The 69001-nt window shown below is 54.7% G+C and overlaps 2 protein-coding genes across 3 annotated transcripts in view; both read left to right on the forward strand.

Moving 5' to 3' along the window:
* Positions 1-23758: 23758 nt before the first annotated feature.
* PNPLA3 (patatin like phospholipase domain containing 3) lies at positions 23759-39491 on the forward strand. The gene is made up of 9 exons (XM_030320869.1): positions 23759-23959; positions 26529-26761; positions 28369-28434; positions 30975-31184; positions 32056-32116; positions 34453-34668; positions 35515-35647; positions 36638-36743; positions 37171-39491. The coding sequence occupies exons 1-9, from the start codon at positions 23773-23775 to the stop codon at positions 37243-37245; spliced, it is 1287 nt and encodes a 428-aa protein (XP_030176729.1). The 5' UTR covers positions 23759-23772; the 3' UTR covers positions 37246-39491.
* Positions 39492-42254: 2763 nt separating this feature from the next.
* The window catches only part of SAMM50 (SAMM50 sorting and assembly machinery component), a 33848-nt gene continuing 7101 nt past the window's right edge, over positions 42255-69001 (forward strand). Inside the window, exons 1-14 of one of the 2 annotated variants that reach the window (XM_030320871.2) lie at positions 42255-42430; positions 46411-46521; positions 49638-49739; positions 51453-51540; positions 53445-53551; positions 54411-54541; positions 54782-54869; positions 57113-57241; positions 57669-57740; positions 58447-58533; positions 61072-61142; positions 63627-63694; positions 68177-68323; positions 68996-69001. The exon at positions 68996-69001 is cut by the window's right edge and continues 136 nt beyond it. In XM_030320871.2, coding sequence (XP_030176731.1) covers positions 42410-42430; positions 46411-46521; positions 49638-49739; positions 51453-51540; positions 53445-53551; positions 54411-54541; positions 54782-54869; positions 57113-57241; positions 57669-57740; positions 58447-58533; positions 61072-61142; positions 63627-63694; positions 68177-68323; positions 68996-69001 — 1228 coding nt within the window. In that variant the 5' untranslated portion in view covers positions 42255-42409. The remainder of the gene's footprint in view (positions 42431-46410; positions 46522-49637; positions 49740-51452; positions 51541-53444; positions 53552-54410; positions 54542-54781; positions 54870-57112; positions 57242-57668; positions 57741-58446; positions 58534-61071; positions 61143-63626; positions 63695-68176; positions 68324-68995) is intronic. The other variant, XM_030320872.1, reaches the window with a different exon arrangement.

A 69001-nucleotide genomic window follows, 5' to 3' on the forward strand; every position in this document is an offset into this window, starting at 1 on the left:
CTGCCCTCTGGGAGCTTGTCTGCGCATCTGTGAACAGGAAACAGCAATGCGAAAAGACGGGTGGGGACAGAACGCTCTAAACAAAGCCGTTAGTAAGGAGTAAGTGTGGCTGAAGCAGGTGCACTTCCGTGGCCTGGGGTGCAATGGCCGAGTCGGTGGGCGGCACAGACCTGGGACGGCCCCAGGCGACAGAGAGCCCCCGTCTCTGTGTCCTGCCAGGTGACTGGTCCCGTGCAGCCAGGTGCCCGCCAAGCCCCCGAGGAATAGGCCACAGAATGTTTCCGGCACAGGGACCCGGGCAAAGGGAGGCCTCACGGAAATGTGTGCCCTCTCCCGGCTCCGTGTTCCCACCCTGATAGAGGAGGCAGCCCTCCCCCACGGGCTCCAGACGCCAGCCCTGTCTCTCTCGCACCTGCGCCTCCAGCCTTGCCTCTCGAGCTCCCAGCCTGGAATTCTCCATCACCTGTATCAACACACCTCCCACCTTCCCGCCCCCTCTCATCCCTTCCCAGTGCCAGGCATCACTGGGCCTCCCCTGCCTTCCCCGATGCTGCCATCACTCACCAGGCCCTCTCCTGTGGCCTCCTCTGATGCCTCACCTCGCCCTCCTCCCCGGTGCCCTACCTCATCACCTCTCACCCCAACACCTGCAGCGGCCTCCAGTGGCAACCTCCTGCCCGTCCCCCCACCCCCAACCACTGCATGGTGGCTCCAGTCCCGGGCTCCCAAACCTCCCTCCGAACTCCTCACGCAGGTATAAACCCAACTCCCCCTGGGCTTCCAGATCCCTTCCTGCCGGCCGAACGCACTCCTCCACCCTACCCGTGCCCGGGGATGGGGGGCGGGGCTGCTGTTGCTCTTGGCCTTGCAGAGCCACAGCTGGCTGGAGTTTGGGGTGCGTCTGCGCTGGGTCCCTGACTCAGCTCGCCCAGACGGGGCAGCACAGGCTGGATGGCACGGGCCAGTGCCCGCCCCTCTCTGGGCCTATCTCCTCGCCAGGTATGGGTTGACAAGGCCTACCTAGCACACTGCCAGCAGACAGTGGCCCTCCGGTTTATCAGAAGACACACACACACACACACACACACACACACCCCACAAAGAACAACTCAAATCATGGAGGGAAGGATCAATACAAGAAGCACTAAAACAAAAGGGAAGAAACAACCCAACCCGGCACACGGACCAACTCTGGCACAAACACACACTCAAGGTTCTTCAGCTGTTGAGGGGCAGGGGGAGCAGATCTCTGACGGGGACCGGTCCCCAGAGAAAGGGCCAACTTTCTGCCCTCGCTGCGCCTGAGATTTGACCACCTGGGTGATTTTTTTAAAAGGAGGATTTTAGGGAACATAAACGCATTGGGATATTAAGACAGAATGTCTCTGGAAAGATCCATAAGGGGGGATAACGCAGTGCCCCTGGGGAACAGGGACAGACGGATTTCTGAGGACAGAGACATGTATTCACTGTGTACCCCCTTTGTTTTAGCACGCGCACGTGTTCACCGTGAGAGAACAGCACCTTTCTCCCCAAACTGCAGATTACATGAGATGCTACACACAGATTCGTTCAGAGAATGCAGATCAATTTGCCCCCAAGTGCTTTATACACTGGAAAGCCCTACGCACTTAGATACGTAGGGAGGAAGGCTTTCTGGCTTCAAAAGCAGGCGGCACACTTATTGGCCGGTGACCTCAAATTTTAACTGACCTGTGCCTCAGTTTCCTCACCCTTCAAATGGGACAAAACACTGCCTACTCCGTAGGACTGACATGCGGGTAGGGGAAGGTGTTGGGAGAGCTCCTGGCTACGATAAACACCCGATCGGTGCTTACTGTTTACGTTACTGTCTCAATTATGTGGCCCTCTCACAGACCGTGAGGGTAGGGCCCATGCCTCCCCCCCTGTGCCTGGAGGAAACGGGGCTCGGATGTTTGGGGACTGAATGCTTGACCCGCTGCTCGGATGGGTCATTTCCACAGGAAGAGGCAGAAAGACCCATTTCTCTTGGGTACATAAGAGCCAGGAATGAAGTCCAGCCTGTCCTCGTGAGCGCTGAGAGTGACAGGCACCAGTGACAGAGGCCAGACCAGCACTGAGGTGGCTGTAGAATTCCTCTTCCCTTGTGCTTGGCCAGGCGTGAAGGGGGAGCCCTGGCTTCTCCGAGTGAGCGGTTCGGTGCCCCGGGCCAGGTGCAAGCCCGTGAAGTTGAGGCTGACCCGGCCCTGGACGCGCCCTGGTGAGAGTGGATGATGAGGGCGGGCTGGATGCATTTCCTCCGCGTGGGGTCCGCGTGGAAGCCTGAACACGGGTGTGCCAGCAAGGAACAAAGGGACAGAGGTGGCAGGAGGGTTCCTGGTGTTCCATGTTCAGTTGCACACAGACAGACAGACGGGAGCCCCTGAAAGAGGCCACGTGGTAGGTAAGAAAAGGAAAGGCCTCCCCAACGGGTTATCCGAGGGGATCTGGCGTCCAGGCCTGAGCACTGGGACACGGGGAGGTGGATTAAAGGAATGAATCACTCGGGGCCCAGGAAGCTTGGTTGTGGGGCTCCTGGGGAGCCGGGGGAGCGTGCTCACTCTCTCATTATCCAGCAGGACTGATCAGCCATCATAGCCCCACGAGGACAGAAGTGACAAGAGTGGGGACACACCCAGCAGAGGTGCCCCGAGGGAACGACTGTCCAGGCACTTGGCTATCCACAGCAGCCAGTACGCTTAACCTAACGAGACCAGCAGGTGTAGGCATGGGGATCAAATCTGTCCCTCCATGGAGTTGTAGGGGCCTCTGGCTTTGAGGGATATAGGCACCCACAGAGAACCTCAGAGATATTTGGGGAAATGGACCTTCCTCTAAGTCAGGCAGACAGAGGCTTGGCATCAGATCCAGATCTTAAAACGTTACGTGTGATCGGCATTGGACGTGGCCTCTGCGCGGAGGAAGGGTGAGAAGAGTGACACCGGGGCTAGGACTGGTGCAGTAGGCAGCAGAGAGGAAGATGATGATGGGGCTAGGATTCGGGTGGCCACCGTGGAAGACATTCGGGAGGGTGATGGGGCCGCACCTGCAACTGAAGACACACACGGGAGTCGACGCAGAGGGAACAGTCTGGATGAAACCCCGGCTTCTGATCTGGATGACTCGGTATCCAGCAGGGCCACCAGTTGAGATGGGGACCTCACAGACAGAGCAGGTTTGGGAGCCGGTGATTAATTCAGATTCAGTCACGTCCCTGGGATCTAGAAAACACCTCGGGCAGGGCCTGAATTTACCGCTGAGGCTGGACTTCCACCTCACGATAGCCAGGTCGTGGCAGGCCCCGGGGCACTTCCCCGCCCCATTTTCTCTCTGTGGTTTAAAGGGTGTACTGAGCTAGAACCCCACTCCCTAACCTGCTCCCCAACCTGACAGGCAGCCCCTGTCACCATGAGTCCGTGGCTCACCGCGGCCGCTGGGCGATGGTGTGCGAGGTCCGTGATACTGATCTCTCTACCTGGGTCTATGCTTGAAAATTTCTGCAGTGGCAAGTTCCTTCCAGACACGTCTATGCGTGAGCAAATATCCTATTACTTTGCTGGTGGATCTCGCTGTAGTCACCGCTCTGGGGTTGGACTCTGTTTTTCTTGGGCTCTTCGTCTGCCCCTCCACCCTGCTCAGAAGCCAAGCTGCCTTGGGAAGCCCGGGTCGGCATCACCCTGTCCTGCACTGACTCACCCACCCTGGTGGCAGGCGACCCGGCTGCATCCAGAACGGGTCCCACCCACAGGGCCATCAGAGGCTGGTTCTGGCCCCCGGGAGGGAACCAGACCACGCCACACGGAGCCCAGGACCACCGCACCCCACAGGCGTGACTGTGCCAGGCCTCGAAGAGCCTCCGCCTGAGACTCGAAGGACCCGGAGACCCTCTAGGGACCCAGCTCATGCCCAAGCCCCCTTACCAACACCCCAGTGGTCATCCAGCCTTGCTTGAACACCTCTGCTGAGAGGGAACTTCCTGTTTGTGAGGGAGCCCTCTTTCCCATAAGAGAAATCTAAGTGTGAGAACTACCCCCCTGTACTGCCAGTTCCAGTTCAACCCTCTGGGACCCCAGAACAGACTTGCTCCCTCTGCCTGGGGCAGCCTTGAAGAGGCAGATACCCAGGACCTCAGGCAGGTCCTTATACCACTGAGTCTCGTAGACCCTCTGAACCTGCTCTAGGTGGTCAGTGCCACTCTAAGATGCAAAACCCAGAACAGAAACCCCTACTTCGGGGACAGCCACAGCTCTGACTTTCACCTCCTTCATTATGGACACTCTGCTTCTGTTAATGTGGCCTCAGGTCTCACTAGCCTTCCGGTAAGCCTTATCATACTGACATCTCACAGTGTCCAGCCACTTAAATGCTCAGTTCCTTTTCATGAAGGATCTTTTCACGCCTCTTCCATTTTCTACTTGGGCAGCCTTTTTCCCCCCTTAAACTCGAGTACAGCACAGTCTAATAGAAATATAACGCAAGTCTTATATGATACTTTTAATTTTTCGCCACATTTAAAAAAAAGCTAAAAAGAAAGAGGTGAGATATTTTCAATAATGTGTTTTATTCCACTCAATATATCCAAAATGTTATCACTTCCACATGTAATAAATATAAAAAAGTACTAATAAGACACTTTAGTCTTTTTTTTCTCCAAGACTTCTAAATCTTTTGCTCTTAAAACATCCCAATTTGGATATTAAATTTTCAACAGCTAAAGTAAAATGCAGTCCTCCCAAAACAATAGAGTCCTTTAATGAGAAAATTTTGCACCTGCTTTGGTTTGTGAATTTAAAATTTAATTACTGGAAATAAAATAAATTCAGTGTCTCTGGTGCATTGATCATGTTTTAAGTGCTCAGTAGCACAACTGGCTAACAGTGAGCATGTTGGACAGTGCAGGTCTAGAATTCAAGAAAGAAAGAGAAATTGACATGTCCCCGTACGTACCGCCTCCAGGGCCCTGGCGTCTCTGAGAGGAGTGAGCAGGTGGCTGCCCCCAGGGAGCCCACCATCCACTGGGGGAGACACACATCCGTGGGTGATGGCCTGGGGGCAGGCTGGGGCACGTGGTGATGGCCGATGTGAGTTCAGAAGAAGGTAGAGTTCAGGGGCCAGGTGTTCCGTGGGGACAAGTCCCAGAGGCTTCAGAGAACAAAGCAACATTTGAGCTGGGTGTTGGAGGCTGCGTGAGGATTCACTAGGTGGGGAAGAGAAGACGGGTGCAGAGGGGAAGAGTATGAGCCAAGGCACCGAGGCAGGGAGGAGTCGGGAGGAGTGAGAATCGGGTAAGGTAAGAGAGCAGGCTCTGAGGGTTAGCGGGAGAAGCCTGGGAACCAAGCTGAGTTTCCGTGTATTTTGTGCTTCAGGAATCGGAGTTTGCAAATTGGGGGTGGCTGTCTGAGATCTCCCGGAGATAGTCACCCCGGGACCCGTTTTCCACGGAGGCACATGCAAAAGAAAATCAGCTTTGCCCTCACAGAGCACTATCCCCCTCCCCCACCCTGCACGGCTGCAGCCAAGCCTGCTCAGAGCCCCCACCCCTACACCTGCGCACACCCCCTCTCTGTCCCTGGGTCCCTCCTGCCAGCCCACACTCGCATTCTCTCTGTCTCTCTAGGGGCAGGTGACTGGGCGGAGTATGTGGGCTCTCTGGGGGCTGGAAACACATCACAGTTTGATCTGACTATATGAGTGTTTGCAATCAAGATATTCCCCCACCTGTGCATTCACAATCAGTGCCCTTGACCATGGGTGTATTATAACTCAATAAAAAACCTTAAAATAGAAGCCTCTCCCCCTAGCCCCCAGCTCTAGGTTTTTCCCTCCAAGCCCCGTCCTCTACCCCCTGGACCCCACCTTTTCTTCCTTGGGAGCCCCTACATCCCCCTCCATTTCCTGGGGTAGAGCAACCTCCCGGGGCCCTCTCCCCTACTCAGCACCGCCGCGGGCTGCTTAGCACCCCAGTGCGAATCATTTCCAGAGCCTGGACTCACATCCCAGCTGTTCGCCAGGTGACCCTGCCTGTTGCTGGACGTCAAGCACCCTGCTTTCCTCCATCGATAAACGGGGACGCAAAAGGACGTAACTCAGTCATCACAGGGATTTAAACGGGTTACGTTTGTAAAGCTCGTAGCAGGCCCCTGGCTCATGCTGTTTGCCATTCGGTCTTTCAAAATCCCTCTCACACCGTCAGAGTGCGGGGGAGTTCAGGGAAACAGGATCAGTCCCCGCTTGGATGAGGAACCCTCCCATCCAAGCTGGGAGGCGGGTACAACTAACCAGTGTGACCAGTCCTACAGTAGGTCACAGAGGAAGGGCATAGCTGACTGGGGCGGGGATGGCCATCTGCCTCGGCAGGATGCCAGAGGTCCCGTCACCTCCCAGCTCCACGGCTGGGCCAGTGGGCTAGTAAAGCGTCACTACAGTGCTGCGGCACTGACAGCCGGGCAGTGGGTGATCTGGAAGGTCGCCTCGCTGTTTCTCCAGAGCTAAGATGGGCACGGTCACCATGTCACCAGGGCGAGGACCTTTGTGAGAAGGCGTGCTGAAAAGGGGCTTTGGAAACTATCAAGCGCTGAGCGGAGGTGCGCCTCCTTCTGTGTCCCTGCTCAGAAGAGCCAGGGCACCTACTCCCGCGGCCGACCTGGAGAGAGGGACGAAGGTGTGGAGATTTGGGGGTGGGGCGTGGGTCTCTACTGAGACCCGGGAGGCCGGAAGCCGCTACCCCAACCTCAGCTCCTCGGAGTTTCCCAACGGCAGGTTTGGGAAAACTTGGCGAAAGCAGGCGTCCACCATTTGGACAGGGGGGTTCCCGGGCAGTGTGGGTCCCAACCTGCAGGAGGCGCTCCGGCGGCGTGCACCCAGGCCACTTAGGACCGCAGAGGCCTTCTTGGAGAGGCCAACGATGGGGTGGAGGAGGGCTGCCCCCAGCACCCTAAGGCCGGGGTGGAGAGCACTGCTGGGGCCAAACGCGAAGAGCAGCGATGGGGCCCTGGGGCAGCTTGGCGCACGGCCACAGGTGTTGGGCAGCGCGGAAAACGCGGGGTCGTTGGAGCCAGAGTCTGGAGTCACCTAAAGAGGGTAAGGAGCGAAGGGCGAGCCCAGCTTCCCCAGGAGGTGGCGTCTGAGTGGGCGGTAAAGGGTGAGTAGGAGTTCGCCCAGCGGACGTGGAGCTGAGGACCGGAACCCCCAGCGCGGGGCGGTGTGCGGTGTGCGGTGTGCGGGCCGGGGTCCGGCGCGCCGCGGCCGCACCTGCTCCGGTCGGCGATCCACGGAGCCGGAGAGTCCGCCTGCCCAGCCGCCTGAGGTCGGTGACGTCACGAGGGTGGGCGGGGAGGGGCGGGGTGCCCCCCCCCCCCCCCCCCCGCCTTAGAAAGACGCAAACTCACGCTTACGGAGCGGGAGGGATAGGAAAGCCGGGGTTCGACTCCCACCGCTGCCGGTGGACAAGCCCGGGTGCGGCTGGCGCCTGTCCTTCTCGGGCTGCGGCCTCCTGGGCCTCTACCTGGTCGGGGTGACCCGCTGCCCCAGCGAGGGCGCCCCCCCCCCCCACCATGTCCGCGACGCGCTCACGTTCTTGGGGCTCCCCAGGCCGGACGCTGCACCCTACTCTCTTCCTCGCCGCCGGGGTCCCTCTGGCTCCTGCAGACAAGCCAAGCCGCTGGCTAACAGATGGGGAAACTGAGCCGCCCAGAGAGGCCAAGTTCACACCGCGACTCCCAGTTCTCCCTCCTGCTCTCGTTACCTCCATCCCCAGGCATGGACAGAGCCCAGCTCCCCGGCACCCACTGCTCAAGTCTGCCCTGAAGCCCCGAGGCCCCGGAGGTGGGGGTGCGGTGGGGGGCGGCGGGGGGGTGGGGGTGGGGCACACCAGCGCCGGACCAGGCTCCGTGACGTAGAAGTGGGAGGCATCGGAAGTGTAGGGACCAGCCTGGCTCACGTCGGCAGGGGCGGGTGGGGGAGTGGTGGGAGGGTTAGATTCGCACCCCTGCCCCCACACGGGGGCTGACACCGCGCGAAAGCTTACCCAGCATTCACAGTCTGGGTCACAGCACCCCCCACACCTGGACACGTCCAAGTACAAAAATGTCTCCTGACCCCTTTGACCAGGGTCTCTCCGTGTCTCCTCCTCTGACCAGTCCAGGTCCACTGGCTGCAGGACATGTCAGGGCCGACAGCTCCTCCAACCGATGGCACCCCAGATGCCAGGACCCAGGCCAGCTGGGCCTGGAAGCCAGGGGCAGCCTGCTGACACTGAAGCTGCTGCATGTCAGAGGGGTGCCCTGTGATGGGGCTGAGTCCACCAGCAGCGTGGACGTGGGAGCAGGCCTTCCCAGAGGAAGGACTCACTTGATCTGGGAGCATCATTCTGGAGGTCGGGGTCCTGGGCATCTAGCTGAGACCCAGACGGGCAAAGGCCCTGCTCTTTATTATTGTGGGGTAGACAATAAACAAATAAATACATTCATAGATTTTTTTTTTAGTGTTTAGTTTTGAGAAAGAGAGAACGACTTGGGGAGGGTCAGAGAGAGAGGGAGACAGAATCCGAAGCAGGCTCCAGGCGGTCAGCACAGAGCCCCATGTGGGGCTTGAACCCACAGACTGCGAGATCATGACCTGAGCTGAAGTCGGATGCTTAACCCACTGAGCCACCCAGGCGCCCAACAAATAAATACATTTTTCAAAAGTAAGTGAGCCAGGGGCGCCTGGGTGGCTCAGTCGGTTGAGCGTCCAACTTCCGCTCAGGTCATGATCCCGTGCTTCGTGGGTTCGAGCCCCGTGTCGGGCTCTGTGCTGACAACTCTGAGCCTGGAGCCTGCTTCGGATTCTGCGTCTCCCTCTCTCTCTCTCTCTCTCTCTGCCCCTCCCCCGCTCACACACTGTCTCTCTCTGTCTCAAAAATAAAATAAACATTAAAAAAAATTAAAAAAAAAAAGAAAGAAAGTGAGCCAGAGATGGGTCAGACAGTAAGAAGTGTAGTGACAGGTACTGGAGAGGGGCTACTCGATATTGTGTTGTATATTGCATGGGGGGCTCCTTGGAGGCGATGAACTTGAAGCTGAGACCTGAATGGCGTGGGAGATCTGGGGCTGGGACCTCTACCAGGCAGTGGGAACAGCACTTGCCTGTTTCATCCTCCGGCAAACCTCTGAAGGCAGCCCTGTCATCATCCCCACGTACGGATTGGGAAATAGAGACTCAGTGAGACCGCTCGAGTCTCCCTCGATTGGGCTCTGAAGTCCCCAGTTCACAGGACAATTGGCTCTTTCCAGCAGACCCACACGACACAGAGGTTAAATGACCGACTCAGCTGGTCGGCGAGGCCATCCAGGCCTCCTGGTCGGGGCTCCAGGAAGTGCTTTCTTTCTGGTTTTTCAGCAGGAGGGAAGGGCAGGGACCAGGGCCAGGAGTTCTTGCTGGTGGTTAAAAAAAACCACAAAAGAACCCTGCAAATCGGTGGAGACAAGATGCCCCCGCGGCCACACCGCTGGCTGGTTCTTGTCCCTGCGGCCGTGAACGTGTGCGCGCCCAGGCCACTCCCCGCCTTTCCTTCTCTGCGATACACCGTGACTGTGATTCCGAGGCCACTCCGGGGCAGACAGGCTGCTCCCGCGACGTCCTGTTGTGTGCCACGGAGGAGGCCTGGATGGTCTCCACCAACCGTGAGGATGTGACCACGTAGGAGCAGGGGCGCGTGGGCGCTGGTGACTTCCGGAAAGCAGGCCACAGTGGAGAGGGTCCCCGGATTCGTCTGCACTCTGCTGGCATGCGTGGTCTTTAACCTCATGGGAGTCCTGAGCGGTAGGTCCCATTGTCCCCATTTTACAGGAGGGAAAACTGAGGCCAGGCACTTGCCCCGAGCCACAAAGTTTTGAGTCCCAGCCATGCCTTAAAGCCGGTCTGCCAAGTACCTAAAATACCTCTGAGAGGCAAGGGTGCGAGGTTACTGGTGATTTTCCGTCTGGGTTTTCTAAAGTTTCTCTCCTGACGCAACGGATTGAACAATTAAATTTGCTTATAAAAAGGAAGCGAGTCACCAAGGAGACTGTGAATTGCGTTTGTTCATTTCTTCCCCTGGGGTCTCTTTTTAGGGTCCTTGGAGACATTGTGAGGTTTGCTCAGAGGGCAAGTATGGGCGTGCCCCAGCCTTCCTTTAAAGCAGTGTGGTCCTTAGGGACATGTTCCGGCCAAGGCTCAGAGCTCCTCCCGGGCAGGGGGCCATCGCTCTAACTAGGGTGTGCTGGTCACGCTCTCTCAAAAATAAATGCAGGCGGCGGGCGCCCGGGTGGCTCAGTCGGTTGAGCGTCCGACTTTGGCTCAGGTCACGATCTCACCGTTCTCAGCTGGACGTGGGGCTTGACCTCACGACCCTGGGGTCATGACCTGAGCCAAAACCAAGAGTTGGACGCTCAACCAACTGAGCCATCCAGGCGCCCCTCTCTCTCAAAAAAAAAAAAAAAAAAAAAAAAAATGTCTCCAGACATTGTCAAATATCCCCCATGGAGAGGAGAACAGGGTGGCCCCTCCTGAGAACCACAGAACTCATTTTACAGATTCTTAGGCGGATTTTCTTGCGCCTGTCATTGAAGATGAGGAAACTGAGGCACATAGAGGTGAAGTAACTTGCCCATGGCTGTCACTTCTGATGCGTTTCAGGACCTGGGGGCTCTGTGCCACCTGCTTGGCTCTAAAGCCCAACTCTCTCTCCAGCTCCTACTTTTTGGTCTCATTCATCTCTCTCTCTCTCTTTTCTCTTTTTACTAAGAAATTGTTCTCATCACTTTTCCAACGATTAGCTCATCTCATTCCTCATAATGACTCCAGGAAGTGATGCACTCAGATTACCTGCATTTCACACTGAGGCCCAGAGAGGTGAAGTCACTTGCCCGAGGTCGCACAGCTGAATACTAGCAATGCTGGGGCTGGAGCCCAGGCAGCCTGGCTCTGGTCTATGCCCCGCACTGCTACACGTCCGTGTGTCCAGAGGGCCCATCCTACCCCAAAGCGTTGTGCAGGGGTTCTGGATGGGCTTGTCCTTCCCCTGACCCCAGAAACTCTTGCCCTGAGTACCTTTAATGGCTCTGCTGTAGGGCAGTAAGCAAAGGGCTTTGCGAACTGACAGATGTGTTTCTAATCCCAGCTCTGGCAGTGACCAGATCGGAGACCTTGAGTAAGTCACTCCACCTCTCTGGGCCTCCATTTCCCCATCTGTAAAGTGGGGGTGACCAGGGCATCTCTCATCGGGATGGTTGTGGGGCCTCGGCGAAGCAGGGATGCACGGCAGCAGAAAGGTGCCGGAGAAGCAGCCCCCGCCCCTGCCCCGCCCTCCCCAGCGTCCCAGGGGCGTGACAATGGCGGCCATCTGTCCCCTGCCAGCCACGACGATAACCACAGCCACCAACCCTGGTGCCTTTTAAGGGCTCAGCGCCATGGGGCACTTCATGCCCGAGACCCTTACCAGGTGGTAGGTATTTTGTCCGCATCCTGACAGTGACACTCAGGACCTTGGCGTGAGACCCAGGGTCCGGCACCAGGGAATGACAGCACTGAGATGGGAACAGAAGCGGTCAACAACCCTCGGTCACGCTCGCCCCGTGGGTGTCAGAACTTCCTCTGCACTCACCCCGACCTTCGCTCCCTCCTCACTCGCTGAGCCAAGCCGAGCCCCTGGGGGGGGGGGGGGCGGAATCCCAGGGCAACCAGACCAAGCAGCCCAGGGGACCTGGATGTAAGAGGCAGGGCACCCAGACAGCGGGGAGTGCCAGCCTGCCCCGAGCCAGAGGGCCAGTCAGGCGGGGGCCTGGCCTGGTGGCCCCGCGAGCCAGCAGGGGAGCGAACAGGGGACCCCGCGGGGACAGACAGACCACCTGGGGGGTGAGGGCAAGGGCCAGGGCTGTTTCACCTTCAGGCCACTCCCCCAGGCCAGACACCGGAGAAGGGTCCTGGTGGCCTTCTGCACCCACACTGCCCTGCCTGGCTGGTCCCCGCGTCCCCAGCTGTCCCTTCTCAGCTTCATCGGGCTCCTCTCTCCGTCGTGCTGTGGCCCTGCTCCCTTTCTCTCCCGTTTCCCGAGGGAATTATTTGGGGAACAGCCTCCTTCACCACGACCTTGCTGGTCTGTGTTCGGGGCTCTCCCAAGCTGTTGCAGCCAGGACGCCACGTTGACCCCATCTGCTTCTCACGGTCCCAGCTTTTAAGAAATAAACTCACCTGGCAAATTCTCGGCGATGACCCTGAGGCGTCGTGTGGGGTCTCGTGCGGAGGCCTGAGGTCACCCGGACGCGGACGCCAAGCCCAGCCTGCCAGGGCCACGCGGACTTCCCGAGTGACCTGTAGGAGCCACACGCCCTGCCCACAGCGCCCTGGCCATCTGTGTGCTCACCCTGTGCATACAGTAGGTGGCCACACGAGCAGGCTGGTCCCACCGGCTCTCTGGGTAACAGGGCAGGTCCGTCTCATCTCAGGGCCATTTGCAGAGGCCGAGTCCAGCCAGAAATTCCACCCCAGCGTGGCCTCGGGTTACCTGATGCTCTTTGTGCCCTGTGTCTCCGATGCCCTAGTGTTTTCCGTCTGTGCCCTGCCCACTGGGTCAGCCTCGCTGCTTCCATTTCAGTGCCGCTGCCTTTTCTCCCAGAAAAGTGGGCCAGGCACTCCCTCCCGCTCTGCCGGGCCCTTCTGGAAGCCTGTCTGGCTGCTGAAGGCCTTCCTCCCCGTGAGGCGCCATCCAGGAGGCACCAGAGCGAGGGGCATTGGGAGTCTGCAGTGGGTGCCGGTCCGTCTTCCAATTTTAGGTGGGCACGAGCTCTTAAAGCGGCTTTTCCTCCCCCTCTGCGGCCGCCTTTACAATTTCTTCAAAGGAATCTGCTTCCTTCATTACAAATGCCTCCAGGTCACTGTAAACAGAAGAGGGTTGTTTTTTTTAATGTATTTTTTTAAGTTTATTTATTTATTCTTTTTGAGAGAGAGAGAGAGAGAGAGGGAAAGAGAGAGAATCCCAAGCGGGTGCAGCACTGTCAGCTCAGAGCCCAATGCAGGGCGCGAACCCAGGAACAGCCTTGGATTTCAAGGCGGCTGTGGGCATCAGGAGCACTTCGGGGTGCCTTCCCCAAACCGCGTGGTCCCCGTGCTCCCCACCCCAACACACGCACACAGCTTCTGAAATGCCTGCCCCCACTTCTAACCGGGCCCGGCCCTGGTCACCTGCCGGGGCTGATGATCAGCACCGAGGTGAGCCCCGCGGATGCACTGAGGCAGGAGGGGGGCTTGACCTTGAGACTCTGGGGAGGCGGGGTGGGAGCCGGGGGTAGTGTCTCCCCAAGTCAGGAATGTCCTGTTCTCGCCACTGGTCCGCACGCGGCCGGCCCCGCCACCCCCTCAGTTCCCTGGCCCAGAGGTGAGCTGGCCCTGGCCTGGGACTCACTGCCTGAACTGAGGGCGTGCTGGGACCCGGTGCCAAGGCCACTGGGCATCGAGGGTGGCGGACTGTCCTGGTAAGCAAGACAGGCTGGCGTGGGGTCAGTGAGGACGAGGCCGGGACCAGAGCAGATGCTCCTCGCGCATTCATTTCTCAGAGTCACTGAGTCCCCTCGGCCTGCGCCAGGGCCGGTGCTGGGAACTCGGGACAGAGATGTAGACCAGCCCACCCGGGTCCCCTGCCTCCAGGGGACGAGCCAGGCAAGTAACGTGTGGATTCAAATCCATGAAAATGTCACTTCCTCTGGGAAGCCCTCCCCGATCTCCCTTCCTCCTCCCTAACTGAGGTGGCCCTTCTCCAGCGAAGAGGGGATCAGACTGCCTGGGTTTTCCAGGCCTGGCCCCACCTCCTGCTGGCCAAGGGCAAGTCACTCAGCCTCTAAGCCTGTTTCCTCATCTGTGAAGGGGGGGGGGGGTCAGAACATGGCTTCCCTCACCGGCTTATTGTGAGTGTGAAACAAAATCTGGGTACAAATCCTAGCACAGTGCCTGTCACAGAGCACGCTCTCGATGGCTATTAATATTAGTATTAACATCAGTATTGCCCCAAGGAGTGACTGTTCCCCAGAGGGACGCGGTGAGGTGGCCCCAGCTCGCCAGAGGGCCACACCAGGCCCAGCCTGCAAATGTCCCAACGGGGAGGGGCAAAAATCCCAAGACAGCAAGGGGCTGGCCCCGAGTCCCAGGCTGCCTCTGCTTCTGCCGGGGTGGGGGCGGGGGGAGGCCCCAGGCCTGAGGTGAGCTGAACCCTCTGTTCCTGCACATCACAGAGCTTCTGTTTCGTATCAGCCTCGAGGGACAGACCTGGGCCGTGTGTCTTCAACATCTTGGGGTCACAGACCCTTTAAGAGTTTGGTGGTGGTGGCCGTGGTCCTTAGCGATCCTCAGCCACCACCCCGCAGGTCTACCCCCGATGCCACGCCCAGGACACCGGGTTCTCTCTCAGTGGGCATCCTCCTTGCTCCTCACCCCTGCTTCCAGACTGTCTCTCCTCCTTCATCCCTCCAATCCCCTGTGTTCGACTCACGTGCCCACTTCACGGTTCATACCCGGGCCTGCTGCTGCTGCCCCTGGACGGTCTCGTGCCCCTGGATGGACCCTCTCGGGCCGCCCTTCCTGGCGACCACGGCATCCACGTTCCAGGCTCCCGGGCCCTAGAGTTCCGTAGATGGTCTTGCCCTCCACCCCGTCGTCATACCCTCACGTGACCACCTCTGCTGACTGCTCACCCCCCGGGGACCCCGTTAGCATCCTCCCGTCCAAGGACCCCCACCCGTTCCTCTGCAAGCCGCGTCCCTCCTCAGGGGAGCCGCAGCCGCATCGAGACCCCCAGGTCACTGACCCCACTGCAGCTTTGCCGCCCCCCACATCCCCTTTCTGGCTCTCGCGTCCCTCTTCCCCCAGCTTACATTCTGTGGCCCACCCGTTAAAAGATACACGGAGGCAGATTAAAAACTGTAAGAGTTTATCTGAGCAAACGGACGTGAACCGGGGCGTGTCACACATGAAGTGGTTGGGAGCCAGGGACAGGACTTTCTAGAGGGGACAGAAGCATAGCAAGGACTTTATCGCCTGGCTGTGACTTGGGCATTTGGCTAACTTGGGAAAGCCTGGTGGGCTGTTTGTGATGGATCGTCCTTAGGTTTTGGTTTCTTCTTTTTTTTTTAATACATATTTTTATTTTTTACTTTATTTCATTTCATTTTGTTTCCTTTCCTTTCATTCTTTCTTTCTTTCTTTCTTTTTTGCGGGAGAATGGGCACAAGTGAGCGAGGGGCGGGGGGTGGGGGGAGAGAGAGAATCCCATGCAGGCTCCGCACTGTCAGCCCGGTGCTCGAACTCACCCAGCTCGGGGCTTGAACTCACGAACCATGAGATCATGAGCCGAAGTTGGATGCTACACCCACTGAGCCGCCCAGGTGCCCCGGGGTTTTGACTTCTCAACCTTGAGGCGCTACAGGCAGGACTGCTAAGCCTTGAGGAGCCACCTCAGTCTGACGGCCTCCGTGATCAGTGAGCTTAACACACCGCGTGCCCCTTTCCTTACAAACACCTTCAATCCTCCTCCCTCTCTCCCTCTGTCACGCCGCCTGTAAAATTCCTAACCCTCTCCAGGAGTTCTATGCTTTCACAAGAGTGGGTGGGAGCTGCTGGAGAAGAGAACACAATCCCGAGGCCCCCTTTCTTTTTTTAATTTTTTTTTTCAACGTTTATTTATTTTTTGGGGGGCAGAGAGAGACAAAGCATGAACAGGGGAGGGGCAGAGAGAGAGGGAGTCACAGAGTCGGAAACAGGCTCCAGGCTCTGAGCCATCAGCCCAGAGCCCGACGCGGGGCTCGAACTCCCGGACCGCGAGATCGTGACCTGGCTGAAGTCGGACGCTTAACCGACTGCGCCACCCAGGCGCCCCTCGAGGCCCCCTTTCAATGAACGGCCCTGGAGCTCGCGGGCTCAGGCCCTACACAGCCTTGCGAGCTTTGCAAGAACCTCTCCAGAAACCTCTCCGTTCCCGCCCGTATGCGCCTTCCTCGCCATCCACTCTCACCCAGTGACCTCATCGTCACAGAGACTATGTGCAATCCTGTCTCATGTTGACAATCCCCTGGGCCACGCTCGGGCCCAATCCAAAGGGCCCTTTTGACGGCTGGCCCCGTCCAAAGTCAATTGCCTCTGGAAAGCTTCTTCCTCCCACTGGGTCCTTTTCTCCAAGAACCTGTCCAGCAACGTCCTCCTCATCTTCTGTACAACGCAGCCCTCTCTCCTTGACCGTTCTCTCCTGCATACAAAGGCAAGTTAACACCAGCTCTTTATTTTATTTTTTATTATTTAAAAAAAGTTCTTAATGTTTATTCTTGAGAGAGAGAGAGAGAGAGAGAGAGACAGAGTGCAAGCGGGGGAGGGACAGAGAGAGAGGGGGACACAGAATCCAAAGTAGGCTCCAGGCTCCGAGCTGTCAGCACAGAGCCTGACGTGGGGCTGGAACCCACGAACAGGGACATCATGACCTGAGCCAAAGTCAGACGCTTAACCGACGGAGCCTCCCAGGCGCCCCCAACACCAGCTCTTTCAAAAAGCCCCTCTTGACTGCCCTCCCTCCCTCCTTCTCCACTCCAGCTTCTTCAAGGAGCTGACTCCGCCAGCTGTCCCCACGCTTTCCTCCCCCACCGTCCCCAACCGGTTTTTGTCCCGTGTGCCAAGGCCACCTCCACGGTTCTTCTCTGTGACACCTGCTCTCTAGGCTGTCTCTCTCTTCCCTCCAGCACCTCCCCCCTTGTGGGCCTGCCCTGTTTCTCTATTACCCCTCCTGGACGGTCTCCTCTGGTGTCCGGGCTCTAACTACCACCTCTATACCCCAACCGCCCTGAAATCGTGTCAATCTGATATCTGCGTTGGGCTGTCCAGCAGGCTCGCGGGGCTCAGAGAGCTCAGCGCGCCAGACGGGGGACCCCCATTTGCCCTTCTGGATTCACCTCCATTCACCAGCCAGGTCCACTCTTCTCTGCTGCTCAGGTAGCCCACCCACCCCTCCGTCGCCAGCTCCGGCCCCCTCGTGCAAGCACCCCCTGAATAGCTGCCCGTGACTGGCCCCACCTCTTCCGGGGCCCCTGCCCTGCAGGCGGCCGGCAACCCACCCCCACGGCCACCCCTTCTCAGAGGAAGGTTTTTCAACACGTGAGATGAAATTCGTGGAATTACAAAGGAAACCACTTGGTTTTGAATCCAGTCATCAAAATCTGTTTTAATCGTGGCTATGATAGCAGATGCGCTTCTTTGTCCGTGCATTAAATAAGCTCTCACACCGGGGGTCTTTTTCAGACACCAGGATTTCAAACCCACAAGCGTAAATATCATCTCAGATCCACAACTGCAATGCCATAAAAAAGATCGGTGACTTCCGTTAGGAACAAAGTCGCGGGTGATTCTATTTTTTTTTTAATTTGATTTTTTAAATGTTTATTTGTTTTTGAGAGAGAGAGAGAGAGAGAGCGTGAGTGGGGAAGGGGCAGAGAGAGAGAGGGAGACACAGAATCCAAAACAGGCTCCAGGCTCCGAGGTGTCAGCACAGAGCCCGACATGGGGCAGAAACTCACAAACCGTGACATCATGACCTGAGCCAAAGTTGGATGCTTCGCCGACTGAGCCACCCAGGTGCCCCTAGTTTAATTTTTTTTTTTTTTTTATAATTTAACAAACATTTATTGTTTTTTTTTTTTTTATAATTTAACAAACATTTATTGTAGTTTAATTTTTTAAATGTTTATTTTTGAGAGACAGAGAGACACAGAGTGCGAGCGAGGGAGGGGCACAGAAAGAGAGGGCCGGGGGTGGGGGGACATAGAACCTGAAGCAGTCTCCAGGAGGGGCTTGAACTCACTTGAACTGAATCACTTGAACTCCAGGAGGGGACTTGAACGGACACAGGGCTTGAACTCACGGACCGTGAGATCATGACCTGGGCAGAAAACGGACGCTTCACCGACCAAATCACCCAGGCGCCCCTAAAGTTGCAGGTAATTCTAATAACACTACCGTGGTTTGTTCCCTACGTTTGCGTGCGAAGGAAATACTACATTGCAGTTTGACGCAGTGAAAATGAAAAGGTACTTCTTTCCCGTCCAAGTTCACCAGCCTGCCGAATTCCGCTAGGTGGCTCTCCCTGCTTTGTAAATAAGATTGCCCCTCCCCTGCCTAAACCCTCAGCTTTCTCTGTTGCAGCAGGTATCACATGGGGACTCCTACTGGTCCCCGAAGGCCCTTGGGCCCTTCCCCTAGATTCCGCCTCCTCCTCTCCTTATCTTCCTGTCTCCCCGCTTTGGAGACCTTTTGCCCGGTCTTAAACTTGCAACTTCGCTTACCCAATTCACCTGTCTCCCTCTGGCTGGCTCCCTCCCTCCCCTCGTCACAAGGCTCTTGCTTCTGACCCCATCTGTTCTGAGGGCACCCACACTCCAAGAAGGCTTCCCTGGCTCTCCCTCCCCGCCCCCCCGCAGCTAACAGTGTCTCGCCCCCCAGCCAGCGGCCGGCCCTCCACCACGTCCTCTTGCGTTAAGAAGAAATAACAAACTCAAAATGGAGTCACTTGTGCTAAGCCCAGATCATCAAACAAAGACTTCATACCTGAGCTAATTTCAATTTCAGCCTCTCCCAGGAATATAGCCCTCAACCAGTTAACCCAGCATTACCTGCTCAGCAGTAGTGAGGTGATCTGCCCATTTGCCAGGTTCCACTCCCCTTAAAAGGGCCCAGAAACAATGCATTCTTTGGTAACCATTTCCTTTATCTGCCCCCTGCTGCCTTTAAAAACCTTCCATCTGTGGGGCGCCTGGGTGGCTCAGTCGGTTAAGCGTTAAGCCTCCGACTTCAGCTCAGGTCATGATCTCTCGGTCTGTGAGTTCAAGCCCTGGGCTCTGCGATGACAGCTCAGAGCCTGGAGCCTGCTTTGCATTCTGGGTCTCCCTCTCTCTCTGCCCCTCCCCCACTCATGCTTGCTCGCTCTCTGTCAAAAATAAATAAACATTAAAAAATGAAAAAAAAAAACCCTCCTATCTGCTCCCCATGGCGTGTTGTTTCTGTTCGAGGACCCCAGTGCGAGTGAGCCCCGTTTACCCAGAGTGGTCTCCTGCCTCTGAGACCCCAACCTCGCAGCCCCCCTCTCCTCCCAGTGTCTCCTGGGATCACCTGGCACTCAAATCCTGGTCTCTGGGTCGGCTTCCGGAAGAATCCGTCTAAGACCACACCTAGGCTACTAACGAATAGTGAAGAAAATGTGGAGGTCTGTGAGGTGGTTGAACTTGGAGGAGCGTCTGTGTGTAGTCAGGACAAGGGAAAGGAGGGCGCTTTAGCGTTCATTCCCTCATTCGTTCACTTACTCATTCACTCAATAAACACCGCAAGGGGCTGGCTGGGGGGGCCAGGCTGTCCGCACAGCATCATCTCTGGTGGGCGGGCAATGCTGGTCGGCAGCCACGAAGCCTCTGTGTGTGGCAGGGAACGTCCGTCTGACTTCCCCACGGCTCAGTGACTAGACCCTTGGCGTCGCCCAGGTCTCCCAGAGCCGATTCCATGCCCTCCCAACACGGCCAACGGGGACTGTCCTATTCCCCAGGAGCCAGGACAATTGGGGGAATGCATGTATGACACAGGACTTCCCGGATCCCGTTCTGGGGACAGGGACACACCTGAAAATTATGTCATCCCTGAGGACCAGGGTTGAAGAGTGGGGTCCTGGGACCGGGATGGACCAAGAGAGGTGTTTATTGGAGATGCGGGAGGGAATCACGTGAATGCATGCGCATACACGGAATGTACCGAAGGCGGGAGAAATCTCTTCTTCAGTTCCCGACTGGGACAGATTTGTGAGAGAAGCATAGTTATGCATTAATATAAGTAATGTGACACAGGAGGCTTCATATAGAAACGAAGACCCAAGGGCACTTGGGTGGCTCCGTCGGTTAAGCATCTGACTTTGGCTCAGGTCATGATCTCACGGCTCTTGGGTTCAAGCCCCGCATTGGGCTCTGCGATCACAGTGTAGAGGCTGCTTCGGATCCTCTGTCTCCCTCTCTCTGCCCCTCCCCTGCCTGTTCTCTCTCTCTCTCTCAAAAATAAATAAACATTAAAAACAACAACAAAACAACAAAGAAATGAATACCCAAAGGAAGGGTTCAACCTGAGCGTTTCAATGCTCAGTTTAACGAAGAGTGGAAAGTCGTGGAAAAATATGGGAGGACAAAGGGTAAGAGGTAAGTGTTGTGAACACGGCTGGAAACTTAGCAGGGCCCGTTGGCTCAGATTCCTCTGTCCCCGAATCGTTGCAGACAAGCAGGCTCCTCTCCTCCGGGCATAGGGGAAGCCACCTCCCACGTGAGGGTCTGAGACCCGCTTCAGGGTGGGTCAGAGTCCCCGTAGCTGCCATTTCTCAGATTCCTTCAGCTGAAAATATTCACTACGCCAAGAAGCTATATTCTGGGGGGGGGGGGGGGGTGTGTCCTGAACCCCATCGATACGTACAATGGACACTATTCGGCTTTAAAGAGGAAGGAGATTCTGACACCTGCATGATTGAAACTTGAGGACATGGTGTTCAGCGAAATAAGCCCGTCACAAATGGGCAGATGCTGTGTGATTCCCCTCCTTTGAGGTCCCTTGGGTATCAAATCCACAGAGACAGAAAATGAAATGGTGGGTGCAGGGGTTGTGGGGAATGGAAGAGGGAAATGTTTAATGGGGCCAGAGTTTCTGTTCTATGAGATGAAAAAGTCCTGAAACGGACGGTGGTGTTGGCTGCACACATTGTGAAGGTACTTAGTGCCACTGAGCTGTTAAAAAGTATTAAGGGGCGCCTGGGCAGTTCAGTCGGTTGAACATCTGACCAGCTCAGGTCATGATCTCACAGTTCATGGGGTGGAACCCTGCGCTGGGCTTTGTGCTGACAGTTCTGAGCTTGCTTCGGATTCTGTCTCCCTCTCTCTTGGCTCCTTCCCTGCTCTTGTGCACATGCGCTCTCTCTCTCTCTCTCTCTCTCAAAAATAAACATGAAAAATTTATTAAAATGGTAAGTTTTATGCTTGGTACATTTCATTACAAAGATAAAGAAGGAGGCGTTGGAGGAGGAGGAGGGGAAGGAGAAAAGTGTGAATTTCAGCCAAAGCTCAGGAGGCTGAGCCCAGGGTGGGAGCTGAGGGGGGTGAAGGGAGGCTGACGCTGGGCTGATCAGGGGAACGCCTTCCCTGAGGCCATTGGTGGCGGTTAGAAAATGCTGAGCAAGGAATATGGAGGCAGAAGGGTCAGAAGCAAGTCAGGGGCACCAAGGGGAGCACAGAAAAAGGATCAGGACACCTGGTAGGTTGATAGAGAAGCCAAACCCTCAGGCTCAGTCCCCGGATGTTGGGGTTTCTTAACTGGGTGAAGGATGCCTGCCCTCATTTTGCCCAGCCCTGCAGGAGGAGGTGAGGGGACTGAGCGAGCACCGTCAGAGCAGACAACTCTGCACTTTTGGTTCTATGGAGGAAAGAACCCCCAGGGTCCACAGAACCCACCTGCCCCCCTTCACGGAGTTTCGGTGAAGTACAGCCAGTCTTCATTATTCACAGTGGTTCTATCGCTGTGAATTATGCTTATGCTTAATCAGTGACCCCTGAATTGTTCTTATAGGAGATACAGGGTTGAGTTCCTATGTGCCTCTGGTCGTTAACACTTTTGCCAACCCATCAATACAGAACCTTTAAGTTACGCGTGTTTTCCGTTTAAAAACAGAAGTATATATTATATAGAAATATATATGTATCTAGATGACTCATTAATATTGAACTCAGAGCCACCACCAGCACTGTAACCTGTGCCTGGACGAATCGTATCTAATGCGGGTATTTTCTCTGCAAGGCACGCACAGCCGTCTCGAACTCGGGAACACCAGACAGCCCTTCAGCATTGTGTGTGGAGCCATTTTAGATAGCAATATCAGGGGCGCCTGGGTGGCGCAGTCGGTTAAGCGTCCGACTTCAGCCAGGTCACGATCTCGCGGTCCGTGAGTTCGAGCCCCGCGTCGGGCTCTGGGCTGATGGCTCAGAGCCTGGAGCCTGCTTCCGATTCTGTGTCTCCCTCTCTCTCTGCCCCTCCCCCATTCATGCTCTGTCTCTCTCTGTCCCAAAAATAAATAAACGTTGAAAAAAAAAAAGATAGCAATATCAGCAACAAAAAGCACAAAAATGTGAAATCCATCCATGAATCAGCAGGCCACAAGAAGAACACCTGTTTACAACAGAGGAGTTGAAACAAGAAGGTTGGACATCGCCCTGTCTGACCCCAGCTGGGAAGGAGCACATTGTGCAATTCTCTGCCCTGTTCCCAGCTCCCCACTCCCACGGGCACAGCAAAGCAGGGGATGTCTCGGGCTCAGGAAGGTTTGTGGGTGGGAAGGTCATGCGCAATCCACATGTCCAGGCGCTTCACAAGTGGTATTTTGATATTTTTTTCACGTTTATTTATTTTTGAGAGAGAGAGAGACAGAGAGAGACAGAGCAGGAGCTGGGTAGGCGCAGAGACAGAGGGAGACACAGAATCCCAAGCAGGCTCCGGGCTCTGAGCTGTCAGCACAGAGCCCGATGCGGGGCTCGAACCCACAAACCGTGAGATCATGACCTGAGCCGAAGTCCCATGCTTAACTGGCTGAGCCACCCAGGCGCCCCCACGAGTGATATCTTGAATCCTGACAGGAAGCCTGTCATTTTCAGATGAGGACACTGAGGCACAGAAAGGGAGGGGTGACCTGATTCCAAAGCCCACACTCCTTGTACTCCACACCCCCGTCTGTAGAGAAGGGAGGAGGTTTCTCTGTCCACATCGACAGGGAAGTAGGATGGCCCGGGAGACCCAGACTTCTGGCTCCGGACAGATGCCTAACCTCCCTGCACAGGCTGCTGTGGGAATGCTCTGTGCAGAGCACAAGGGTCAGGGGGCATTTTTGGCACTTCCTAAAGATGCCCGCAAACTCCCTCGTTCCTGCACTGCCCACCCCCCAGCACCGGTTATCCCCAACTTCAACTTATCCATGACACGGTGGAACGGAAACCTCATGTCAGTATCACTCAACGAAAAACCTCTACCACTTGCCAGGAAGTGAAGGCATCACACAAAAAACAAGCAAGCAAACAAACAAAAACGGCAGGAAAATCAAGCAAAGACCTTCCACTCTGTTGAGACGCTGGTGCCTGCTGGAGGTTCGCGGTCCCGTGTGCAGAGGGAAAAGATAGTATCACAGGATCCCAAGGAGCTAAGAGGGCGACTGCTACTTGTCGCTGACTTAAGGGATGGGAAGGAACGGGGAAAGGGAGCGGTTTCTCTCCAGGACGTGCACGGCCACTTGGGGATGGAAAATTACCCTCCTCCGCCGACCTGGGGGCAAGGTCCTCTTCTCTTCTCCGCCCCCGCCCCCAGCCCTGCCTCCCGAGCCGAGACCCAGGAGCGCCCCCTCCCCCCTCCCCTCCCCCCCTCCCCTCCCCCTTCCCTCCCCTCCCCCCTCCCCCTCCCTCCCCTCCCCCTCCCCTCCCCCTCCCCTCCCCTAGCGCTCTGGCGGCCCCTCATTTGCATGGCCCGAGGGGGCGGGGCTGCCGGGCTGACGTCACGCAGGGACTGCTTGAGCCGCGGCCTAGAGGCCGCCCCGGGAGCGCGCGCGGGCGCCGGCGGTGCAGGGCGGACCGCGGCCCGGGACCTGGACGGCCGTCCGCGGCGCGCGCGGACCCGAGAGCCCCTGCGCCGGGCCCCCGGAGCGCCGCCGCTATGTACGACCCCAGGCGCGACTGGAGCCTGTCCTTCTCGGGCTGCGGCTTCCTGGGCTTCTACCACATCGGGGTGACAAACTGCCTGAGCGAGCGCGCCCCGCACCTCCTCCGCGACGCGCGCATGTTTTTCGGCTCCTCGGCCGGGGCGCTGCACTGCGTCACTTTCCTCTGTGGGATGCCCCTAGGTATGTCCCGCGCGGGGACGGGTCGCGGGGCGCCCGGTGGAGCTGACATTGGACGCGGACACCGCGGGGTGCATCCCCGGGGCCCCTGCCCGGACAGAGGCTTCCTCCCAAGTGTCCTCTCGCCCTGCGCCGGCGGGTGGCTCACTCGCCAGCCTGGGAGGGGGACGCGCCTGGGGTTGGCTGCCGTGGGCGTGGGAACCCCGAGCGCATCCCCACCCCAACCCCGCCCTGGCGCCCGGGCTTGCGGGAAGCCCTTCGCCCCGGGACTGAGAGTGGGCTCATCTGGAGCGACGCGGAGGAGGGAGCAGGACCGGGGATGGGGCGTCGAGGGTGGAGCTGGCCCCTATGGTCCCCATCAGCTCACAAAGCTTTGGGCGATTTGCCCTGGGTCCGGAGCAGGGCGGGCCTGCCCCCAGGAGCAGGGCGTTGGCCTCTGACCCGGAGTGGGAGCCTTCTTCGCTCTGGCGACTACAGGGATTGGAGACAAACCCCCTCCGCCCCACCTCCTGGGGGCTGGGTAGCCTTTCAGGGGGAGGACAACCCTCCAGAGTTTTCCTGGGCAGGTTTGCTGATTTGAGGTTAAAGGGACAAGGCGGGGTGGGGCGCGTGCGGTGTGTGTGTGTGTGTGTGTGTGTGTGTGTGTGTGTGTGTATTGGGGGAGTGCTAGATATCGTTCCTAGGGGCTGGGGTAGATCCCTGGACATCCCCCATGTCATCCTTCCACCCACCCCCACCCTGCTCAGTGCCGCTGGAAATGAGGTCCTGTGCATTTGAATCTTGTGCTAATGAAACATCTGTGTATGTGGGTAGTTGTGGGAGGGACAGATGTGGAGCTTGTGCCCAGCTGGGCCAAACTAGGGTGTGGCCTGGGGTTCTGAGCCAGGGGACAGGACCTGGGACTGGTGGCAGCTAGAGCTGTTGGCACCCAGAGATCCCCAGACCGGAAGACCGTGCACCTCACTGGCCCCTGCTCAACTTCCTTAGCAGTTTATTCTTTGCCTTTCCTGGGAATGGGGACTGTTAGACTCCACCAGCAGGGAATGACTTTGATCCCGGTGGCCAGGAATCGCCTGCAGTTAGATAGGATCAGTGAGCAGGCCTTGGGCTGACTGGGAGGTGGGGATTAGGAGAGAGGCCCCAGCTGGCTTCTCCACTGACAGGGAGGGGAGCAAAGGGCAGGAATTGTGGCCTCAGGGAGGATTCGTGTGGCCACATAGCCAGTCGGCACACTCTGGGCTTCGGGGGTGATAAAAGACGGCCTTTGTGTGTCAAGGTGGCCTGTGCTGACTCTAGTATAGAGAGGGTTCCTAACTGGCAGAGGACAGGTGCAGTCCTGGTCTGTGCCCTGTAGAACAGGGGGAGGCTTGGGGACCACCAGATCCTTGGAAAGTGGGGTGGTTTGGGCAGGAGCCCTGCTTTAACCTCCTGTCTCATTTGGGGACCACTGAGGAAAGTTTCCTAGGGCTGCAACTTGGAAAGAGTTCCCGTGAGTGCTTCTTAGCCAGGTGCTTGGCAGGAGAGGCGGGCAGAATGTGCCAGCTGTGTGCAACTTTGCCCCTTGCACCTGGGCTCCGTGGGGCCACACGTGTCGGGAGAGTTGAGCTGAGGTCAGAGGTGGGCCAAGACGGGCTGGCTTATGTCTGTCCTTCCGCATCTCAGGATTTATGACCCAGGGGTCAGGGTGGGGACTCGTGGTCCTGCCATGCCAGCGCCGTGCAAATCAGCCAGAGCGGTCCAGGCCGCTGAGTGAGGCTGGACGGAGCACGAATGTGGCCCATGCCCACTGGACAGTGGTAATCCTGGTGTCAGAGCCTGAAGATTAAATCTAGTCCTTTACGAGGAGCCTTCTCTGGGTTGAGTACCTTACAGATGGTAGTGTATCTAATCCCCTCTGTCCCCAAAGTGAAAACGTGCACAATCTGAGACGGAGAGAGGCAGTGAAGCGACTTTCTGAGGTCGCTCGTCTAGTAGGAGCTGGAGGCAGGCTTCGCACTGGGGCCCCAGCCTGCACTCATTCTCTGCTGCCTGCAGTGTTAGGTAGGTCCTTTGTGCTGACGCTCCCTTCCTGAGGAGTTCCCGCTTCGGGCTTTGGGGACGTGTAGGTGAGAGCGAGCTCCCCTGGGCCTCTGGGGGCCTGTTCCCGTGGCGGGAACCTGGGCCCGCAGTGTCCAATAGAAAGACAGTGCAGCTGCGTGTGCTGTTTCACATTTTCCCAGCCGCCGAGCTGAAAAAAAGCGAAAGATACAATTGAAATGAAAATGTCATTCATCCCAATACAGCCAGCCTATCATTTTCATCTTTACAGCTAACCGATATAAAAACATTATTAATGACATATTTTATTAGATTTTTTTTTTTTTTTTTTGTACGAAGCCTTTGAATTCAGGTGCGTCATTTATACATCTCGGATTGGACTGAGCCGTGTCGGAAGGGCTCCGTAGCCGCCTGTGGCTGCCGTATTCGTGCAGGACTGGAAAACGGTTGGCAGCTTCCTTGCCGCCTGGTTTCTGGTCACTGCCGTCTCCACGGGGCACCATCCTTTGTATATTTGTGTCTTGCCGCCCCCCAGACAAGATCATGCATGTGCTCATGGGCCTCGTCTGTGCTGCCAGGAGACGGAACATTGGCATCTTCCATCCGTCCTTCCGTGCGACTAGCTACATTCGAGAACATCTCAACAGACACCTGCCAGCCAACGTCCACACGCTCATCTCTGGCAGAATGTGCGTCTCACTCACCAGAGTGTCTGATGGTGAAAGTGTGCTGGTGTCTGATTTTCAGTCCAAAGACGAAGTCGTGGATGTAAGCAGTTTGCTTACCCGGGGGATTGTCCAGTAAGAAAAGCGATTTCACTTTGGCTGCAACCCAGAGAGGGCTGTCATAGGCCACTGGCCTCGTTTCTTAAGACGCAGGGGAACTGGATTAGGGGGGATGCTGGTTGGCTTCCTGCCCCCATGGTGACGTTAACTGGGTGTGCCTCTGGTGGTCTGGTCCTAGCATAGGTGAACCTCGGATGCCCGCTGTCAGTTTCAGTTTCAAATACCACCTGCCCCCCTTCAAGACGTGGCTCGTGACCACGTCTTCCAAGGATCCCCATCCCCACGATGTGTGTTCTGCGATGAGCACATGTGGAGTAAGGTCCCACGAGGGTGGGATTCCTCGCCTCTGGCCTAAGGGTCTAGCTCGGAGAAGATCACTTACTGTATCAAAATCCTGTTTATTTATTTATTTTTCTTTTCTTTATTAAAAAAATTTTTTTTTCAATGTTTATCTATGTTTTGAGAGAGACAGAGACAGAACGCGAGTGGGTTAGAGGCAGAGAGAGAGGGAGACACAGAATCCAAAGCAGGCTCCAGGCTCTGAGTGGTCGGCACAGAGCCTGGCGCGGGGCTTGAACTCACGAGCTGTGAGATCGTGACCTGAGCCGGAGTCGGTCGCTCAACCGACTGAGCCACCCAGGCGCCCCTATTTATTTTTCTCTTAAATGTTTATTTATTTTTGAGAGAGACAGAGACAAAGCGTGAGCAGGGGAGGGGCAGAGAGAGAGGGAGACACAGAACCCGAAGCAGGCTCCAGGCTCTGAGCCGTCAGCCCAGAGCCCGACGTGGGGCTCAAACCCATGAACCGTGAGATCATGACCTGAGCTGAAGTCGGATGCTTCACCGACTGAGCCACCCAGGCGCCCCTCAAAATCCCATTTAATTTGGCTGATGCCTTTTACCAGAGTTACTCGGACTATATTGCACTTAATATGCCCCATAGGAGCCAGCAGCCTGGCACGTGTAACCAGCAGCATCTCAGCAGCCAGGATCAACCTCTGTTTAGCCTTGTTTCCAGAAGCCTTGTCTAGATAGCCAGCACTGGCCCGTGCTTGCAGGAGCCGGGTTCTCTCAGGGGGTCGGTCCTGCTTCCCGCCCCATGGCTCCATGCTACTCAGTGTGCTGGTTGGACCCCCAGCATCAGCGGCACCTAGAAGCCTGTTCAGATGGTAGGGTCTCGGGTGCCTCCAGCCTGCTACGCCAGAATCCTGGGGTAGGCCGTGGAGCGTGTGGGCGGCATGCTTTCCACGTGATTCTCAGGAAGGTCAGCATTTGCAAAGCCCCTGTCTGGTGTCTTCCCTGTCGGTCAGCGACGCTGGGTCCCGTCTGCGAGGGCCCCGTACGGCTGTCTCCCATGGGGAAAGGGACAGGAAGTTGATACCCACAGTGTTTTAGGAGCTTATCCTTAGGCCTGAAATACAAGTGTGAGGGTTCGTTTGTTACCCGTTCAGCTCGTTCATGCAAGCACCCCATCTCCAAAGAGCACTCTAGGCTTGCTTCTCTGTTCATTTGAAGAGGGCTCATGCTGGCCCAGGGGAATCGAAGACAGGATGTTCTGGCCTGTAGTTACACTTCTTTTTGTCTCCTCAGGCCTTGGTTTGTTCCTCCTTCATCCCTTTCTACTGTGGCCTAATCCCTCCTTCCTTCAGAGGCGTGGTGAGTCTGCTTTGGTTTTGTTTTTTTTTTGTTTTTAATTTTTTTTAATGTTTGTTTTTGAGAGGGAGACAGAGCATGAGCAGGGGAGGGGCAGAGAGAGGGGGAGACGCAGATTCCAAAGGAGCTCCAGGCTCTGAGCTGTCAGCACAGAGCCCAACGCGGGGCTCAAACCCACGAACTGTGAGATCATGACCTGAACTGAAGTCAGACGCTTAAGCGACTGAGCCTCCCGGGCACCCCGAGTCTGCTTGTGTTTGTTTATTTATTTTTTAATGTTTATTTATTTTTGAGACAGAGAGAGACACAGCATGAACGGGGGAGGGTCAGAGAGAGAGGGAGACACAGAATCCGAAGCAGGTTCCAGGCTCTGAGCTGTCAGCACAGAGCCCGACGCGGGGCTCGAACTCACGGACCGTGAGATCATGACCTGAACTGAAGTCAGACGCTTAAGCGACTGAGCCTCCCAGGCGCCCTGAGTCTGCTTTTAAACTAACTGCACAGCTCCTGCCTGCAGAGCACTTGCTTCAGGCAGCCTGGGACCCATCCCCAGATGCAGAGTCTTTTGCTCTCTTGGCCTTTCAGACAGAGGTTCCCTAGCCATAGCCCCCTTCTAGGCTGCCCGGGGAAACAAAACCACCTTCATGTAGAATTAATTATCTGGCTACCTGGAAGGTAAGCTGATTCACTTAATCTTTGCCAGAGCACCAAGGATAGGTCCCCGGTGCCCCGGTTAAAGTATAAGATGCTTAAGGGTCTGTTACTTGCTTAAGGTAGTGCTTTATTCTCAGGGCTTGAGGGTTTCAGCCCACCGTGGGTCCGATTCTGCCCTTTGCGGCCCATGGCTTTAGGCAGAAGCTGCCAACAGGGCTTTGGATTTGGTTCCATTCCACAAGTATGTGTTTTGGCCCATTGCTGAGCCCTACTTGGGATGGGGAAACACAGGCCGAGCTGTCTGTTCTGCAGGCATATATATGGTTTTTTTTTTAAACTATTTTTTAATGTTTATTTATTTTTGAGAGAGACAGAGAGAGAGAGAGAGAGACAGAGCACAAGTGGGGGAGGGGCAGAGAGAGAGGGAGACACAGAATCCGAAACAGGCTCCAGGCTCTGAGCTGTCAGCACAGAGCCCGACGCGGGACTCAAACTCACGGACCGTGAGATCGTGACCTGAGCCGAAGTCGGACGCTTAACCGACCGAGCCACCCAGGCGCCCCAATATGTTAGTTTTTTTAATGTGTATTTATTTATTTATTTTTTTTTTATTTTTTTTTTTTTAAATTTTTTTTTTCAACGTTTATTTATTTTTGGGACAGAGAGAGACAGAGCATGAACGGGGGAGGGGCAGAGAGAGAGGGAGACACAGAATCGGAAACAGGCTCCAGGCTCTGAGCCATCAGCCCAGAGCCCGACGCGGGGCTCGAACTCAGACCGCGAGATCGTGACCTGGCTGAAGTCGGACGCCCAACCGACTGCGCCACCCAGGTGCCCCAATGTGTATTTATTTTTGAGAGAGAGACAGAGTGCAAGTGGGGGAGGGGCAGAGAGAGAGGGAGACACAGAATCTGAAGCAGGCTCCAGGCCCCGAGCTGTCAGCACGAGGCCTGAGGCAGGGCTTGAACCCACAAACCGTGAGATCATGACCTGAGCCGAAGTCTGCACTCAGCCGACTGAGCGCCACCGGTGCCCCTAAGGCGAGCATGTCTTCATGCCTAAGATGTGGCTGAGCATGGGCCGTTCTCTGGACTCGTTTAGGCCTCGGGAAGGATTGGCTGGGGAGTCTTCTGGCTGTGATACTTGAAGGCCTTCCTCTGTGGGCACAGACAGCTGAGCTGTGATGGCCTTGGACTTGGGAATCATTCTAGACTTCACTTTGATGGGTGCAGACTTTGTCCAAATTGTACCAAAACCTGCCTGTGGCAGCCTAAAGTTGTGGGAGGATATGGATGTAGGGAAATTGATGCCCACGGTAGCTGATCCCAGATGCCACTAGGCCGTGGATACAAAAAATGTTTTCTGGCTGCCTTGATCCCAGGTTCACGGCCATTTAGGTCTCCAAAGCTCCTCAAGGTGCTCGTTCTGATTTTCCAAGCAGCAAGAGGGGTCTGGAATCTAACCCATGACCTCTGTCACTTTCACGGCAGGATCTACATCATACTCTGTCTCCAGCGCACACAGAGCTCCTGCCCGAACAGATCCCTTTCATGCAAATTATATGGGCACACCTAGAGGTGGCCTCCTGGGCTTCAGACTTGGCCAGCATGATGTGGGCTGGGCTCCAGCCTCTGTCCGCCTCGTCGCCAGGCACTTTTTGTGCGGTGCACAAACTACACAACAGGATATAGCAATCCTGAGTGCCAGCCTAGAGCCTGGTCTGGCATAGAAATGTTCAATGAGGATTTGTTGACGGAAAGTTTCCAGAACCTTGTCTTCTCACCATACCAGCCTGAGGCTCTGAGAGGCCTCTCCCCATAATCTGGAATACACATAAAACACCAGCCCGGAGTTTCTGACGCTATGTCCTTTATTCTTCCCCATAAAAGCGATACGTGGATGGAGGAATAACTAACAACATCCCCTTCTTTGATTCCAAAACGACCATCACCGTGTCCCCCTTCTTTGGGGAGTATGATATCTGCCCTAAAGTCAAGTCCACAAACTTTCTTCACGTGGAATTAACCAAGCTCAGTTTGCGCCTCTGCCCGGAGAATGTCTACCTTCTAATACGAGCGTTATTTCCTCCAGATCTCAAGGTGAGTTGGGGGCTGTGTGTTTTGGGGGTGCAGCTCTTCTCTGCTTCCCCATTTGCCGGGATATCTACCAATGGCTCTTTCCACAAACGGAATCAGATCCCTCCCCTCCCCTCCCCGCGCCCCCCCCCCCCCCCCCCAGTGAAAAGGAACTCAGGGAAGAGTGTCCGTCCTGGGAGCTCAGTGCTGCCCCACTCTGACCACTGGAATCACCTGGGAAGATTTAAACAGCCCTGTAGCTCAGATCCCACCTCCAAGGGGCTCTGATTCTTATCTCCAAGTGTGGTCAAGAACCACACCACATTTGGTGGTTTAATCTTTCTCGATTGTTGTAGGAGGTTTCTTCTCCCTAATATTAAAACAAACAAACAAAAAACAAAAACAGAAAACCAAAACGTAAAACGTGTAAACCCTGGACACGAATGGTGCTCTGGGGAGAAGGAAGGCTGTGTGTAGGCTGTTGTGTGGACAGCGTGTGTTCCAGGCGACAAGGGAAGGCTGGACCTTGGTTTGCATGTGTGGTTTGTATTCAGAGGAGTAGAGACGGCTGCCGTTAACTGTCCCAGTGACAGCTGGAACGGGCCCCGGTATTTGTTAGGGTGGAGGCTGGTCTTGGGACGGAGGGGGCCCGGAGAAACCAGCCCCCGTCATGCTGGGCCACCAGCAAAGGCTCCACGGAGGGGATGTCCTCTGAGCCCAGCCTTGCATGAAAGTGGAACTTGTGCTTTCTCAGAGCACGGAGCCCTTTGTCCAGCGTCTCTGGGGCTGTGCTGGGCCATTGAGCAGCTCGGAGTGGGGAGGGTTCTTCCGTTTGTCTCGGGAGCCTTCGGAATGGCCCCCTCCACTGTAGTGACCTTACTCGATGTGTTGCCAGGTGCTTGGAGAGATATGCCTTCGCGGGTATTTAGACGCCACCAGATTCTTGGAAGAGAATGGTATGTATGGGCGAGGTGGGGGGCAGACGTGTCCTTCTAACAAGCTTTTCGTTAGCAGTCAGAAGCTGGAGGTTGAGGTTAGGTAGAAACTCGGGGCTGAGGGTCTTCACTTCGCAACTTGCTTACCCCACATGTTAGCATTGTGAGAGAGGAAATCTTTGTCCCATTTTATAAAGGGGGAGATGATGTGAGCCAGGGGCCACACTGCACTCACTGAGCGGCAGGGCTGGGGCTGGGACACCGGGTGTCACAGTTCCAGGGCTCTCTCCCTCCTTAGTGCCACCTGTCTGAACCGTTCTGTTCGTTTTTCTTTTCTGCTCAAACTATTTTGAACGTTTTGGTAAACAAGAGAGGAAGTTAAGCAAGGTGTCCGGCCCTGAGCCCCAAGTTATCTCCAGCCAGGTGTGGGTCACACCCACAAGGTCAGCTGATGTCCTTTGTGGGACAGGTTCCTGCCTTTGGGTCATCTGGCTGGTCTGGGCTGTGGGAGTTGGGCTCTCGCAATATTAGATGTATTTGGAGCTATTTTTCTTGAATACTAAACGTTGGTTCCTGGGGCGCCTGGGTGGCTCAGTCAGTTGAGCGTCCGGCTTCGGCTCAGGCCGTGATCTCACAGTTGGCGAGTTGGAGCCCAGCGTCAGGCTCATCACCGGCAGTGCAGAGCCGCCTTCGGGTCCTCAGTTCCTCTGTCTCCCTCTCTCTCTGCCTTTGCCCTGCTTGCGCCCTCTTTAAAAAAATAAAAATAATAAAAGTACGTATGTTTTCTGTATGGCTTCTCGGAATTAGTCTTTGGCCAAGACCACGGAGAAGTCATGGTTAAAAGGACATACACGTATCTGTCCACTCAGAAAGCGTCGACTGTATACCTTCTAGGTGCCAAGCTATTGGCTCTGTGCCAGGGATGCCACAGTGAATAGGCAGATGTGGCCCCTGCCCTCCTAGAGCTTAGTCTGGTGGTCAGGTGGGCAGATAAGTAAACGGAAGGATGACGTGTGCCGAGTGCCCTGATAGGAAGATACAGGATGCCGTAGGATCACGCAGGAGGGATCTGCATGGCCTGGGGGAAGGCATGGCTTCAGGAAGATGTCAGTCATGTTGCAACTCTGGGATGGATGGGAGCATCCTGCGCACGGGGGGACACGAACAGGAGGCTTGCAGACCACAGAGAGCATGGTTGGTTGGAGGATGGGAAGAAGGCGCACGTAGCTGGAGTGGCAGGGGGTGGGGGACGCTGAGAGGTGGGCAGAGAGGGGGGAGGGGCAGGGCCGGACCTGGCTGACTCCTGACGCCTGCAGCCGTAGGGAGCCACTGAGGGCTGCTGAAGCAGGAGTGAGGGAGGTCAGCAGAGGGCTTTGGCTGCAGGTGGAGAGGGCAAGATGCTGGTCTCTGGGGGACTGGCGAGGCCCGAGGGGACAGGGCTCAAAGATGACCAGTTAGAGATTCAGGAAGGGGAAGGATCTGGAACGAAGTCCCGGGTCCTGGCTTTAGCAGCCCGGGCAGGGGATGCCCTGTCCCCCGGTTCAGGGCTCTCAGGAGGGGGAGGGAACGTGTTCTTTGGGAAGGGTGGCCTGCTCCTTGTGGGCCGGGTGGGTGTGCAGTGGCCCAGGGACATTTTTGGCCACTTGTGCTGGAGGCAGTTGATGTCAGGGCCCAAAGTGCCGGAGAGCCGTCTGGGCTGGGGACGGAAGTTGGAGGGAACCTGGGAATCGGTGACAGCAGCAGACCCCTTAGGCTCGCACTCAGGTGATTCAGTGACTTTCCTAACTCGGTGACTGTGGACAAACCACCTCCCTCCCAGGGCCTCTGTTTCTCCATCTGTAGCAAAGGGAGTTTGGATTAAGAATGTCCAGGTTGGAGTCTTGGTAATTCCAAAGCCTGGCATTTGCAGCTTCTGTGCTGGGTTTGAGTCTAAAGATCTAAGTGGGGCCCTCAGCCAGGCTGGCCCGGGTAGGGGTTGTCCTCTGGGAACAGATTATTATGAAGTTCCTAACTCAGGGCCCGCAACACAGGCTTAGCCGGTGGTTCAGTCGTTACCCGTTAATTAGAATTCCCGTTTTACCTTCATGCCCCCTCGTGTGGCTGTGGAGCCCACACCGCTAGTGGGTGATCAAGCCAGAGCCAGCCAAACTCACATCTCTCTGGCTTCAAAGCCCCACCCTTCTTTCTCCCTGGCAGGGAACCCCTGCCCTCGTGGATCCCCGCCTCGCCTCGTAGTTGGCTGGCAACAGGCCTACAGCCCGTGGCTTTGCCCCCACGTCGTTCTGTGGGTGGGTGTGTGAGCAGTGACCCCGGCCGCCCAAGTTCACCCGGTGCCTGGTTTCCCGCACCCTTGGTAGGCATCTGCAGCGGGCCTCGGCCGGGCCCGAGTTTATCTCCAAAAGAGTGGGGCTTCCTCGTGCCCCCCTCGGAACACACGAGGCCGGCGTCTCCCCCGAGGGCGGCTGCCTGGGGGACGAAGATGGAGGGAGACGAGCTGCTGGACCACCTGCGTGTCAGCATCCTGCCCTGGGACGAGAGCATCCTGGAGACCCTGCCGCCCAGGCTCACCACAGGTGCCGGCAGCTCGGGTGGCGGGGATGGCAGGCGGTGTCGTTTCCCGTGACAGCGACCCAAGGGGCTTCTTTTCTGTGTGTTGTGGAGGAAGGTGACCCGGCCCTGCAGGAGATGGAGAGGGCGGGGTGTGGGGGCCCCGCTCCTGGTGCAGGCCCATCACCCCCCTCGGGCACCTTGCTCAGTCTCTCTTCCCGTGGGGTCATGGCCAGAGGGAAGCTGACTCCAGCTGTTTTGAGTACCAGGCACACTGGATTTCCAGGGGCCACGGGGGTGGGTCTGTTGTTTCAGAACCGCTCTTTGCCTGCCCACCTGTCTCAAAGCCTTCTTTCTTGAGGATGCCCCGCCCCGGTGTTTCCCTGCCTCCCCAACAATGTTGAATCTCCGTTGGGTGGTGATATTTTGTTTTTAAGTTTTTTTAATGTTTTTATTTATTTTTGAGACAGAGACAGAGCATGAGTGGGGGAAGGGCAGAGAGAGAGGGAGACACAGAATCCGAAGCAGGCTCCAGGCTCCGAGCTGTCAGCACAGACCCCGACACGGGGCTCGAGCTCACAGACTGTGAGATCGTGACCTGAGCTGAAGTCGGACGCCCAACCGACTGAGCCACCCAAGCGCCCCTAAAAATGGTTCTCATTTAAAAGAGAGTTGTTCGTTGGGAACCCTTTGTCCTGTGGGCTATCGAAGGGCTCTTCTGGGCTTACTCCTCGTTGGATCTCATTTGTGAATGCGTCTGATTCTTTGTACGCCAGGATTTACGTATTTCACAGAAATTCCAAGCACTAGCTGGACAAGGTGGTTTGGTGTTCACACTGGTGGGAGGCACGCCTCCAAATTGTATTTTTCAGCTCTGAGTGAAGCAGTTAAAAGCCAAGAGAGATGCATGAGCAAGATTTGCAACTCCTTGCCAGTTAAGATCTTGTCCTTTGCGATGCTGCCTTGTACGTTGCCCGTGGAATCTGCCGTTGCTGTGGTCCAGAGGTGAGCGTTTTTGTGTGGCTTTGTGCCTTCCTCCCTGGTTGGGTGCAGATGGGGAGAATCCACGTGAGCGTCTTCCCCCGTGGCCTGGCTCCTGGTAGAGCGGGATGGAGCTCCCTCTCTGTAAGGAGCACCCCGAAAGGTGCCTCACTTCTCTCGATGAAGAGCCCCCCTCTTTTCTCGATGCTTTTCTCGTTTGCTCCCTCTTGTAGGTCTGCGCTTTTCATTTGGGGATTTTATTCATGGTGTGTCGGGAGGGCATGAGGCAGACTCTTGAATTCAGGGTATTTGTCTCACGTCTGCTTTCTTCAGATTCACGTTGGCGTTTACGGTCTTTTTAAGGGGGTTGGTCGGCATGGCCTTCCGTCCACCTTTTAGAGGCCAGACCACCCTTCAGAATCCAGCTCAGTCCTCTTGTCCTTGGTGAACCTGTCCAGATCCCTTCCCCGCTCTACTGAATTAGCCGTCTGCTCCCCGACACCTCTGCCCTGGGGTGGGGTCTGATCAGGCGTTTACAAAGCCCACCGCACGGGTCCTTTTGGCGACCTGGGCGTCAGGGGTCGGGGGAGTCTGCTGGGCTCGAACACAACCCTGGGCTACCTTGGCTATGAGATTCTCTGCATAAGCTACAGCGGGCACCTTGCCCCATGGGGGAAGCCTGGCAAACCAGGCCCTTTTTCTTTTATTTCCACGTGTACCCCTTGAGCTTTCTGGAGCCCAGAAAGCAAGCCCAGAGTGACCTAACTTTGCTCTGGGGCTTTTACGTCGGTTTGTCTTGGGTTGACCGTCCCTAATCCACCTCCTGGGATTGATCAGATTAGAATTAGGAGTGCCTCTGGCGGTTTACCTGGACAAAGGGCATGGTGTGGACAAAGGGCATGGTGGTAAGATACCCGCCTTCCGTTTTGGTTTTGTGTTTGTTTGGGCTCGTTTTCATGCGGCTACATGTGTGTGTGTGTGTTTTGTGTCTGTGTCTTGTTTTTATCCCTGCAGACTGGTGACGTGGCTTCCAGATATTCCTGAGGACATCCGATGGCTACAGTGGATCACCTTGCACACGTGTTCTCGAGTGGTGACGCATCTCTTCCCCACGCGCCAGGTAGATGATTTGGTTGTGGGTGTGTGGGTCTGGCAGGCACCCCTTTCATCTGGAAGTGGGGGGTGTGTGTGCCTAGTCACGTAGATTCTCGTCGGACCTCAGACTTACCGGTCAGAAGGAGGCGGCCCGGGGATGGCACGCGGTGCAGGCTGGTGGGTGAGCTGGTCTGTGTGAGGAAACTGATGGGCTCTGTTGTGCCCGTGGGCGTCCAGTGGGAAGTGTCCAGGTGGCTGGGAGGGCCACAGGCTTAGAATCCCAGGATGGTGACATCACCCCAGCACGGAAGCGTGGGGGACGCCGTGGCTTTGGACACCACCACCCGGGGGCGCCCAGAGCGTGCACGGTGGGGCGCTCAGCTTTGGCTGGTGGTGTCCCTCCACCCTTGCCGAGACTGAAGACCTGAGTTAGCGTCCTTCATGTGTTTCAGACCCCAGGTGCCGGCAAGCAGCCAGCGGCCTTCCCCGGGGAACATGAGGGCGTTTCTAGCCTCCTGGCTCCCTAGCGGACCTGCACACCTGTGGACATCCAGTAGGGGCCAAGCCACTCAGCAGCGCCACCCTCCTGTCCGGCCTGGCCTTTTGGGGCTGGGGTTGGGCAAGACCCCTACTTCCCTACCCTCCGAGGGCAGACAAGTTTCTGAGTCATTTGAGGAGACAAGTTTAGGACGTCCTCTCATAGATGCTAGGCCTTTCTGATCTTTGCAGGGGTACTTGCACGCTGGCGTCTAATGCTCCAGTGTCTGTGACGCGTGGGGTCCTGCCTCTGTGCCGAATTTACAGATTGTTGAAACCCAAAGCGATGTACTGTGTTTACGAAAAGCCAGGCTCAGGCTAAGCTACTTTAGGGTGTGTGTGTGGTGGTCGGGAGCATAAGGAAGTCTGATATGTAAGTTCTTGTGTCTGTTAGCTCATCTGGCTGGGAAATGGCAACGGGAAGCCCGGTGGGGAGGGGCATTGCCAACTCCGTCTTGTAGCCCTCCCAGTGCAGGGTTCCTCACACAGCCGGTGTCGTGACAGGTGGTGGGAGACTTGTGGCTGGGGGCTGGGCTGCCCGTTGTGCAGTGTTGGGGGCTGCAAGGAAGAGAAACGTGATCCCATCTCCCATAGAGGAGGTGGTCAGTGGGGGGGGGGGGGCGGGGGGGGGGCAGCCTTCTCCAGGGAGGGCGCTGCTGGTCATGGCCATTAAAAGGCGGTAACTGACTTACGTTTTGGAACACTTTTTTGCCCTAGCCTAAATATGTGATAAGAGTTTTGCATAAAATATACAGGAATCTTATTATCTGTTGCATTATAGGTTATGTGAATCAGTGAGGTGTTAGCAAGCCTTAGGAAAAATCTGGTGCACAGACAGGCATCCCCGGCCCCCAGGCAGGAGCCCAGCACAACAGAAGGGGCTTGTGGTCCGCGCCCCTTTTTCCTCAACGGCCCCTTCCCGCTTCTGTACTCCCAGAGCCTCAACAGAGACAAAGAGACAGGGACCTACCTTCTCCCCAGGTGTGGTTTGTCAGCAAGGACAGAGTAATGTGACTCAAGGTGAAAGGTGCTGTTTTCATTTATGCATTCAAGTGGAACAGAAAAGACACTGATCAGTTCAAAATCTTCAGCATCAGCTCACAAAGCTGCAGCTGTCACCTATGCTGTGTAAGCATGTTGCAGCTGAAGAACCAGCAGGTTCAGACAGAGCACTTCCTTGCAAACACATCCCCTTGAAAAGGGAATGTGGTTCTAGGAACAGCCTCTGTGTGAGCCTTGAGCTGCCATGAGATTGGGACCTCCCAGGCAGGCTCCTTGTGAACATTCGGGGCCACCGCCCAGCGCACAGAACCCCGCTTTGTGGCTCCTTGCTGGGTCCTTGTGTCTCCAGGATGTGGGCACCAAAGCTCCTGTTCTGAGAGCGCTTTGCCCCCTAAGTGAGGCAAGGGCTCGTGAGCGGTAGGTTCTCCCCGCCTCTTGAGCCCCAGAGCAAGGCACTGTCCCCCTTGCTGAGCTGGCCTGGGGGTAGGATAGGCCAGGTCCACACCCACCTGGGCAATTTGGAGCATACCCTCACGCCTTGCCCTGAGCCCCCGATTCTCAAGTTTCCCAATCACCGCAACTGTTAACGGCTGGTAGAATGACATGCAACTTATTTTCTTACTACTTTTTGAAATGGTTCAACCTCCTGAAAATGAAAACGTGTTTTATCATTTTTAGAAAATGTGTGCTAAGACAAAGAAGGATAATATTCTTTTAGAAATGGCCAAGGCTCCACTCACCACCTGTGCCTTAAATGCCACCCCACTCGCACCCCCCCACAGACCCTCACCTCTCCAGCACTGCTGAGGGTTCTTCTCAGCGCGGAAACACATTCTGAAGTTCCTACCACCTTGGCAAACGAACCCCTTCCTCCTTATATGGTACATTTGTGCTCTGGAATTTTCCACTGTCAGGAATCATCACTGTGTAGTCTACTGAATGCCAGGGAGCCACAGTCTTTATTTGGGGAACAGATAATGAAACTTGGTGCAGAGCATGAACCTAGTCTTGGTTTAACCATGACAAGAGCAACAACAACAACAAAAGGTGTGCATGTGGGTCTATGGAGAAAAGACTGAAAGCATCTTCACCAGAAGCACTGACGGTAGTGATCATTATGCTGTTATCTGTAATCGTAGTTTATTTGTTGCACTTGTGTTTTGCAAATTTCTATGGTAAATACTTATCACTTCCACTGGAAAAGATCTCCTAATAAATGTGATGTTGAAACGTTTTCCGTCGGGTCTGCGTCCTTTCCCAGAAGCCCTGATTTCGTTTTCTTCCCTTGAGCCCCTTCAAATGCCCCCCCCCGGTTTATGGCCCCGCCAGCCAGGTGGTCTCCACATGGACCCTATCCTAGACACTGGCCCAGACCCTCCCCTAGAGTCCCTCTCCTTCTGGGACCCCAGACTGTCCTGAGTGCTGGGCTTGTCCCCAAGGTTCAGCCTTGCCTGCTGTACTGAGAGTTCACAGCTGCATCTGGGGGCCTGGGGGCCTCACCTTGAGGAACCCCCCCCCCCGTCTCTGAGCCCACCTGGCCACCTCCACTGGCCATTCCTCGGCTACTCACCAGTATAACCCTCCAATGCACAACTGCCCTGTGCCTGTCAGATTCCAAGTCACCTGAGCTGGGCACCAGAGACTCCTTGAACCCATTCTCCCCCACCCCCTCCAGCTGGTCCCAATCTTGCTGGACTATGGAACCCAGCCTCTTGTCCTGAGCCTACTCACTGGAGCCCATGCCCGGCGGGTGCCGTGTGGGGCCACACGCTCCCGCGAAGCGCCAAGGCTCACCTCCCCTGACCTCGGGGGTAGCCCGGATCCAGGTCGGAGCCTGCTCCCCTCTGGCTGCCTGCCCGGATCCTAACAGTCGTGTTCCAAGCTAAGAGGTGAGTGACCTCTATGGGCATCTGTGGGAAGACCCAGTGTCCCTTCCTCATGACCTCTGAGATTTCATTTTATTAGGGGAGCCAGTGTAGTCACTCAACTGCATTTCGACTACTCACGGGGCCAGATCTATACTTCGTGAACCAAGTTTCTCAAAAGCTGGTGTCCTTGCGGGTATCACTAAGGGATTTGATCAGTTAGGTTAGTCTGGGTTAGGTGGCCTTTAACAAAGATTCCCCCAGAAGGTTGATTTCTTATACTGCATACCCATCAGACTTGGCTGGCCTAGCCTGAAACTGTCCCCCCATCTGGAGGGTCACTGATTGCAGCGACAGTGGGAAAGGAATATGGTGCTCAAACGTTGTCATCCAGAAGTGATAACTATCCCTTTGGCCTTCAACCTGTTGACCAAAGCAAGTCACATGGATGGGGGCGGGGAAATGCTACTCTACCTTTTGCCTGATGAACACTGTCACCGAGGGCTGAAGAGCCTCAAAAACCAGAACCCAAAGTCTCTATGACCCAATCAATTCAGGAAATACCGGCTTCAAGAAAGTGAGATAGAGGTACTGCAGGACTTCTCAGAGCCTTCAATATGTTAATGTGCATTCTGACTGTCAGACATAGTGTTTGAGGATAAAGCTGTGTTCCTGATGTGGCTTCTGTCACTCTGTCACCAGTGCCTTGTACACAATAGGCTCTTGAATATTTGGCTCAGGACTCATTGCCGTCTGCAGGTCAACCTCATGGATTACCTTTGAGAAGACAATAATGAGAAAATGCAGGAAGATGTAGTTTATCCAGTGTCTGCAGTGAGCCAAGCCCCAGGCTTTAGCTCATCAAATCCTCAGTATACCGCCATGCCTTAGGAACTGCTATCGTCCCCATTTTCCAGATGAGGAAACAGGAACTGGCAGAATGAATTCTGAGCAAGTGTCCAGCTTGTGTGACTTGTGCTTAAAGTCTGCTCTAGATTAGCTTTGAAAATGTCCAAGTTTTCACACCTCCAATAGCCTCTTGAGTCTGAGCTGGGGTTCAGGAGACACCAATAGACTCACTTTGGTGGTCAGGGTCAGGTTTCCTGAACCCCAGAAGCGGGGTGGGTGGGTGGGGGGGAGTGTAGATGGGTAGATCAACCTGCAAGGGGTGCTGGGAGGTTAGGACTTGGCCCTAGCGGCGCTGGCTTGGGTTTCTTCCCAGGCAAGAAGGGGAATGTGGTCACCAGGGCCCCTGGGGACTTGGGGTGCTATTTAAACGGGAGAGGGTGTCAGGAACTCTGGGAGGGGGCGGGGGGGGGAGAAGAAAAGGAGTTGAAATGATACTGTTATCAGAAGGGAGAGGACACATAACATGGTCCCTCTTCCCCCATCCCATCACTCAGCTGTTTCTCCCTGCTTTCATCACTACACGTGGCTACTATTTAGACATGGTTTTGACGGAGGGAAGGGGGCTGCTGCCTCCACCGAGGGGCGAGGTGAAGCCCCGTGGCCATCCGGTTCTCCGCCCCTGGCCCGTGCCCCGGGGGGGGGTCCCATCTAGCACTTATGGGCTCGGTTGAATGGACGATGGTCGTGCACCCACGGCCCACCCAGAGCCTTGTGCTGTGCCGGGCGTTGTCACGCTCCCTGATTCCTATCCAGAGACGTGGTATGACCCTCCCCTTCCCTTTACCAAACGGGGACAGCCCTCGGGGGCTTCCGCGACTGTTAGGACCCGGGCGGCCGGCCGGAGGGGGGCAGGCGCCGACCCGGATCTGTGCTACCCCCGAGGCCAAGGGAGGCGAGCCTCGGCGGTTCGCGGGAGCGTGGGGCCGCGGGGGTAGTGCCGCTGGTGGGTGCGCCGGGGCGCCAGGAGGACTAAGGGAGGACCCTGGCTGAAGCCCCGGCGCGCCCACCAGCGGGTTTGCTCTTTCCCGGAGGCGACTCCGGACTCCCGCTGCCTGGGATCCTCACTCCGACCCGCGCCCCACGCGCCAGCAGCTACACGGACGTCTTTGGAGGCTCCGCGCTTGCGCGGTCTCCAGGCCGCGGGACTTCCCGAGGTCCGTGCGAACATCCGGGTCATGGGCTCTTAAGGACCAATGAGCGGAAAGACCGTGAGCCGGGGGGCGGGTTATCATGGCTGCCCCCAGTGCTCCCCGTCCGAGGGCTTGTGGGCGTCGTACTGACTGACGGCTCCGCCACCGCGGACCCGCCCTCTGCCCTCGCCAGCCGTGCCGCGTTCGGGTCCGGGGAGCTCCGCGAGGCGGCGGCCGGAAAGGGAGCCATGGGGACTGTGCACGCCCGGGTAAGAGGCCCAGCGACCCGCGGGCCGCGTGACCTCTGGGCAGGCACCGCGGGGAGACGCTCTCGCCGCGGCGCCCGGGGTTCCTCCCAGTTGCGGGGGCGCCGGGGACGGCGCGGCCTGCAGGCCGGGTGGAAGGAGGCCGCAAAGACCTCCGAGCAGGAGACCGGGCCCCAGAGGAGGGACGTGACTTGCCCAAGGTCGCCCAGCGAGGCAGTGGCCCCGAAGGGACTAGCGAGCTTTCCGTGGTGACCTGGAGCAGAGCAATAAGCCTTTCTCTGCACGACCTGACTTCTCTACCTTCAGCCGAGCCGGGTTACCGGTCGCCTTCCGCAGGCTCCCGCTCAGCCCCTGCCGGGGTCGCGGTGGACCCTAGAGCAAGTATCCTTTGAAGACCTCCGGCCCAGACCCATCTAGAAGCCTGCCTTTCTCCTGCTTAACGGTGCAGAGACAGAACCTCTCCATGCTTTAGTTACCCCTTTTAAAGTGGAGGCGGGAATAGTATTTTCCAGTTTGTTGCGAGAATTAAGACACGATAGGTGAAGGTCCTTGGTGCGTCCTACCTGCTGGCCAGACTGCTCTCCTTGGTCCTAATCTTAACTGAGGGCCAAAGAATGAGTACTTGGCCCAGGTCACACTTGTTAGAGCCTCAGAATGTTCCAAAACTCAGACCTCCCAGCCTTCCAACGTTACTTTTATACTACGACACGGGTTGTTTCACTTGTCCTGCTCAGAAGTTTCCCGTAGTTGGCCGTGAGCTTCCCCAAGTATTTCGCACAGGCCCCTCGGCTTGGCCCTGGGAGTTGGACTTCACTCGGCCTCACAGATCACGCGTTCAAATGAAACACCGTGGCTGTGCTGACACACTCGTTGCCCTGTACTTGCTGTTCGGCGGCTCCTGGCTCACCCACCCCCACACTCGTTCCCCCCTCCTTCCCCCCCCCCCCCAGCCCCGGGACACAGTCCCATCTTCTAGAGCTCAGTTCAGGCCACTTGCTACATACACCTCCTCCTTATCTGGCCTCATTTGGACGCGCTGACTTCCTTGATATTGTTCCTGTGCTGCCCGTCTGAGCGCTGTTTGGATTTTTGTCTTACCCTTTTCCGGTCTAAGTTTCTAGATGTTACGACAGGAGCCGCATCTGACTTGGTTTGCATCCCTCGTAGCATCTCCAACAAAGTAAATGTTCCGCTCATTTATTACCGTAACATTTACCGGTGGTCTGCTAGGTGCCTGGCATGGCTATAGGCGCTGGCGATTCAGAAAACAACGACAAAAATCTTTGCTTTTATTGAGCTCCTTTGACGCTGACGTTGCTGCTCCTTTGATTCATGTGTTGGCAAGAAATGTTCTTTGATTTGAGCGGCACATGTCACTGGCCAGTGTTATTTGAACGTTTCGGTCAGGATTCGCAGTGAGAAGGCATTTTATGTTTGGCGGGTGGTGTTTACTATAAATATCAGTTTTGTTTTCTTATTTTTCTTATTTTTTAATATTTATTTTTGAGAGCGCATGCACCATCCGCATGGGGGAGGGGCAGAGAGAGAGAGAGAGAGAGAGAGAGAGAGAACAAGTGGGGGAGGGGCAGAGAGAGGGAGAGAGACAATTCCAGGTAAGTTCTGCTCTGTCGGTGCAGAACCTGATACGGGGCTCGTGCTCACAAACCATGAGGTCATGACCTGGGCCAGAGTCGGACACTCAACTGACTGGGCCACCCAGGTGCCTCCAAAGTTTGAAATTCTGATTAAAGGATATAAATGGGAGTGGCAGATCTTTGGTAGACCATATTTCATGCTTCGAAATTTCAGGAACTGTAATGGAATTTTTTTTTTTTTTTTTATAATGGACTATGCACCTTGTGCGTATTTGCTAAGCATTCAGATTGAATAGAGTGACTATGTGCATATGTTCCTAACCATGGTATATACTCTGCAAAGTTTGCACAAATTTAATATACTTTTTTACACTGTGTAAACTTAAATACAGGAAGCATATGTGTGAAGTGGTGCAGGTAAAAAGTTACTTTTTCAATTAGTTAACACTTTGAGAAATACAGTAATGATTCAGTTTTTTGAAATATTGCACAACAGGGGCACCTGGGTGGCTCAGTCGGTTAAACGTCTGACTTCAGCTCGGGTCGTGATCTCCCGTCTCGTGAGTTCAAGCCCCACGTGCTGTGCTGACAGCTCAGAGCCTGGAGCCTGCTTGGGATCCTGTGTCTCCCTCTCTCTCTGCCCCTCCTCCTATCCCTCTGTCTCTCTCTCTCTCTCTCTCTCCCCCCTCCCTCAAGAATAAACATTAAAAAAAAATATCGCACAACAAAAATGAAAAGATGATGATATGAAATAAATGATCTGTTCTTTGTCCAGCGTGGTCTTCCCTTTTCACTCACGTAAATATCCCGCTTCTGCCACTGTGAGGCAAGGGCTCTGTCTGTCTTGTTCACTGCTACATCCCCGGCTGTTAGCCCAGTGCTCAGCAGGCAGTAACACAGACTTCCAGTACCTAGAGGTGTCCCACTACGGGAAGGGCAGGTTCTGCCCCAAGAAGCCTGGCTCACATAGATGACGTTTAAGGCAGATCGTTTTAGGGAGAAAGTTATTCTGGGCCGAGAGAACAAGGTATGCGCAGACGTGTGCATAAGGGTCAGGGGAGTGGTGGGGGTTGAACTTGGAGGAGCAGGTGTGGGCCTTCTGGTGGCGGTCCCTCGCTTGCCCTGCTAAGGAATTTCGTTGGATTCTCTATCTGCAGGCACTCTTGAGGGCCATCACAGTCTTTTAGAGCAGGAGTGGAAAAGAGGACATGCCAGGTCGTTACCTTTCCAGAGAACCGGTGACGTGTTGGAGGAAGGACGTACTGACAAGAGTCTGTCTTGTGTCTGGGAAAAGGGGATAGTGTCCCAGAGTCTCCATTGCGGCACACGCTGCAGAGTCAAACGCTTCTGTGCACTTTGAAAGCACCTATTTGTAGAGATTTGGTGGAGCTAGAAGCAGCCAGATACTGGTTAGGACAGTGTTCCTCCAAATCTGCGAATTTGTGCATTTGCCTAGTGCCACACTGGCCCTGAATCCATACCTGGGAGGGCCTGGGTGTCCCCGTACTTAGGCAAGTCCCCATATTAAACACGTAATACCGTGTGTGTGTGCTTAAACATTCTGTTGTATTATCATGGCCCCCTGGAAGTCTATACCAGGCACAGCCTGTGCAATTCTTATTTCGAAGTTGCTTTAATGCTTTTGAGATGATGTCGGTTCAGATTGCAGCAAGTGACTGCTTTCTGGCACGTTTTATGAACATACGCAGCTCCTTTTAATGTGTGAATGAGACTTTCAGGGTGTGGAAAAATATGTTTTAGTAACTTGGTTGGTCAACGTAGTTATCCTATCCTAGGATGTATCCAATCTGGATGAAAAACATGAGGATGATTTCTGTAACACCAAAACAATTTGTTTTATCTTTGATAAATGCCTTTGTGGCATCTTATTTTGAACTACTTTTTTCTTGAGATGGGCCTTAGGTATACAGAACCAAACAGCCATAGTCGCATAGACCTCAGTTCGTGACACAGTCATGAGTAATACACTGGCCACCAAGGGCTCACTGCCTATCCGGGGCTTGTACGTCAGCAGTACTTACGTCTGCCCTGTGTTCCCCAGCCTCCACTCAACAGAGGGAAACACAGTACCGAGCTTTCTGGAACACCATCTAAAGACAAAACTCAAACGATTAAAAAAAATTTTTTTTTAAGTTTATTTATTTATTTTGAGAGAGAACGAGAGGAGAGGGGCAGAGACAGAGAATCCCATGCGGGCTCCACACCATCAGTGTGGAGCCGACGTGGGCCTCAGGCTCCTGAACTGTGAGATCGTGACCTGAGCCGAAAGCAAGTCAGGCACTTAGCTGACTGAGTCACCCAGATGCCCCAGAGATATTTGTGTTTTTGTGTAAGTTTATTTAACTGTGTTTTCTCCCTCCCTTTCAGAGTTTGGAGCCTCTTCCAGCCAATGGACCTGATTTCGGGGCATTAGGAGAAGAAGCTGAGTTTGTTGAAGTTGAACCTGAGGCTAAACAGGAGATTCTCGAAAACAAAGATGTGAGTTTTTGTTGAAGTGCTTGATGAAGTCACTGCCAGAGACATTGGCTTCCATAGAGCCCCAGGGAGACAGAGGATTAACCTGTCTCAGTGCCTTCATTGAAGAAGAGTTTATAGCCAACTGTTTTGGAAAGGCTGGTGACTTTTAGAAAAATAGCTTCTGGTTTTAGAGAAATAGTTTATTTTATTTTATTTTATTTTTTTAATATACTTTATTGTCAAATTGGTTTCCATACAATACGCAGTGTTCATCCCAACAGGTGCCCTCCTCAGTGCCCATCACCCACCTTCCCCTCTCCCCCACCCCCCATCAACCCACAGTTTGTTCTCAGTATTTAAGAGTCTCTTATCGTTTGCCTCCCTCCCTCTCTGTAACTTTTTTTACCCCCTTCTCCTTCCCCATGGTCTTCTGTTAAGTTTCTCAAGATCCACATATGAGCGAAAACATATGGTATCTGTCTTTCTCTGCCTGACTTATTTCACTTAGCATAATACCCTCCAGTTCCATCCACATTGCTGCAAATGGCCCCATTTCATTCTTTCTCATTGCCAAGTAGTATTCCCTTGTATATATAAACCGTATCTTCTTTATCCATTCGTCAGTTGTTGGACATATAGGCTCTTTCCATAATTTGGCTATTGTTGAAAGTGCTGCTATAAACATTGGGGTGCAAGTGCCCCTATGCATCATCATTCCTGTATCCCTTGGGTAAATTCTTAGCAGCTATTACTGGGTCATAGGGTAGTTCTATTTTTAATTTTTTGCGGAACCTCCACACTATTTTCCAGAGCAGCTGCACCAGTTTGCATTCTACCTGGGGAAATTTAGACAGACATTTTTATATTTATGTTATTTAAAAAAACAAAGACCTAAGTGTTTCAAGGATAAACCCAAATTATAATTAAGTTTATACTGTGTCCAGAAAAAAGAGTGAAACGTTTCCTAAACCTTGCTCCCTTTGAAATTTAAATCCAGCTGAAGAAGTGTAAGCACGTTTTCAGTGATTATATGATGAAGACCTTTTGCGACATTCTGATTACCCTCAGTTATGCATTTCCTTAATATTCCGTATTATCTCTGCTTTATTTCTCTGTTACTCATTGCCATCTACTAAACTGTAAACTTGTCTATTGCAAGCCCCTTTAGAAGGTAAGCTCCACTGACTCAGGAATTTATGTCCTGTTCACTTCTATATCCTCAATGTTTAGAATAAAACCTGGCTTGTAGGTAATCGGTGCAGTGCACTGTCACTGAATAAATGAATTAAAGAAGCATCTACAGACCGGGAGGTGAGAGGCTCTGAGCCAGCATGTATCACGCTTATTGAAATGCACACAAGCGCTCTAGCAAGATGTGCAGTTATTAAGTTAAGTTGGAGGTCATAACATCAGTGATCATCTGGCTACAGAGACCTTGTAAGTCTCAGTCACAGGAAGTAAACACCTGGCAAAATATAGGTTCAGATAACCAGTTGTTCTAAAAAGGCAGGAAAATAAATGAAGTCTGGAATGAAGAAGTGTGGATCATTAAACTTGAAAAAAAATCCTTGACTTTTCAGACATTTGTCTTTAGCCTTGATCTCTTGTTGTGTCTCATACCTAATAATCAGTGTCCTTTTATAACTACATGCAAAAGAATGAAACTGGACCACTGTCTTTCACCATACACAAAAAAGAAACTCAAAATGGATTAAAGACCTAAATGTGAGACCCGAAACCATAAAAATCCTAGAAGAGAGCACAGGCGGTAATTTCTCTGACATCAGCAGTAGCAACTTGTTTCTAGATGGGTCCCCTGGGGCAAGGGAAACAAAAGCAAAAATAAACTGTTGGGGCTGCATCAAAATAAAAAGCTTCTGCACAGCAAAGGATACCATCAACAGAATGAAAAGAGAACCTACGGAATGGGAGTAGATATTTGCAAATAAAGGGTTAGGATCCAAAATGGACAAAGAACTTATATAACTGAACACCAGAAAGAGACAAATAATCCAATTAGAAAATGGGCAGAAGACATGAACAGACATCCAAGGAAGACATCCAGATGGCCATCAGACACATGAAAAGATGCTCCACATCACTCATTATAGGGAAATGCACATCAAAACCATATTGCGATATCATCTCACGTCTATCAGAATGCCTAGAATCACACACAGAAGAAATAATAGGTGTTAGCAAGGATGTGGAGAAAAAGGAACCCTCATGCACTGTTGGTAGGAATGCAACTTGGTGCAGCCACTGTGGAAAATAGCATGGTGCTTCCTCGAAAAGTTAAAAACAGAACTAACCTATAATCTAGCAATTGCACTACTGGGTATTTATCTCCAAAACACAAAAACACTGATTCTAGGGGATACATGCACCCCTACATTTACTGCGGTATTATTTACAGTAGCCAAATTACGGAAAGAGCCCAAATGTCCATCAACAGATGGACACACACACACACACACACACACACACAACTGGAATATTAGTCAGACAACAAGAATGAAACCTTGACATTTACAAGGACGTGGATAGAACTAGAGAGTATAATCCTAAGTGAGGTAAGTCAGAGAAAGACAAATACCACGTGATTTCACTTGTATGTGGAATTTGCGAAATGAACAAAAAGAGGCAAACCAAGAAACAGGGTTTGTTTTTTTTTTTTTTTTTAAGTTTGTTTATTTTTGACAGAGATGTGGGCAGGGGAGGGGTGGAGAGTCAGAGAGGCACAGAATCCGAAGCAGGCTCCAGGCTCTGAGCTGTCAGCACAGAGCCCGACGTGGGGCTCGAACTCACAGACCGTGAGATCATGACCTGAGCCGAAGTGGGATGCTTCACCGACTGAGCCACCCAGGCGCCCCAAGAAACAGACTCTTAACCATGGAGAGCACACTGATGGTCACCAGAGGGGAGGTTGGTGGGGGGGGGGGGATGTGTGGAAATAGGTGAAGGAGTTAAGAGGACACTTACTGTGGGGAGCACAACATAATGTGTGGAAGTGTTGAATCACACCATACACCTGAAACTCATATAACACTGTATGTTATCTGCACTGCAATTGGAAAAAAACCAAAGCGGCATTTAAAACAAAAAAATGACAATCAGTGTCCCTTTGTCACATTTAGGTGGTCGTTCAACACGTTCATTTTGATGGACTCGGAAGAACCAAAGATGATCTCATCATCTGTGAAATCGGAGATGTTTTTAAGGCGAAAAACCTTATTGAGGCAAGTTCTCTCCGCTTGGCCCCGTTTCCCATTCCCTCCCGAGGAACCTCCACGTCTGTCTCAAACCACTGAGCTGCGCCCCAGCCTCTCTGCGCATGACCTTGCCCCCCACCCTGAAGGGGAGCCTTGGTGCGCCCAGGCTGAGCCTCCCCAGTCCCCCCGAGCGCCTCCTGCAAACCTAATGTGTTTTGCACACGCCTTCGCCTCTGGTCTCTCCTGCCCCAGAGGCTGGTCCGTTCCGTGTTCTTCGCCGCCCGCCAGCGTTGTCGTAGGCACCTCGGCTGGCTCTCTCCCTGGCACCCCGCTCGGTGCTCCAGCGTGCTCCCACGTGTGGTGGGTGCTCCGCTGTTAGCCGCTCCTGCTGTCACCTTGCGGCCTTGGCTCCGTTTATCCCCTGGTCTCTGTCCTGGATGTCAGCATCTCCGGTCCTCTCCCTGGAGGGCGCCTTCTGTCCTTCTCGGCCCTTGGAACCACATTGGACATGTCCGGGCAGAGTCCCCAACAGCCTCCTCCAGGTGGCCCCTGTCCGTACCTGATGTGGGAAACTGTTGGGGTTCGGAGCTGTTGGCCAAGAGAGAATTCTTGAGATGTCGTGGGTGCAAAAAGGTGGTTTTATTAAAGCGTGGGGACAAGGACCCGTGGGCAGAAAGAGCTGCCCCAGGATTGTGAGGAGTGACTGGTTACGTACTGGGGGAGTTGGGGGAGGTTTCCAAAAGGACTTTCAGATGCTAAAGAGGATTCCTAAGATACTGGAGGCCTGGCTGCGGTCAAGCTAAGGTGGCTTTTCCCTCCAGCAAAGCATTAACATTGAGACCTTAGGGAGCTCCTGAAGGAATGTTCTATTCTGCCTGCCTCAGGTGTTTGTCAGTGCGCTGCAGGTGGTAAGGAAATTTAGTTCTATCTACGTTTCCTTTTTGCCTTTGTTCCCCACATCAGTACCCAGCTGTTTGGCCTTTCTCACCTTAAGGAAATTGCTATTTAGGGGTGCCTGGGTGGCTCAGTCGGTTAAGCAACTTCAGTTCAGGTCATGATCTCACGGTCTGTGAGTTCAAGCCCCGCGTCGGGCCCTCTGCTGACAGCTCGGAGCCTGGAGCCTGCTTCAGATTCTGTGTCTGTCTCTCTGCCCCTCCCCTCTATGGTCTGTCTCTCTAACTCTCAAAAATGAATAAATGTTAAAAAAAAAAAAAAAAAAAAAAAGATTGCTGTTAAAAAAAAAAAAAAAATACTAAAGTTGGGCTCTGCCCTGACAGCCTGGAGCCTGCTTAGGATTCTCTGTCTCCCACTCTGGCCCCCCTGACATGCACATGCAATCTCAAAAATAAAGAGAGAAACATTAAAAACAGAGATTAAAGTAATACATAAGCACAGTGTGATGGTCCCCAGGGCATTGAGCTGAAAGGTAGGTATCCCCCCCAACCGCCGCCGGCCCCGGGCTCGCTCTGCAGAGGTAGCAGGGCTGGGGCTCCTTGTGCAGCCTTTCCGTGATAACCGCTGTGTTTCTGCACCTTTCATTTGTGACGCTGCGTGGAGAGCTCTTTTGTGGAACTCGTGCCCACCTGCCGGGTGAAATACCTGGCCGTCCTCCTCCAGTGCTTCGTCCGTCCCCTCACGCGTCCCGTCTCAGCGGGGCTCTCTTCTTGGTGGCTCGGCACCAAGCACTAAACCTCCGTCCTGGCCACTGGAGGAAGATAGTCTCTTTTCCTTCTCTCACAGGTGATGCGCAAATCTCACGAAGCCCGGGAGAAATTGCTTCGCCTGGGAATATTTAGACAAGTGGATGTTTTGATCGACACATGTCAAGGTACCTACCTGTTGTTGGCCTAGTGTCTCTGACTTCCCCTCCCGCCCATCCTGCGGGATCACGAAAGCTGTGCGTGTGGCCAGACGTAGGTTGCTCCTGGAGGTGTATCGAGCACATAGCTAGTTAGCCGTCCCAGGGGAGTAACTGGGATGATGGTGGTGAGTTTTATGTCTGGCTGAGGGAAGACTGGTGAACTTTGAAGGTACTGTCGTCCGAACCTGTAGATGGTGCAGGCGTTCTGAGAAGGATCGCGAGGAAGGGGGCCAGGCTTCGTTCGGGGTAGCCCAGCCCAGCAGGTGTCCGAACGGGCTCTTGGCAGCCAGGTTCCACCTACACATGTGCTTTAAACAGGAGGGCGCCAGGAATCGAGATCTCACTTTTTTTTTGCTCATTTGCTCGTTTGCCGTCTGACATTGTGCGAGGCTGTCAGCCTAGTCAACGTTTCTTCTTTGACCGATGAGCACCTGCTTCGGGCAGGCCCTGTGCTGGGTACCAGGGTGAGTCCAGCGGCAGAGCTTCCAGTCCGGTGGGGCGGCCAGCTCCTCTGTGCCCTCGGGGAGAGCCCCGGGCGAGGCTCTGCCCTCCGCGCGCGTCCAGCTCCGTCCTCACCAGAACCTGGGCCCGGGGCTAGTGTTGTTGCAGGAAACGTGTTTCCAGATAAGGAAGCCCGGGCTCAGAGAGGTTCAGTTGCCCCAGTGACCCAAGTGGCCCTTGCTGCTGCTCTAGAGTGCTCTCCTCCTGGCACAGGTCTCGTTGGCAGCTTGCAGGTCTCGTTGGCAGCTTGCAGGTCTCGTTGGCAGCTTGTGTAGCCTTTGCGTTCTCCTGCCTGTCGTAAACGTGACGTGCACGTGGTCCATGGGGGCGCTTCTGTCGGGTTCTCCGCCCCAGCTGCCCGCTAGAATTACCCGGGAAGTTGTGAAAAAGAACGGTTAGGGCAGCGAACCGTTCCGCGTGGTTCTGTGGCGGGGTGCTCGACATCAACCATCTGTCAGACCCTCTAGGAGGTACAGCACCGAGAACGGACCGCGCAGAACTGCCTGTATTTCCTCCCGATGTCTCGCTATTGACGTGTGGCTTGTGACAGACGTCCCACACCGATGCAAGATGATCGGAGACAGGAGTGTGTCGGGGTGGGGGTGGCTCTATGGGGACTGTCTATACTTTCTGCCTGATTTTTCTATAAACCTAATGCCTCTCGCGACAGTGAAGTCTATTGATTTAAAGAAAAAAAAAAAAAAAAAATGGTGCCAAGGCTGCACCCTGGCCTGTGTCTGAGGACCCAGGAGCCAGTGTTTAGGCAGCTCGCCACATGTGGCCGCTGCCCAGCCAGGGTGGCAGGGTGGGTCCTGCCCTTCTGTGAGCGGCGCCCAGGCCTTGCAGAGCTCGGCCCTGCTCCCTGGCACCCCGGGGCACATGGCGGGCGTCGAGGCAGCTGCAGGCACCGCACCCCTGGCTTCGCAGAAGGACGAGGACAGTTGCCTCTTAATTTGTGCTGAACTGCTTGCTCCTCCTTCGGGGTTGCCGCGGTCCCTCCGGTCACAGGAATTCTGCATTTAATGTCAGTTGCACGGAGGCCCCGCGTGTTTTCAAGGACCCCTCAGCAAATGCCCTCAGCAAATGACGTGTGCTGAAACAAATCCTGCTGCTTGTAGTTCCCTCCTTGTAGCAAAGTCTGACTGTTTCTGGTCTCTTCTGCCACAGGAGCCAGACACAGCTTTTCAGGTGTAGGAGTGCATTGTGGTTTTTGTGTCGGAGTGTTCTCGAACTTTAAGATAGAGGGTGTGTTTTCCAAGGATCGTAAAGCACGCTGACTTCAGAAGGCTCTGTCTCCTTGTTAGCAGTGGGACCTACGTGAAATCACAGGTTCTAGCTGTCCTGCTGACCAGCATTTCTCGTACACTTAGGTGATGACGCCCTCCCAAACGGGTTGGACGTTACCTTTGAAGTAACCGAACTGCGGAGACTGACGGGCAGTTACAACACCATGGTTGGGAACAACGAAGGCAGTATGGTATGATGTACTTCCTCGCGGTGGAACTTTCACCTAGGAGCTTTGAAACTGTGCCCGTTCTCAAAACTGAGGGTGGGTTTAAGACTCTGTCACACAGCGCCGTCTCTGCGGGCGAACGCGTGGATTCTCAGCGATCTTCCTAGAATTGATCATAGTATGTTGTAGTTTTTAACTTAATTATGCTTCCAGTTAGTTAACGTGCCGTGCTACGTTAGCGTGAGCACTCGAGGTAGCGATTCGGCAGCCCCACGCACCGGACCCCCGGTGCTCCTCACCTGCTTCACCCATCCCGACCAGAGTACGTTATAGATTGTTTGACAACAATACTAACGTCAGTGGTTCATTAGGGACGATTTGGGGAGTGTTTGTATTAAGTTTTCTAGTTCAAATTCTCCTGATTCCCTGGCTTCGCAGTTAGCAAGTGGGGCCTGTCTGTCGTCATCAGGCGTATGTGGGGAGCACATGCACTCAGCATGTTTGTTTTTTCTTTTTTAACGTTTATTTCTGAAGGAGAGACAGAGCGTGAGCGGGGGAGGGGCAGAGAGAGAGAGACACACACACACACACAGAATCTGAAGCAGGCTCCAGGCTCCGAGCCGTTAGCACAGAGCCTGATGCAGGGCTCAAACCCACGAATCGTGAGATCATGGCCTGGGCTGAAGTCGGACGCTTCACCGACTGAGCCACCCAGGCGCCCCCAACAAAGGCATGTTTTGATGAGTAAAAGCAATTCCAGATGAAAGGCAAGCCCTTCAGTCTGCATTTTTGTCCTGTGTTTAGGAGGACCCCTTGGCAGAGTCCTTCTTAACAGTTGCCATTCCTCCCGTTTAAACCACCGCTGTCTTTCCGTTCCCCTTAGGTGCTTGGCCTCAAACTCCCTAATCTTCTAGGCCGTGCAGAAAAGGTGACTTTTCAGTTTTCCTACGGAACGAAAGAAACTTCGTATGGCCTGTCCTTCTTCAAACCACGGCCTGGAAACTTCGAAAGAAAGTAGGAAGCCAAATAGATCGTTGAGTACGGTGGCTTGGCTGGTTTAAGAGTTAAAGTAGAGGCCTTGGTTGCGAAAAGACGCTTGACAGGATCGGCTGACGCTTCTGCCCTGTCACAGCGTGCCGTAGCTTTCCTCCTGAAGATGAACCCCAGAAGTGTATTTTTAAATCTGTTGATTTAAATGTGTACAAGTTATAATCCCTGTTTCAGCTGTTAAAGCTCTGTCCCGTTGTCTCCTAGTTTCTCTGTAAACTTGTATAAAGTCACCGGCCAGTTCCCTTGGAGCTCACTGCGGGAGACGGACAGAGGGGTGTCGGCCGAGTACAGCGTGAGTGACCTCCCGCCCTTCCCTTTCGTGCGCTTGCGTGGGGGACCAGGCGCCTGCGTAGCTGACTGCCGAAGTCAGCAAGTGGGGGCGGGCCGGGGGGCGGGCAGGCCTGGCAGCGGGCTGGCTCTCGCAGCGTGCGCGTCGCGGCCGGGGTCACCCTCTGTCCTTGGCCCTCTGCTGTCGGCTGCTTTCCCGGCCGGGCGCCTTGCCACGGGCCACGCTTGGACTGCCGGGGGTCAGAGAGTGGCCCGGCTCCGTCGTGGCGGCTGCGCTTCTGGCTTCCCCTGGGGCCGTGTGCTCATCCTTCCGTGGATGTGCTGAGGCCGACAGCTTCTGAGAGCCGGCAGGGTCGCTTCAGGTTACCGAGGGCCTCCCTCGCTGGTTTGCCCTGAAGGGCGCTTCCAGCAGGACGTGGCGAAGCGCAGCAGGTGGCATTCCTGCCGTCGGACCACTTTTTGGCTTCCTGACCACCCTGCCCTCTTTCCTTCCTTTTTACACTCGTGCCGCCTCCTCCCCTCCTGTTCGGGCTTCGGTTAGTGAGGAAAGACGGCACGCCGTGCCGAGTGAAAGCAGTTCTCCAGGGGTGGCCTTCAGACCAGCAGCATGGCCTCGCCCGTGAGCTGGTTAGAAATGCAAGTTCCTGGGCCCGCCTGCCTGCCGAACCAGCATCTTGGGGCGTCTGCCCGCCTGCTCCCTGGCGGTTCTGGTCTGAGAGCCCCTGCTGGAGCCCTGCCGTCACCCCCGGGGCTCGAGGCTGCTGTGCCGCTCGGCCCTTGTCGGCACCGGGGACACTGGCCGCTCGGGCTCCTCAGCCTCGCAGACAGACCAGGGTCGGGGAAGCCCCCGGCACAGAGGCGGACCGGCGGCCACTGGCTCAGGACGCGATGTGAGCATTTGTAGCTCCGTTTTCGATTCTCCGTGTGGCCACCTGCCCTGTGTGACAGGAGTAGCCCTCAGACTCCTTCCCGCCCTGTGCAGGGTGGGGAAGGGCCCCTCCCCAACCCCGGCTGACGCTGCCCTCTCCGGAGGCCACCGGCAGTGTGCCAGGGACTGCAGGCTTTCTCCCCATCCTTCTCCTGTGTCCCCCTTTATCCTTTTGTTCTAAGCCTTTTCTAAATAGCAGATTCTTAGGAATACCTCCTTTATCCACAGGAAATAGCAGAGGCGGAAGCTCTGTTGGAATAGGCCGTGGGGGAGGGGAAAAGGGAGAAGAGGGACAGAGGGCACTTGTGGCTGGCAGCCCTGGGCTTGAGAGACGAGCTCCTGGAGGCATGGTGCGCTCTTGGTGCCAGCGCAGGGTGGGGCTCACTGCGGGAGACGAGAGGCACCATCTGGCCTCTGCCTCGTCCTCCTGACGGTGCACACCGAAACATAAAATGTGTCTTCTGTGGGCAGTTGTGTTTCTCTTGGGACGAGCTGCCTTATAAGTTCTGGAAGAAATGATTTAGGCCAGCAGTACACCTGCCTCAGGCATTTTGGGGGAGCGGCGGAGTCTCGTGCGGCCCTAAGGGCAGAAATGGCAGGTGAGCAAGGCTGGCCTGTATCTTCTCTGCTTCGCCAACACCTGACGCGGTGCCTGGTGGGTGCTTGATAAGAGATCCAGTTGACGCGGGTGCCCCGCGTTCTCACCCTGAGCGAGGCCCGAGAGGGTGCCCAGCGCCTGACTCGCTCCAGGGAGTGTGAGGTGACCTGGTTTCCTCGTAAGAGTCACCTCATCGTCGCACCGAGGCCACCAGCCAGCGTTCACTGCTCACAAACAACCTGGGCGTCTCAGAGATGGGAACGTAGGTGGGCCTGACCCGGGGGCCGGAGGGTCGGGGCGAGAGGCAGGTCCCACTCGCCCCGGGTTCACTTGGCTCAGGCCTTTGGCCGCAGGAAGGACGCTCTTCGCTCAGCAGCGCCTCCGTCTCCCTCTTCTCGCCGGCCGATGTGGGTCACGGCCGTCCCCCGGCCTGGCTTGGGATCCGGGGCTGGGAGGGTCGGGTGGGGCCAGGTCAAGCCATCGTAGAGCCGGAAAAGAGGCCCGTGCGTTACAGAGCTGAGTGCGGCCCTCACACAGGCGGCCCGTCTCCTCCCCGGGGCACGGTCCTGCCGCTTTGAGCAGTGTCCCCGCTTTATCCCCTCCCTCTGCCCTTCCTGCCCACCATTCAAAATAGTGCATCTTAGGTATTTAACTGGTTGGCCGTGTGACGACGCCTCCTCCTGAGGCCCGACTGGGGACGACTCCCCATGTGTGCTTACAGTTTCCCATTTGGAAGACCAGCCACACGGTCAAGTGGGACGGCGTGTGGCGGGAGCTGGGCTGCCTCTCGAGGGCGGCGTCCTTCGCCGTGCGGAAGGAAAGCGGGCACTCGCTGAAGTCCTCTCTTTCGGTAAGGGCTCCCCTGTCCCACTGCGATTCGCAGGCGTTGGGAGGGTAGTCTCCACGCCCCCCGGGGACCGAGGAGGGCCCTGGGTTGGGCGGCTGTTGGCACCGCCCCTGTTACCGTGGGTACCGTCAGTGGTGACAGCAAAGGTGTGCCTGAGAGCCGGTCCTGGGGTGTAGCGGAAGCTGGCGGAGGTCACTCAGGTCAGGGTCAAGCTCCTTGAGAGGTCTGCCTCACCCTGTGGGCCCCCCCAGCGGTGAAATAGGGACGAGGTGCTGCTTTCCCAGAGGGATTTTCTGATGACGAAGTGACGTGATAGGGCGAGGGGTGCGGCCGGGAGCCCAGTCTGAGGTTGGTGCTCAGGAAACGCTCCTTGTCGCCCGACGCGCCCGCTCACAGTGAAATGCCTGATGCGCACGCGCGTCTCTTCCAGCACGCGATGGTCATCGACTCCCGGAATTCCTCCATCATGCCCAGGAGAGGTGCTTTGCTGAAAGTTAACCAGGTACCCTTCCTTCGCAGCGTGGGACCTGCTGGCCGGTGACCCGGGAGGGGAGAGAGCCCCACACGGGAGGCACATTCTCTATACGGCGCGCCTTCCTTTAATTATGGAGGTTGTTCTAGAACGGCTGGAGGGGGTGTCGGCTCTGGACCCGTTCCCCGTAGTGCCGTGTCCTGCGTCCACAGACAGAGTGGGGGTGGGGTTCTGGCCTCGGGGCTGGGGTCACTTCCTAGGCCGGGAGGAGGGTTGTGAGTGGGCTGAATGAGTCCCTTGGCACTGGTTAGACACCTCAAGGCAGAGACTCTGGATGCCGGCCGGGTGGCACCCTGGTTGTCCGCCTGGCCTTCGGGATGAGAGGACCAGCGAGAAATCAGATTTTTTCTGGGGCGGGCCGAATTGTACACGATGGGCGAGTTCTGTTTTCCAAACGCTGGTTGGGCGGAACGAGCCAGGCTGCCGGTCTTTCTCGCTCACGTACGGGAGTCACTGTGCAGCTGTTCACTAAGTTTGAGGCCTCTCCGTTTCTGACAATCCCGTGGTACCTTCTAGAACAACTGGAATCGAGCTTCTAGGAGACAGACAGAAGCAGTCTCTTGCCCGTTTAAAAGTACAAAACAACAAAATTAAAGAGCCCTCGCGGTGACGTGGTGTCAAAGCCTGGGCCTAAGTCTTCCTGCTCCGTTTTGACCTGCGGATTATTCGCCCACAGGAACTGGCCGGCTACACCGGAGGGGACGTGAGCTTCATCAAAGAAGATTTTGAGCTTCAGTTGAATAAACAGCTCATATTCGACTCAGTGAGTGTCCAGCCGGAACGGCCACCTGCATTTTTGTCCCCCGCATTTGTTGTCAGGAGCTCAGGTCCGAGGTAGTGAAGGCGTGACCCAGACCACAAGCGCAGAACATTCGTGCTTGACCTTTTCAACCTAGCCAGGGTTGAGGAAACTCTGGGGAGAAGCGATCCTTCTTCTCTTTATAAGGAACCCGTCAGCCATTTTATGCGGGACCCAGGAGAGCAGCTTCCCCGTTTGTCGGCTCGGGGCCATCGTGGGAACGTGTATGGAGGACAGAGGAATGTGCCTCCTTTCCCTCCTAAGGTCACTTCCATAGAAATTCTGAGTCTTCACCTTATTTTGCTGAGTCTGCAGGGCTCTGGGCACTTCCAGGAATTTCTTTTCTAGATCTTTAATCCAGTTTGGTCTGGTTTCTCCTGACTTGCTCAGGAATGGGGAGTAAGTGACTGGATTCTGACCGAGGCACAGGAGCCCCTGACGTGTTCTCCCGTCCTCCCAGAGCCCCGGGGACTGGGGACAGCTCTCTGTGCCCTGCCCCCCCTTCCCCCGACCTGTGCCCTTTGCTACCGTAAAACTCGGGGAGCCAGCGTGAATGAAATGATACACCGGTCTGTTTCTGAAGTCCCTTATCACTGCCCCTGGCCAGGCCTGGGCTCATCACCCCTTGAATTTCCTTCCTGCCTTTCCCCTGCTGCTGCTGGTCCGGTGGCCTCGCTGTTGTCCAGTTCAGTGAGCGGCTCCGGGTCCCCTCCCCGGGCCTCGCCACAGCCCGTGACATCGTCATCACTGGGTGCCGTCGTTTCAGTGGTGACCCTCCATTTCCTCTTGGTGGAGTCCTGTCGTGGCCTGTCACACTGCCCCTGGATTCTCGGCGAGAGGTCCTACGCAGCCACGGTCCCTGGGGGCGTCTCGTCCCGCCTGGGGCTGCAGCTCCGTCCTTGTGCCGTGCTCCCAGAGCTGGGCACAGTCCTCCCTCCCGCCCCCGGCGTCATGTGCTGCCAGGCCTTTTGACTGTGTTCCTCCTCGCAGACGCTTCAAATTCGGCGCGTCTGAAACCAGCTCTTCCCTCCCTCCCAAGTCTGTGCCTGACCCGGGCTCCCGAGTCCACTGGCTCACACACCTGTCCGCCCAGCTGCCCTTGACTGCCCTGACCGCTCAGAGCCCTCGCCCTGAAGGCCACCAGGCGCCAGGTCCCGCCTCTTCTGGCCGCTCAGCGTCCCCCAAATCCCATGCCGCTCTTTCCCGCCTTGGCAGGGATGTCCTTTTCTGGGCCGTGTCTGCTCCCCCTTCTCCTCCACGCTGCAGACGTGCTGGTCTTTCTGAAATGCAAGCCGTGGGGCACCGCTGTCCTGCGTGAAGAGGGTGCCGTCGACGGGGCACGCAGTCTGTGGTCCCGTCTCTGTCCCCTTCTCCCCGTACTTTGGCTCTGCTAAACTTACGTCCCGTCTCCCAGAAGGACGAGGATCTTTTACGTCCAGGCGCTCGTACTTTGTCTTCTGCTGGGGTCCCTTCTTTCTGCTGGTGGCTGGCCTCTCGTCCCAGCCTTGTTAACAGTTTGGCACGGGCTCACCTCCTGCAGGCCTCCTCTGACCCCCGGGCCAGGTCGGGGCTCCTGCTCGGTGCTCACAGCGCCTGTGCTTGTCTCCAGGTGTCACTCATCACCCCCCCTCACCCAGCACATCGGTATCGGCTGCCCAGCACCGTCTGGGCACCAAGAGTACCTCAGGAAGTAGAACGCGGCTCCTGCCCCCTCACGTTCTAGTGAAGGGAGACCCACAAGCAGGTCCGTGTGTGTGTGCAATTTAGCAGGCGGCGAGCGTCCTGAGGAATGAGACGACAGAGTAAAGAGAAGCGGCCCCAAGTGGGTGCTGTCTTATGTAAGATAGTCCGGGAAGGCATCCTGGGTGAGGCAGCAGAACCCAGGGCAGAGCAGGGGAGCCAGCCACGGGCTCTCTGGGCACGAGCTGGGTGGGGCCTGTTCCAGGATGAGCCAGGGTCTGCCGGGGCCACACAGGGGGAGGAGGAGGGAGAGCGCAGGGAGGACAGAGGTTGGACCAGGTGGCAGAGGGCTTTGGGCACCACGGTGAAGGTGAAACTGGTTTCCTCTGGGAGGGAGGCCCAGTTTGGTGTCACCGTCGGGGTGAATGGGGCGCCCGTAGGAAGCAGGGAGCGCTGCTGGGGGCTCGAAGGGCCCGCTAGAGATCAGGACACATGTAAAGGCGCCGTCCCCTGGCTGCGTGGGGCGTGTCTCCCACCTCGCTCAGCCTCGCCCCTCCTGGAATCAAAGCCCTGGAAGCCACGCCCTGCTGGGGCTTTGGGCTTGGGGTTTGCTTGTGTTCCTGTGTCTTGTTTGAAATTGGAAGTGGCAGGTTTTCAGAGTATCCACAAAAGACTGTCACCAAGCCAGATGTTCCCGGCGTGTAGCCCCCAGCGCAGAGCTCTGCCCCTGCTCGTGGCCAGATCTTGGTGTGGTTTCCAGCCCAGGGGGCTCGTCGCCGGGAAGGGGCGCGGAAGAAAACGGCTGTGTGTCTGTTCCTACAGGTGTTTTCCGCATCTCTCTGGGGTGGGATGTTGGTGCCCATTGGCGATAAGCCCTCAAGCATTGCCGACAGGTAAGGAGTAATGAGCGAGTGGGTATCTTGCACATGCTTTCCTTTGGCTCTTTTTGGTTGGTTTCTTAGAAGTTCTTTTAGAGAACCTTAACCATTTGGGAGAGGGAATATTTTAAATTTTATTTCAGTTTTTATGTTTAAGTTAACTTCAAAATATCCAACGTACCTCATGCTGAATAGGTTTTGCTTTTTTGATGGGGAGGGAGTTAACTTACTTCATAGTATTAAAAATCTTATATTCCCTTCTGAGCATGAGAGAATATAGTTCACATGCATTGCAGAAACATAAAAATAGACATTTAAGGAAGTAAAAAAAAAAAAAATCCTGCTCGGTGATCAACAGAGTTAACATTTGGAATTATTTCCTTCTAGTCTGTTATTTGTGGACGTGTGCTTGTGTGTGTGTGTGTGTGTGTGTGTGTGTGTGTGTGTGTGTGTGTTCACGTGCACATTATGTTGTCAACATACTATAATTTGCATACGCTTTTGTGGTCTCTCTGCTTTTAATTGTTTTACATTTTGTTTTAAAGATTTTATTTATTTATTTTTTTAATGTTTATCTTTGAGAGAGATGGAGAGACAGAGCATGAATGGGGGGAGGGCAGAGAGAGAGGGAGACCCAGAATCTGAAGCAGGCTCCAGGCTCCGAGCTGCCAGCACCTGGTTCCAACCCATGAACCATGAGATCATGACCTGAGCCGAAGTCGGACACTTAGCCGACTGAGCCACCCAGGTGCCCCTTAAAGATTTTAGTTTTGGGGCCCCTGGGTAGCCCAGTCGGTTGGGCGACCGACTTCGGCTCAGGTCATGATCTCATGGTCTGTGGGTTCCAGCCCCACGTCGAGCTCCATGCTGACAGCTCGGAGCCTGGAGCCTGCTTCCGATTCTGTGTTTCCCTCTCTCTTTTCCTACCCCCGCCTTGTGTTCTTTCTACCAAAAATAAGCAAATGTTAAAAAAAAAAAAAAAAGACTTTCGTTTTAAGTAATGCCTATACCCAACATGGGGCTCGAACTTACAACCCCAAGATCAAAAGTTGCATACTCCACTGACTGAGCCAAAACAGGTGCCCCTGTGTTCTCCCTGCTTTTTAAAAAGTTTTAAAGAAATTGTGGAGTAAACCATTCACCAAGTCATGAGAAATTGTTCGAAAGCTACGTTTTAATGTTTCACTGTTTGCATCTAAAGAACCCTGTGAAGAATATGATTTTTTGTTTTATTTTTGAACAAAATGAAGTTTTGTTTTATTTTTGTTTTATTACTTTTTTAAATGTGTACTTATTTTTGAGAGAGAGAGAGAGAGAGAGAGAGAGAGAGCGAGCAGGCAGGCAGTGGAGGGGCAGAGAGCTAGAGAGACACAGAATCCAAATCAGGCTCCAGGCTCTGAGCTGTCAGCACAGAGCCCGACACGGGGCTCGAACCTACGAACTATGAGATCATGACCTGACCCGAAGTCGGACAGTTAACCAACTGCACCCCCTAGGTGCCCCGAGAGTAACAATAATTCTATTTTGGTCTGTTTTCTTTTTTTTTTTTTAATTTTTTTTTTCAACGTTTTTTTTTTTTTATTTATTTTTGGGACAGAGAGAGACAGAGCATGAACAGGGGAGGGGCAGAGAGAGAGGGAGACACAGAACGGGAAACAGGCTCCAGGCTCTGAGCCATCAGCCCAGAGCCCGACGCGGGGCTCGAACTCCCGGACCGCGAGATCGTGACCTGGCTGAAGTCGGACGCTTTAACCGACTGCGCCACCCAGGCGCCCCGGTCTGTTTTCTTTTAGTATTATTTTTCACTTTCTGTAAGTTGGGATTGTACTATTGTATAATTTTTATCTTGCCTTTTTAAAACTTAATGTCACACTGAGCACATAGGAGGTGGTTTTGAAACAGAGCTGTGACGTAATGAATTCTTATAGACAGTAGATAATTCCTTTGTAACGGACAGTCCACACTGTCCCTCGTCTCTATAGAGACGGTCTATAGACCTCTATAGAGAGGTCTTTATTTGTGCCTCCTATCTCACTTATATCCCCCAGAAGTTTGAGGTGTTGGTTTAGATTTTTATGAAATGCCCCAGTACTCCTGTGCGTCTTCCCAGTCCTTCAAAGTTTTGCAATGTGACAGTGTCGCTGATGATGCAGTAGCAGACGTGAGCCTCACTCAAGTGTTTTCTGCATTTCATTGTAGCTTGTAGGTTTTCCCCTGGTGACTTTCTTGTGCCATCTGCCATTCCTTTTTTTTTTTTTTAATTTTTTATTTTAACATTTATTTATTTTTGAGACAGAGAGAGACAGGGCATGAGCGGGGGAGGGTCAGAGAGAGGGAGACACAGAATCCGAAACAGGCTCCAGGCTCTGAGCTGTCACCCCAGAGCCCGACGCGGGGCTCGAACTCATGGACCGCGAGATCATGACCTGAGCTGAGGTCGGATGCTTAACCGACTGAGCCACCCAGGCGCCCCTCGTGACATCTGCCATTCTGCTCTAGGTTTTACCTCGGAGGACCGACCAGTGTGCGTGGGTTCAGCATGCACAGCGTGGGGCCACAGAGCGAAGGTCAGTCTCTGCTCACGGTACCGCCGCACCGAAATTAGGGTCACGTCGCATTTTTGAAAGCGTGCGCGCCAGACCCTTGAACAAAGCGGGCCACCCCCCTCCCCCACGCAGGTGATCTGAGCATAATTTTGGACTTCCCAAAGTCTCCACGACGAATGGCCTACCGGAGGCCTCATTGGTAACAGTCAGTCGTCACTTACTCTGTAGGTCGTGTGTCTCATGTACTCTATCCTCACACTAAAGGAAGCTGCAGAAAAGAGAGGGCTGTGAAGGAAATCGTGAGGAGGAGGAAACACTTTTACAAAACTGTACCTAGTGAACATTTGTGTGTAAGCGCACTTGCACGGCCCGCAGCGTGTCGTTCAGGGGTCAGCTCTGTTCCGGTTCCCACAGCATCACACGTCTGTTTCCCCACGGCGCAATTCACACCTAACACGGCGCGTATCTCACGGCAGGCACGGGCAGGTGATTGTTGAGGGAACTGCAGAAAAATGAGAAAATCTAAGGAAAAAACGCTCCGTGCCGACCCGTGGTCCCGCTCCCCAGCGATGATACGCGTGAGCGTTCGTCGTCTGAACAAGCACCCGTTCGCGCCGGTGTTCTGGTCCGTCCGCCCGCTGCGTTCCAACCTGCTCCCCCCACCGCCCTCAGGAGCGCGTACGAGGAAGAGTGTTACGGGAACGAGCACTGCGTCGTTTTTAATAACCTTCGTCTTTTTTTTTGTTCGTCTTACTAAACATACTGTAACTTTTCTAAATGAGTAGATTTTGTTTTTGGGAGCAGTTTGAGGTTCCCAGAAAAGTTGGGCAGAAGGTACAGAGAGTTTCCACGTCCGTCCCCTAGCGTCCTCGATGATCGGCATCTCACGTTAGTTTTCAAGTCATCTCCGCGTCCAACGTGGGGCTTGAACTCACAACCTGAGGTCAAGTTGCCGTCGTAAGGCAGTACTGACGCATTCTCACTAAATCCCCCGTCCGCGTTCAGGCTCCCGCTGTGTGCTGTGGTGTTCCGTGGGTTCAGGCACGCAGCCACCGTTACGGCGCCCTCCAGGGTTCCACCCTCCCCCGCCCCATGCCTGACAACCCCCGAGCCGCCTCCTGTCTCCACGGTTTGGCCTTTTCCAGAGGCTCGCATAGTTGGAATCCTGCAGTACGCGCCCCTTTCACACCGGCCTCCCCGAGGTTCCTCCGGGTCTCTTAGGGCGCGTTTGCTCGTGTCCTTCTACTGCCGAGCGGCGTTCCTTGCGTGCGTGTCTGCACCATCTCCGTTCGCGGGCAGGTTTTGTCTGGACATAAAACCACAGCCTTCGACTGACCTGGGGAAATAGCAGTTCAGGTGGTTGCTGGGTCGGAGGAGAAAAGCGTGTTGCCTGCGTACGAGATTGCCAGACCGTCTTCCAAGATGGCACGGCGTTTGCACTCCCGCGAGCGGTGAGTCGGGGAGACAAAACCCTGGTCGGTTTTCACGGCCGCGCATCTCATCCTGTTGCCATACTCTCATCTTCGCAGACCACATCCCAAGCGTTGGACATTCAGGCCTTCTTTTTTCACGCGATTAGGAAACAGTGTATCCGTGAATAAGCTGAGTCTCTGTGCTCCTAAGTTTTACTCTTATGATGTGAAGTTGTAGGTGTGGAATTGCTAGGTCGAGGATTTTGAATGTTTTAAAGCTTTGCGTTGCTCTCTGGAAAGCCTGTTTCAGCCATACTTGTGCCGCAGCGTGTGAGAATTCCTGTTTTCTAGAACCCTCTCCGACGTTGACACTCTATCCGAGGTATTTCCGCACGTTACTAAAAACTTGAAAAACATCATTTAAACGGATGTGTGCTATTCCGTTACAAAGTATTGGGCCCTGATTTTCTGAACTGTTCTTTTAGTATCTTTGTTGTCTCCGTTCTGTAGTGTGACAAATAACGGCTGCCCTGTGCATAAATTTTTGGACAGAGTATACGTTTCTTGTCACTTGTTTTTAGAGTAGTTTATTAGTGTGTCATTTTTTTAAAGAGAAGTAACACATCAGGGGTAGTGTTATCCTTTTCATTACAAGGAAGTATTATATAGTGACTCTATGGAAGTCTAGGAGTTTATCATGTGCCTGAAAATTAAAACACAGTGACAGTCCACATGGTTCCCAATCAGCTAGGCCCTTGGGAAGAGTCTATGGGCAGGAACGTAAATTGTATAACTTTTAGTGAAAGTAGTTTGATATTTCATAGTCCATATCAAGAGCCTAAAATGTGCGAGGACTGTTAATAACAGCTCCAGACTGAGAACGAGAAACCAAATGCCCGTCGACCCTAGAGTGGGCGACCAATAGCGGTATCTTCACCCCGTGGACTACGACCCAGTGGAGTGAGCAAGAGCCCCTGGCCGAATACGCAGGAATGAGCCTCAGAAATGTGCAAAATCAACAACAGCAAAGCCAGGCCCAGGGGAGGCGTCAGATGGGATTCGATCCACGTAAAGTTTAGAGACAGGCTGGAGCGATCTGTGCCTCGGACAGCAGGGGAGCGGTCAGCAAGGAGAGCGGAGCCTTCTGAGGGCTGCACACGCCTGTTTCTCAGTCTGGGTGTGTTCCCCGTGGGGAAACTGACCGAGCTGTGTGCTTAGGACGTGCGTACTTTGCTGTGCGCATACTGTACTGCAAGACAAGGGTTTAAATGTGCGTGCAGGGGACTCCACGGGTTAGTGTCCACCTGTGTCCAGAAATTAGACACCAATATGACAGTAGACAGGAATAGGTAAGTGTGGTACACAAGTGATTATTCAGGCATTGAAATCACATTTCCAACTATTAAACCAGCTTTTTAAAAGCAGGACTAAACTATACGTGTATGTATGTGATGACTCACATTGCATTTTCTGAAGGATTCATCACACTTCACTGGGTGAAAGACACCAGCATGTTAGCTGATTGAGTGTTTTAATAGTAGAGATGAAAAGACAGGGGCACCCGGGTGGCTCAGTCGGTTGAGCGTCCGACTTCGGCTCAGGTCGTGATCTTGCGGTTTGTGAGTTCGAGCCCTACATCTGGCTCACTGCTGTCAGCTTGCCAGTCAGGGCAGAGTCCGCTTCTGTCCTCTGTCCCCCCCTCTCTGCCCCTCCCCTGCTTACGTTCTCTCAAAAGTAAATAAGCATTAGAAAAAAGAAATTAAAAGATATTTTTCCCCTTGTCTCTACTTCCCTAGACTTACCAGATCTTCTGCAATGAGTGTTATTACTTTTATGACCAGAATAAAATAGGTTGTTTAAAAGGTGGGCAGTTACTGGGAACTGGCGAACAAACACAGCTGGCCTCCTGTTACTGGTCATTTTTGTTCCCTCTGGAAGGTCGGTACTAGACCAGGGACTGAGGAGATGGCTGGTCTTTGGATGAACAAGCAGGTTGTTCCTTGAGGTTAATCTTGGAGACACCACAGTTTTCTTTTTCATGATTCCGTCATTTTGTATTAAAGAGTACTGAGCAAGACGCTCTACAAATAGTGTCTTGCAACAAAGTATAAACATTCAGGGTTATTTTTGTTTTCTTGTTGCTTTAACATCATAGTCGTTTATAGTTAAAAAGGACTGGATGGGAGCATTTTTTAGAAATAATACATTTATGTCTCAGTGGATAGCCTTCAATTTTGGCAAAAGTAACCTCGGTCAAAAAGAAGCAAGCAAACCGTAGGCGGCTACGAACCGTCAGCCATGGGCCCCTGCCCTGCGCATGTGGAGCTGGGCCTGCTGCTTCCCCACACAGCGGGCCGTGGGCGTGCTGGGCCTTCTGATGACGAGCACGGACGGCCGTTTCCCGACACCGCAGACCCCGTCCTGCATGCTGGCCCGTGTTGTGCTCTTGAACTTGTGGCAGAGGAATCCACTTCCTTTGCCGGGCGGCCGCGATCCGGTAACCTAGCAGTCGTGGAAAAGGCGATTTCCAAGAGCTCTCTCGCCTTATCCCAAGTACTCTACAGATAGGATACATTTCTCATGTCATCCTTTTCTAAACGACACTAGCATCGTTCTTCCAGTTCAAGCTTATAAAATAAACCAGGTGAGAAAGAGAGCCCCTGGATGGCTCAGTGAGTTGAGCGTCCCGACTCCTGATTTCGGCTCGGGCCGTGGTCTCACGGTTTGTGGGATCAAGCCCCGCGTCAGGCTCTGCGCCGACAGGTGCCGGCAGGGAGGCTGCTTGGGATTCCCGCTCTCCCTCCCTCTCCCTCCCTCTCTGCCCCTCCCCCGCTCTCGAGCGCACTCACTCTCTCAAAGTAAAGAAATAAACTTTAAAAAGAGGAAAATAAAAGAAACAAAGTGAGGTGGCCAGCACGGGGACTTGGTGAGCTCGCGCAGTGTGTGGCCTGCACCCACACACACCCACACCCACACACCACCCCCCCCACACACACACACACCCACACCCCTCGCTCGTACAGCTTGTGGGGCTTCAGTGTGATTCTGCACGCGTGAGCCTTTGTTTTCTCTGCACCTGTTCCTTGACTAGGAGACTACCTGGGCGGAGAAGCGTACTGGGCCGGCGGCCTGCACCTGTACACCCCCTTGCCTTTCCGGCCAGGCCAGGGCGGCTTCGGAGAACTCTTCCGAACACACTTCTTCCTCAACGCGGGGAATCTCTGCAATCTCAACTACGGTAAGGCCTGGGGGGCTCGCAGACCGCCGCGGCACCGTGGCCTTTGTGTTTAAAGCACGGCGCGCGTGGCCTCTGTGTTAGATTTCGTAGTCTTTACGTTTAGAGATGGCCTTGCCTTACAAAAACTCCTTACAACGCCTGACGTGGTGCTCAGAATAAAATTGGTGAATGGAACACAGGTGAAAAATCGTCATCAGATGCTGTCCTGCAAAAATCTGCTTACACATGCACTCAGCAGACATTTCTGGAGCACCTGCTCTGTGCTGGTCGTTACGGCCACAGAGCTGAGCTGGGTTTGCTTCCTCCTCATGGGGCTCGGGGCGGAGGAGACTGAGGGCCAACGCATCCGGTTAGGGGGTTGTGAAGAGGTGTCTGGAGAGCTCCCTGGAAGACAAGGCCCTCAGACGGAGGCGTGGAGCAGGAGTGGTGCTGGTGGTCGGGGGCTGGGGAACTGCCCTTTCAGGCCAAGGGGACAGTATGTGCTGGGCCCGGAGGACTGCTTCCGGGGCAGTGAGAGGAAGTATGCTCCCAAGCCCTCTCTTGATTTCAGTCCTAGACCCACTTCACGTGTTCTCCTTGAATAGCTAGGCCACATGGCAGGGAAGAGAGCCAGGGCCTGTCTGAGGACAGCTCACGTGAGGTCACATCCTCTTTCCTCTTTCCTCTTTCCAGGGGAGG

This window comes from Lynx canadensis, chromosome B4 (genome assembly GCF_007474595.2).
Source record: "Lynx canadensis isolate LIC74 chromosome B4, mLynCan4.pri.v2, whole genome shotgun sequence".
Classification (NCBI taxonomy): domain Eukaryota; kingdom Metazoa; phylum Chordata; class Mammalia; order Carnivora; family Felidae; genus Lynx; species Lynx canadensis.

What these genes read in the sequence shown, in the direction of transcription:
- PNPLA3 (XM_030320869.1), top strand. Translation starts at nt 23,773, where the DNA reads ATGTACGACCCCAGGCGCGACTGGAGCCTGTCCTTCTCGGGCTGCGGC. An exon ending in CAGATTCTTGGAAGAGAATG is followed by an intron (nt 32,117 to 34,452) that starts GTATGTATGGGC and finishes CACCCTTGGTAG; the next exon opens with GCATCTGCAGCGGGCCTCGG. An exon ending in GCCGTTGCTGTGGTCCAGAG is followed by an intron (nt 35,648 to 36,637) that starts GTGAGCGTTTTT and finishes TTATCCCTGCAG; the next exon opens with ACTGGTGACGTGGCTTCCAG.